Raw genomic sequence first — 56,830 nt, forward strand, 5'->3', positions numbered from 1 at the left:
CAATGACAGAAACAAGTCAGAGTTACAGCAAGATAAGACTTACGTTGTAACAGGCCAATGATGTCATTGACAGAGATGGAGCCAGATGGACCTGGAGGACCAGGAGGACCAGGAAGGCCAGGTCCTCTACCTGAATCTGAATCTGTAAAGGATTTAGTTATAAGGATGTTTCACCACTGTCATAATGGCAGTACTGTGTGGTAATGGATGCAATATTATTATTTATTTAGTCCTACTCTGGATGTAGGCAATGACTCTGTTGGCCACATCGTCCACCTGCCCGTTCTCTGAAGACCCTGGAGGCCCAGGAGGCCCAGGAGGCCCAGCCAGGTACTGCCTGATGTTGTCACCTGTAGGTCAAGTCAATGTTGTCTCAAAACTTGCTACATGGCTTAGCTCATTGTTTCATCCAATTGTAGTGTTACATAATTTTACATTTTAAGGATTTCAGGGGTTTTATTGTCATTCCATGTGTACAAGGAATAATAAGATTTGTTTTTAAACACACAAAAAAACACAACGAAAAACAACAACAAAAAAACATGTTAAAGCCCATAAAATCACACAAAGTAAAATACTGATAATACCAGATAACAATAATGAATATGATAAATGATTTAAAAGTATACATCTTTTTTTTTTAAGTACTAAAATATGAAAGTATCACATCCTAACCAAGATAAGGAAATACACTATTTACCCTGAAGGTACTCTGCAATGTACGGGCCCACATCAGTTGATCCAGTCCCATCTCTACCAGGTACACCAGGCGGTCCAGGAGGGCCTGGGGGTCCTGGGGGAGCACGTCTAGATGAGCCACCTAGTAAGACAGCACAGAGTCCAAAATAAAATGTCATGTCTATATGATAATTTGACAAATAAGCAATGACCCTGAGTGGTGAAACCAATGCAGTAGTGATTTGAGCCGTAGTTTCTTCTAATTTCCACAATATATTGACTCGAAAAACAGTTTCAGGGAAATAACTCTTTAACACTTTCTTTGAATAATTTGTGAAGATTATGATTAAGACACTGTTTTACTACATAAAGTATAATGATATTTAGGGTGGTCTTACCAGTTGAGACTCCTGAATCACCTTTGAGGAACACAACAAATTTTAAAAAATATTACAAAGAGAAGATGGGATACTCAAGTGTTTGTGTGTAATCATTCACTAGGATTAAGTCCTCTTTTGTTCAGTTATGTAATAAAACATGAACAAAGGAGGAGAAATTATAAGGTCTGCATGAGAGGATTTGACATGTGATTTAACTTACCTTTAGGTCCTTCTGGGCCCGGTGGACCCTGAGGTCCAGGGGACCCTCTAGACCCAGGCTGACCTGGAAAGCCTGAAATGAAAACCAAAACATTGATTCAGCATTTAGTGAAAAAGCTTGAGGGTTCACTATTGACGCGAGAAACAACTGAAGAAACTCCATTTGCTGAAGAAAACCATAAGATGCGGTTGAAAGCACTGGAAAATTCACTTTTTATTGTCGACAATAATGAACAGTCTTCAATTTGAACTTTTCAACAAGTCTACAATATATAAAGCATAAAACTCTTCATACCAATACCCTCTTCCCCTGGACTTCCCGGAAGACCTGGTTGACCTGGTTCACCTGAAACAATCATCATTACATTCCGTTATAGAGTATGTCTTCTTTCAAAGCCTTTACTTTTTAACACTATGATGCATGAAAATCTATGTAGGCCCAGCAGCACTACAGTGTGTGCACTTTGTTTATTTTCTCACCTGGGTAACCTTGTTGTCCTCGCTCACCTTGGGAGAATGAATGATAGGAACATCTCTTAAGTTTTGTTATCCACTAGTCCATAAAAATGGTTCTATGAGCTATTTTGTAATAGACATACTCTTTCAGAGGCCTTTAATTTGTCACCTACCTGCTGAACCCTGATTGCCAGGGGGTCCAGGAGGTCCTGGTGGTCCAGCAAAGAAGGTTTCTAAGACAAAAATGGTAAAAGATGCACCAATCATGCCAAGCAGAAACAGCAGAGGCTGAACATGACGTGTCCAGTTTCAATCTACAATACAACTGGAATCAGAATCCGCTCACCAACCTGAGGTAGGCACAAAGCTGCCAGGTTCTCCTTTCTGTCCTGGGGTTCCTGGTACCCCAACACCTGTTCAGACCAAAATCAAATAAATGAGAAATGTCTTTTATCCTGAAACAGCTTAAATCATCCTGTATGCAGATGATCTATCTATCTCTAACTTTGTCTGTCTTACCTTCTTTACCTGGCTCTCCAGGAGGACCTCTGCGTCCTGGGGGACCTTGTTTAGTCTCACCTAAACAAGAGTGCCAACAAAAATGTAATAATCATTAGTTTAATTGAAGCACCAATCCAAATTGGTCGTGAATGCCCTTTGCATCTTCTAAATAGCTTTGAACATACCGGGATGACCTTGAGGACCAGGTGCTCCAGAAGGCCCTGGAGGTCCTGGTGGGCCAGGAGGTCCAGACACTGAAGAAGGTCCTGAAGAAGAAATGAAAACATAGACAATAAAGCTGTGTCTATTACTGTCTAACGCTATGTTATTCTTGATACGGTAACCAGAGGTACTTACCACTTCGAGTTGCACTGAGAGTTTCTGAACCAGGCTCGCCAGGTTTTCCTTGTCCTCCCTTCTCCCCTTTTTCTCCTTGTTCTCCTTGTTCTCCTTTCTTTCCTTGTTCTCCCCTCTCTCCTTGTTCTCCCTTCTCTCCTTGTTCTCCCCTAGGGCCTTAATGATTATATCAGTGTACAGTTACACAAACAAAAACTGTTACATAGTATGCAGTATATACTGTATCTACAGTCCCGTGACCCATCTGTCATCTTTCAACCCATATCAGTTGCTGTACTTTTGTCAACATTTTAGATTTACCAGGTGATCCTGGGACACCAGCAGGGCCAATGGGACCAGACAAACCAGGGATTCCAGCAGGACCTGCAGGTCCAGCTGGCCCAGGTGGTCCGGGGATGGTCAGAGTATTGGAGCCAGCTAGAAATAAAATGTGAGTGTCAAACATCACTTACATTTTGTAAGACAATATGTTTTCCTTACAAATGCACACTACACACTACTTGTTCATGTGTAAATAGTACACTAAACAGCTGTTCGTACTTGGAGCGATGACTTTGCCAGGTGATCCTGGTTCACCTGAAAGACAGAGTTATATTAGAGTACATGATGAAACATTGTTGTTTTTCAGTTCTTCATCTATGTTTCAGTTATTTCAGTGATTTTATGTTTTTATGTCTTCCTCTGTTTATCATGTGAAGTCATGCCCAGTCATCTTTCAACATAACAAAATTATGGACATACAGTATATTAATAGTTTGATTAGAAATCACCACATCAAATTTAGTGTGCAGAGTATTATTATAATTAAAGTGTGACTACAAGCTTCTTAATAGCCATACTAGCGGTGACATTAGTAATGGAAATGTCATAGTTTACCTTTTAAACTAATTCAAATTCAACTCTACTTATTAATAGCACTGCCATTGTGAGTATATTAGCATGTTGCCATTACTCCTCGTCTTGCTGTTTTACTATGTGCTTGCATTGTTTCATGAGCTTGAATTATACAATTTACAGCACCTCATACAAACCAGATGGGTACTGACCATTGGCTGTATGTGCTGACTGATAGTTAATTATGTTTCATTACAAAGCAAATGGGACAATACCTTTAGAACCGGGCTGTCCTGGAATTCCGGCAATACCTGTGGCAACGTGAGAAATATTACACAATACAAACTGGAATCTGTAAAAAGAGCGAAAGAATGAATTTTGGTACATTTTTCATACCTGGGGGTCCTTGAATCCCAGGAGTACCTGTTGGAAAACAATTTCTTGGTGAGGCTTGCAGTCAATTAAAATATAAGTAATGCCTTAAGCAACTGATTACATTACAAGTTATCATGTATATTGGAATGTCTGATGTCTGACAGTGTGATGGTACCTGGGGGGCCAATATCTCCAGGAAGCCCAGGTGGTCCTCTTACACCATGAAGTCCCATTGGACCGGTTTCCCCTGCAATTTACACAGGGAGATTTGTGTATGTCAGTCTGTCTGCCATAGTCATCACACCTCAGGGTCTTTTCATACCCATTACATACATTTTCTCTTTATTTTCATCTCTGTGTCTTGATGACATTTCCTATTATTGTGCTCTTAATATCATATCACTAGTTATCCAACTGTGCAACTCTCTTTTAGACCATAAACTCATCTGAGGAGGGATATGAGAAAGCTGTCCTCAGCAGTCTTGGAAATCTTATTAAATTGATTTTATTTTCACCTCCAATTCCTTTAGATCCCTTTGGTCCAGCGGGGCCTGGTGGTCCAGATTGTCCTGGTTCACCTTTAACCATGAAAACAGTAATCATCAAAATCAAAACCCTTTAACTCCAATTTGTAATAACTTACAAGGGTTTGAGGGTTAGGGTTAGGGTTAGGGTTAGGGGTCCTTTAAAAAAACATTGATGTGATATTTTAAAGTCAGTACAATACTATACGACTATAAGACATTTGCTGAACGTGTTGCCTCTTATGGCAGTTACAGGATAATGGTGAATGCTAAAATGTTATGTAGCAGCGGCACAAGTAGAGCAGAGTCACAAGTTAGCTGACTCAGTAAGTAGTATTCTACTGTGTTTTTACTGGACCAGTTTGGAAAAGAAGTTGTGTATCTTTACCACTTTCAACTGTAATCTCTGCTGTGAGAGCAACTTGTTTTATTGTTCATGTTGAGAATGATATAGAGAGCGCATGATATTCTAGGACACACCTGCCAGTCCACGTGGTCCCCTCTCTCCATGATCTCCTTTGATTCCTGGCAGGCCTGGTGTTCCTCGGTCACCTGCATGACGTACGATCAAAAGTGGCAATGGGGCAACTGGAAAACTGGTCTAAACTAATGAAAGTTATCCTTGCTTATATCAAAGACCAATACTGTAGTTAACTAATCAATCACTGTTCTGCAAAGACATAGTAAGAGATTCATCTTTTAGTATTTCATTGTCATTGCCACGTTTACTCTAATCACTTCTTTCACAATTTTTCACTTTATATGTGGGTTTATGAAAAAAAAGCTTTAAAGGTACCTTTTGCTCCTGGAGTTCCTGCATCACCTGGGAAACCCTTTGAACCAGGAGCACCTGCACAAAAATGATAACAGATTGAATACACAACTGCCAGCCAACAGGAAATAACAGACCAACTGAAATTGGTGTGGGATCTTTACCATGGTTTCCTGAGGCACCCTGCTCTCCCATTGCACCTAAACCAAACAAGAAGAACATAATTAGCACTATTTGGAAATATTTTTATTTGTGCAATTGTTTCACTAGTTTTGTTAAGTTTAAGTGATTTGTGATTGGGCTAAACATGCAAAAACAGAAGTATGGTCCTTTAATCTAATTCCGTCATGACCTTTGACCTCACCTTTTGGCCCCACAGGTCCAGGAGCACCAACAAGACCAGGACGTCCTGGCTCACCTTGAGATCCTGTCAAAATGAGGTTCAATTATCAGAATAACCTCCTATAGATTCAACATGGTTCACATAAACATACACATTTTTTTTACCTTTGTCTCCTTTCTCCCCAAAACCAGGTGGTCCAAGCTCTCCACGGGGTCCCATTGGTCCCTCCCGGCCCCTCTGGCCTTGTTGTCCCTCAGCTCCTTGTTCACCTATTCAGAAGGAAGATCCAGTCGTGTTTTCTCTTTTCTATTGTCCTCGTTCATCTTCAAATAACAGTAAAATATAACATTACCTGCAGTTCCCTTTGGACCTCTTGGACCATCTATTCCTTGGTGACCCATCTGCCCAGGAGGACCTTAAGATTTAAGATAGATGAGAGGAGAAAGAGGAGGCAGTTAGTTTTTGTCTCTTCTCTGGGAGGACACATTTTTGAAAAAGCTTCAAAAGAAGAGGAACATTGCCATCAGTCTTACCTGGCACACCAGGGAAACCATTATCACCTGTAAAACACACAGATTTATAGCACTTCATACCAGTTTATATGGTCTGATTCTAATATATGACACTTTTGAAGTTGGGAATTAAGAATTTAAGTAGATATACAGTATAGTCTCACCTTTATGTCCAAGTGCCCCTGGATCACCTTTAGTTCCTGGATCTCCTTTTGCCCCTTTCAGTGAGTATACAAGTGTGTCTAAAAAACACACACACGCAAACACATTCACAAAGTTGTTTCATGTCCACCACTATATTTGAGCTGAATATAACTGATCCGTGTGTTATATTTCAGTACCTCTTAAAGCATCTGAGTTGAGTTCAGCCCTGACCAGCTGTTGAACAGTTCTCTGCAGGGCAACACCGTCTTGTCCTGATCTGCCCCCAGGCCCACTGGCCCCCAGGCCGATGCCATTATCAGAGTGGGTCAGGGTGGGTCCAGAAGAGCTCCTGTCCATGTATGACGAGTCCAGCGGGTCGATGATGTTGACGCCAGAGGAAGAAGAGAGGCGACTGGAGCGAGCTGATGAACTGCCAGTGATGGTTTCCAGAGCATCAACGCGCTTCCTGAGACGTTTCACTTCTTCGCCTGTGTGGTCAGAGAGAAGATGAGATGAAGATGAGATATGCAGGACAACCTTCACCACCATCTGTGAAGCTAAAGCTGAGGGAGACAATCTTTGGACTTTTTCCTATCGTACCCAAAGCTATGAGTCCAAAGAGGAGACCAAGGAGGAGGAGCAGGCTGAGCAGGAGGCCCAGGAGCCACTTCCACCAGCTGCAGCAGGAGCAGAAGCCAAAGCCGGATTCATCTTTACGGATCTCTGACAGACAAAAGAGTTGAAAGACGGATTTTTACGTTTTTCTGTCATGTTTGTATTTTGTCCTTCTTAGACAGACAAAGAGGACAAACAGACAGAAACAAGAGCAGATTCACAAAAACTTCTCAGGACAAAGCCTTTAATGTACTACTTACTAACTAAGGTTTAAGTACTTTCTGTACTGTTTCTGAACTATTTTCTTAATCTAACCTTCAATTTTATTGTTTCTCTCATGCAGGGGTGATCAACTATGTCTTGGTCAACCCACCCATTAACTCTGTACAATCACAACTTGTCCTTTTACATTTTAAGTTGTATGAATTAAATAAACAAGACGTAACATGCTAACCATGCCCTATAAATATATATTTAACAAAACAAATATGTGTGTTATATATCTTCTTATTAAACTCAACACAATTTTCCACAAAATGTTCTATTCTTTAACTTTTCACTTATTTCTAAACCTTTCACTTGTCTTTAAAATTTCTCTCAATTGATTGATTTTTCAACAACTTTTAGTTAATGAAATAGGACCTTTTAAAGGGTGAAGGGTTTTCCTACTTTATTCATAAGCTGAGGTGTATACCATTCAAAAAATCAGCGTAAACTAACAATTATTGTTTCTGCCTTGAAAATGTGAGGATGGAAATATGCAAGAGTATCCCCTACAAAAATTCTTCTTATGTAACCTTTAAAGTCCTGTTTCAACACTTTAGTGAATCCAATTTCTGGAGTTCATCATAAAGGTAAAACACTGGGCAGTTTACAGTACCTGCATAGGTGGCTTTGTCTTTTGTAGCAACTTTCACAGTTTCAGCTATGTAAAAAAAACAAAAAAAACAATTAACCATATGCTAAACAAGAAACAGAATGAATCTGGTTCAGTTTGGAAGCTGTAAGATTCCTTGTGTAAATACATACATTTAGTATCTGTTCCTTGGTCCAATGTGCTGGCTGATAGTTTCTCTCTCTTAAGTGAGTCTTCAGAGTAGGAAGCTAGAAGATAGACAGTTATTAATAATCATTTAAAGAGCTTTGATAATATGGGCTCTAGAAGACTCATTTCAAGCATTAACAGTACAGTATTAGTAGCAGTGCTGAAAGTTATAGAAATAGTAGTATTTAATAGTACCAGCAAAAGCAGAAGGTGCAGCAGACATGAACTGCTTTCCCGTGTCTTTGGTCATGACCAGCCGCTCTGTCTCCTTCTTGACGGGAGCATTCTCCTTCTCGATCAGGACAAACTTAAAGTCTTTTCCTGATGCCTCTTCAATGGTGGGACTGCTGGGTCTCACTGCAAGACACACACATGACATTAAACCTTAAATGTGCTTGAAAGTGACTGAGTGTAAATGTTATGTAGCATCCAGTGTTGCTAAACTAAAAACTTATCTTAATTTATGATTTTTTCCCCGCAATTATGACATTGACGCATGCCAAAGATCGGTTTTGTCTAACAAAGGTTGGTACAAATCAATCTCATACATAACAATAAATGTGTTTTTTATCCACCAGCTAATCAGTCTCAGGTCTCACCTGTGGTGGTGCTGATTCCAGTGCTGGAGACATTTTTCTGCACACCATAAACTGTAAGAGACAAAAACACATTATCAAAAAGTAACTAACTAAAGAAACTAAAGATTTGGTTCTGGAGATTATTTTGAAACTGATCTGATATTTTTACTGATTTAATACTGATGACTCTCAAAAGCTCATTTGAGCATCATAACTAGTTATAACACTGAGACACGTAATCAAATATATATTCTAGTTTAGTGTAGTTTTCCTGGTACTAACATACAGTATACATAGTCAGGTAGCTTTACCTATTGGTGCAGTGGTTCCAGTAGGAGAGAAGACAGCAGAACTGGTACTGACAAGGTTATTCTGAACACCGTACACTGGGACTGAGACAGAGGGGGAAAACAACATGGTTATCTCATGTTAGTGCCAAGCTGAGGATCTGATCATCCCAGTGGACTGTGACTTGACAGGAAGAGGCTTACCGGTGCCGCCGACAGACAGTCCGCTGTTCGCAGAGGGGGAGCTGAGTGTCAGGTTGTTCTGAACTCCTGCATATGACAGAACACAACAGAGTCTAATTCATCTGTATAAGACTCAGCTCTAAGGGTCAAATCTAATATCAGGAGTGCATCACAGTTAAGAATAAGATGCCAGTGAATCAACTGACTTAAATCCTAAAAACAATATATTTGACTGTCAATAACTTCTGCTGCTTTTTGTTGCCCTTATGAATACTATTAGGCATTATGCCATCTAAATATCATGTATCTCTAAATATATCCACATTTTCCTAAAGTTTATAGCAGAAGCTTACATTACAGAGTATTCGGATAGCATGTTTTTTTTATTTAACCCACAAAACCTTCAATGAAATATAAAAAACTCCCCCTTTTGACTGTCTATGCACTGCAACAAGGGGAATAATTATGGTTTTTATTATGGTTATAATTAAACATTTTTTACATACATATTTGACTGACCTGATGGGTAGAGAGTTGAGATAGTGGACAGGTTGTTCGTGTTGTAACCATAGCCACTGTTCACACCTCCAGACCAAATGCTGCCATAATGGTCTAAAGAACAGACATCAAAGACAGACAATGAAAGATTAAAACTGAAAGCACATTAAATATGCTGTCCATCACCTGGAAATAAAGGGACTAGACAAATGAAAAAAATAATTATCCCAAAAACACAATGTCCAAAAGTCACACATCAAACAACACTGAACAATTTAATTAACAATATAGTAGTTATAAAAATATAGGATAATCCAATCTATATTTTGCAAACATAAAATACTCACAGTACCAAAAACAACTAAAACCTTGCTTTAAATTGAAATATTATCTTATTTCATGATGGTGACTGGGCAGCTTCTTTGTAGCACAGAGGATAAACTACCATGCTCAGTTATCTTTTAGGTTTTTGAAAAAAAAGTGGTATTGAGATTGAAAAGCAGCCCTCCAGATTCCCAAAGCTTGAACCAAAAAATGACTGATTGGTTGAACCTGTGCTGGAGCTCTCAGACATGGTCCTGGTTTCCACGCTGGCCTTCTTGGGGATAGGTAGTGTGTTGTTAGGGGACTGAGGGGGGCTGCTGCTGATGGAGGCATTTCCTCTAAGCAGACGCTTTACGTCATCCAGCTCCGTCCCTGCACAGCAGATGTATCAGCGGATATCCAACAAAGGACAATTCAGTCTACAGTTACTATCTATGAAACTATCAAATTGGCTCTATTTCATAATTACAGTATATAACAGTCTAATTTGTTTGAATACATAATGTGTATATGCATGGACATGAAGAGTCATACTCACAACTTGCTGAAGGAGAAGCACTCTGAAGTCTGGCTCTGATCTCACTCTCTAAACACAGAGACAGAAATTGTGCTGTGATCAACTGTCTCAAATTTTTTGTATCTACGATCACAACATAAGAAGTAAAGATTTAACTTGTATTAATATAATTTGTATTGTTTATACACTATTCTCTTTAAGTATGCTTGTTTCAGAGCTGTCAGTATACCTCTGCTCTGACTTCTCCCTCTGGTGGTAGAAGTTGAAATTGCACTTGAAACGCCTGGGGGAAAAAACAGATTGATTGACAGTTTGAATGGATAAACACATTCCAGACTTTAATCTGAGTGTCAGGTAATACTTACCATACTCCTTCCTGGTGTACTCTGGAGAAGAGTTTGAGCTTGAACTTTCTGGAACTTTGATGGTGACAAAATAAAAAGTATGTTAGCTTTCAGTTTACTGTCTCTCCTCCACGTCTTATAAAGTAATGTTGGCACCTCTTTCAGAACTATAAAAAGAGTGAAAAACAAGACAGTTTGGTGAATCAACATGAACTGATTGACCCTTAATGAATGACTGACCATCAAAGACCTCTGAGAAAGCTGTAGCCTTGGTGGACATGCCCTTCCTCTCCCTTGGACTAGGTGAATGAGTGCGCGTGGAGGACGATCCTCTTTTCACTTCCCCAGATCCTCCTCCTCCTGAGCTGTAGCTGGTCTTGGTCACTGTGGAAACTGTCACAGCACCCAGACCCTCTCTTCTTTCTTCAATACCAGTAGAGACAAACCCAGAAGACATGCTTGAGGACCCCCCTCCAGCCCTAAAACCTGCCCCAGCCCCTGCCCCTGCCCCTGCCCTTGCCCCTGCCCTTGCACCTGCCCCTACCCCTGCCCCTGCCACCAAGCCACCTCCTGAACCTGCTGAGCTCCCTCCACCTGAGGATACAGCCGAGGAGGATCCTCGAGTGGAGACGCTGATGCCTCCACCAGAGCTGGTGCCATGAGAGCTGCTCGATGTGATCAGAACTGAGCTGCTTGTGCTGCTAGAGCCTCCTGATGCAACTCTTCCACCTGACCCACCGGCACTCAGAGAAAGATCACCTAAAGGACGGAAAAAGGACCCATGCCTCATTATGAAAAGTTACAGTGATCATTCTTAAACTTTTTCTTTAAAATCATTTCATCCTTGAGTTTTTCATATAATTTAATATCTGAAAGATAGATCTTATCAAGGTCCTCAACCAACTTTGAGATGACACTGCCTGCTGGGGCTGAGGGTATCTAATTGCCTACTACAAGACAGCACTGGAAAAGTTAATTTTTGTACTATAAGGAACATTCATTTTTTGGCATCCTTTCATCAGGTAAGCCTCTGGCTGCCTAGTACTGTGCCTGAACACGTCGTATTCATCTATACCATTGAATGCCTCGCGAGGTTGATTTATGATATGGACATAAAACATTGTAGCTACTGGTGGTGCTGCCTGGGGTAGTGACTTTTTCTCTAAAAACTGTATATAAATGTATATACAAATGATCACCTGGCTGCTGTCTCCTTACCTTCCTCTAGTGGCAAAATATGAATACGGTATATCAATATAATTCTCCGTCTACTACTATTTTTAAAGTAACACCATTATTTCCATACTCATCAAGATAAAGGGGCTATAATGCATGTTTAAACTAACACTGGATCACAAACTTCAATCCACTGTCCACTACCTGGTCAGTACTAAACGCCAGACAAAGTTGGAAACTAGTAAACGATTAGCATCTTTTCCACACAACCACTGGGGGTCACCAGAGATCACATGGTGGCTTTAAATAATCACGTCTGTTGTTTTTCTGCTGAAAGGGTTGTTCACACTAAGCATGCATTTATTCAGCTTTTGGTTTCCATCCACTGTACACTACCTGTCTAGTACTTAACACCAGACAAAGTTAGCAACTAGCTTGTGAACATTGTGGAACATTTAGCAGCTAAAGAGACAGATATTTTTTTCAAAGTTGATGGGGATAAAACCGAGGTAAAAGGACAGTAAATAATAGATTTGTCAGGTGAACACAAACACAGTGTCAAATAAATGCTAATGTTGCCAGTTATTTTTCTCAGGAGTTTACGAGGATAAAATGGAGATAAAAGGACAACAAATAATTGACTCAGAATTGTCAGGTGTACACGAATAAATAAATGATGCTTTGTGTTTGCCGGAAACTGTTTGCTAACACATTCACTGTAACTTATGATAATATCATTGTTGTGTTTAAAACTGTTAAACTGTCCCAGGGGGTCAACAAATTACTAGTGTAGCTTTAAGTTCAAAATGTACAATCCAAGATGTGTGTAATCCTACAGAAAAATTACTCATGGCACAGTTTACTTTGTGATATCAGTTTAATTGTTGTTACTGATTACCAGTGGCCACTGTAAAGGAGAATGCATTTATTAAATATAAAGAAATAATATTGTCTATATTGTTGTTGTTATTTTCTACCATGTCATTTTTAAAAGGTTGGTACACTACACTACAAATACTTTTTATTGGAGCTACTTTCTATTGAAAAAAACAAAAAAAGAATAAGAGAATACGTTTGGAGGGTTTTTTGGAATTGTGGTGAATGGACCCCTTAAATGCTGACAATAAGCCAATTTCATATACTGTCATCATTAATATGCGTCTTTTTTTTTTAAAACACCATGAGTGCTGTTTAAATTAAAATACTATGTTTATTAATATATATGCATTTCACCATAGCCACATTAACAGACCAAGTCTTACCATTGATACTTTCTCCAGCACCTCCACCAGAAATGACAGTCTTGGTTATGGTTAGATTGTCCATCCACTGCTAGCTGTGACAACAACGAAAAAAACAGAACATTCACTGTTTTTCTTTGTTCCTGCTCAAAGGGTTTGTGAGAAAAGATCTATTATCTCGAGTGAAATATGAAAGACTAAAAACTCTGTGGAAAAAGCTGATTTTCATTACAGTGAACAGGAATGTTATGATACCCTGAGGCAGTATTTTCACACAGTCCTTTTGAACAGATCATATTTTCGCCTGATCATATTTCTTCCTTTTTGTAGTCATGTCTCCCGTGGCAATGGCTCTTTAGAACCACTAGTCATTGATTTAAGGGATTCACCTGAAGCTCTTTGTCAGTTTAATAAATGTGGCTGTCCTTTCAACACAAAAGGCCATTTTTATTTATAAGGTAATTATAAGGCAAATCATTGTAGGGACCTGGCTGAAACTGGTCTGAGATTTCAGTCCCGCCTGGAGGAAATAACATAAAAATCTTTCGGATAGACCGAAATCATAGTAATATGAGGCAGGGAACCCATTCATTCCAATAAAAGTTCCTCAGTGTTGCATTAAACCTAAAAAGCCTAAGAGATCAATCTTGCGGCCCTCCTAGACTTTTGAAATGTGGTCAGTCTGAATGGATACAATTTTGATAGTGAAACAAGTCATTTTGCAGGGGATGTGACGCTCCAAAAAATGTATCCACTGCTTTATGGAAGTCTCTATCAAAATGTAAATCAAACGCAAAAAGTCTTGTAGGGCCCAATAGTATCACGTGATGTAATTTCATGTTTCAGCCACTATGTTAAATTGGCTGCAAAGCGTAGTGCTCTTCCTAGGGGTTTGGTGGTGGTGTGCATCGATGTCCACTATGGTGTCTTTTTCATACAACCACTGGGGGGTGCCAGAGATTGAACATTTCAAATTGTACACATGGTAACTTTAAATAATTGCATCTGTTGTTTGTCTGCTGAAACTAAAAACTACAATGGTCAAAAAAAGGACAGAAAACAGCAGAAGTGTGTAGCCTCAGTTTGTTGCATTCATACTAAAACAACATGCCTATTGGATAAAAACACACTTCTCACACATGTGTGACTGTTACACTCATACAGGTAACTCTCTCCAACATCTACAATGTTAGTTACACACTGTTACACAACGGCAAGATTGGCAAGACACTAACATTGAATTCAAAGAGGTTTTATGACCCCTGGAACAAATGAACATTCTCTTAAACCTGACACTCAGAAATGTGATCATGGAAATAAAATACAGACAATTGAATGATGGAAGGTTGTTGGCAATAAAAGTTTGTTCATTGAAAACAACAATTTGCTGGAGTGTGTTTTTGGAAATACTAATCAAACATAGGAGCCCCACGGTGGTGCGATGTCACCACCCACGCAGCCTGCACCCAAAGGTATAGGCATGAAAAACTGAAGCAATATCTAATACCTATAAATAGATTGATGTTAACTGACTGGACAAGGCCAGGCACAACGTTTTTTACATTTATTTGATTTCCAAAAGCAAAATACACTTCACTTTTTAGATCCAAACTAACTGATTATATAACATCAAAACTTGCCTGAGCAGACAGGAGTTGTTTAATGAATCGTTAAAAACTGAGAAGTTTGTGAGAGACAAATTAATTGCCTCGCTCTCAAATTCTTTGTGCCTTGAGCAGATTTTTATCAATCTGTGCAGTCATGATTGACTATTAAAATCATCATTAGTATAAACCAGTTGTTTAGCCTTCAGGTGATGGAAATATTAAGACTGAGTTTACAACACCATTAGCACACTTCTAACAAAACCTCAGTTATAAACTTTGAAACCACGTTTGCATTGTCAAGCACAGATATTAGACTGTAAGCAACTAACAATATAGATGTAGCAGACTATGGAAAGGTGCAAAAAATACAGCTAATAACGACTGCAATTACTGTTATTACAGCTTTTACACAACAGCAATGATTATATATTATATAATTGTGTTTAACTGGGAGCCAGGCTTTTAAATCTTGCACAGGTGAAGCAGCAACAACCTGACACTTCACTAATGAATGCATAACTAATTTCAGATCCTTCCTTGATAAATAATTGTAAATAGTTTTGCTTACCTTTTAGATCATTTGTGCAAAAAAAAAATATTAATCCCTCCACCTCTGATACCTCCCCAACAGAAAAAGGTTTCAACTTATTCAGTTTATTCTTTCCACCACTATTTTTGCTGTGCATTAAGTCCAGGTGCTGAAAGAAAACTCCATGCAATGCTTTGGACTCGCATGTGCCTGGGGAGCTTATGTATAAGCTTTGTCTGACTCATAGCTTCGGTCGACAAGTTCCAACAAAGTGGAATGGGCCGTTACTTCAGCTCGTGACAGGCACGCTGTTGAGACAGTGCAGGAAAAATAACCCCAGGCAACATGAATAAAAAGGTAAAACACAAGCATAAAGATAAAGTGGTTTAACAGGCACTACTGATTTGCTAATTAGTTTTGTTTAACTCTGTGATTAAATGCTTGTTTGAGGTGTGAAGACAAAAAAATAATGAACACGTGTCTAAGAGGAATGTGACCTTGAACCTTAAACCTCAAACCTGAAAAAGACTAAATATATTTGACAAAGAAAAAAACATTTCCTCGAGGCATAGAGAGTGAAACACCACGTTTTCTTTTATCTGTTTTTAGAAAAGAAGGGTCACATTTTCGGATCAGATTCCACACTGTCCTGTATACCTAAATATCTATTTTGTTCTTTGTAATTGACATCAGACTTGGGCAGACTATGGTACAAATCATGTACAAATATTGCTTTTTTTTTACCAGAGACATTGTGCAATAAGACAAAGTTGTATAGTTGGAAATGTGTTTATTTGTTTACATGCTTTAAGCCTTTACAGTGCAAGTGAAGCCTGACTCGCACACTGAGCTTGAAACACCTGAACCATACCACTTTTTTTCTCTCGCAGTGGAGCTGAGAAATGCATTCTTTATAACATCCAGGTACATGCTTCCACAGGCTGGACTAACACACATATATTGCGGTTCATCCTTTTATATTCTTTTTTCTTGTATATACCGAAAATTAATAGACTTAAACAGAGCAGAAGCAGAAAAAAACAGGACTGGACAAAAACAGTATAAGATGAGATCCATTATTCTTTCACTGAGCAGAGGCTGGAAGTGGTTTATATGTTAAAAACACTCAACAGCAACTAACCTGTAACAAAAACAACAACTTTAAGCTGTGTCAATTCATTTTTGGTCTCTTGGTGGAAGCAGAACAAACTGCAAACATGGTACTTACATACAATATTACCACCTCATAGTTAAGATGTTAAGCCAAAAGTATGAGCAAAGAATGACATGGCATTGTCATATTATTACTTCATAAAAGTGTTATGTCGTATGTGTTAGAAAACAATAGCCTATTTAGACATCCAGCAGCCACACAGCAACATTAGCATTCATTTAGATTTGTGTGTTTTTCTGTCCTTTCATGCTGGGAATTAGACTGGTGCGACTGGAGTTTGTGGGCTGAAAAATCAAAATATGTAATAAAAGTCATGTCTGGATCTACCATACAAGCAATCTGGGCAAGTGCCCAGGGGCCATCAAGCAGAAATGGGCCATCAACGATGAGAGGAAAAAACATGCGTGTGAGCTCCACAGAAATAAGACTCAAGGCTTGACTCGTTCTCTTGATTTTGATAACTACAATCTCTGTTGAAAACCTAGTATGTCCAAAACAAAATATGGAGTTACAAGGTTTTCACCCTACAGCAGCGTTATCCAATCAGAATAAAATAAAAGTTGTTTCCAAGAATATTAAGTTTCATGATTGTCTTATTTGTCCATTTGACGGATGGGAAAGTGAAGATTGGTTAGCAAATAAGTAGCTTTTCTGAAAGGCTGAAAATGAAGAAGAGGAAGTTGGAACATAGATTAATTATGGAGGGGGTGTGCATGAGCTTCAGTGCTTGGGGGCCCCTGGAGGTACAAATGCAGCCTTGCGAAAAGAGGCTCAAAAGCTACAAAAAAACAAGCATTCCGAATTAAATAACAAAATACGTTCTTGGTTTGTGCATGCTAGAACGATACATTGCAGTGTTTTCTGATCGGACACCCTCATTGGCAGTAATCGGCAGGATGACATCATACATCTGTGCCTTCCAAAAGCATGAGAAATCCCTGCTGACAAATAAATATGTTTTATGATGTGACAACACTATAGTTAAGGTTTGGTAAGGTTTAGGTAAAAAAAAAAAAAAAAAAACAACAGCTTGGGAGCTCCCTCCTAGCTGAGTTGTTACAGTGCGTGCCATATACCCACAACGTCCCTGGTAGTCAGGCCTTTGTTGCTTGTCATACTTGTTTCTCTCTCCTGTTGTTTCCTGTCAGCTTCTCTGCCACCAACTGTCAATCAAGGCAAAAAAATGCTCCTCCTCGAAAAAAAAAAAGGAGGCTTGGTCAGAAAATAAGTTCTTTGTAAGGCTAGGGAATCGTCTTGGTTTAGGCTAAAGTCATGGTTACAATATATGACTTTTAAAAAACTTGTGGTTGACTCATGGTTGGAATTTAGAAACTGACTGACCAATTTACCCACCCCAACCTTATCACTGCACAAATGTTGTCACTATAACAGCTTCATCTGATTTTATGCTTTTCTCCTGTAATAATTACTTCAGCCACCAGATGGCCTTTGTCACATAAAAATACTGTATGTTGTTTCGAGGGACTGATCTAGTCTCCTCCATGGAATTGAAGGGAATCAGAGGGTTGAGTTAAAATTATTTGTGGATTTGTCACAACAAGCAGCACCTTTCAAATTGTCATTTGATCCATTGTTAATCTAAAACTGATGATGAGTGCAGCTTTAAACTGATACAGCTAGGTTCATGTTAGGGCCAACACTTAATGTTTTTTAGTGGTCTGGATTCTGGAGGATTGTTGAGCAACACTCACTGAAAATTATACAAATCTCATTGTCATTTTAAAGAGATTAAACTCACTTTTTTGGTTCGGGTGTTATCAAGACTCCAAAAAACACGAAGTTCACACTAACGTATGCAGTGTGACGGAAATGAAACCACAAAAAATTTAATATGGAATACCTTTAAAAACAGAAATATTTCTGTGCACTTATATCTGCTGCTTGAACAAGTCTGAAACCGTCTTAATTGAAACTTGTAAGGAGCAAATTCTTTAGTGACACAGATCTGTTTAATATAACACTCAAAATATCTGATGATTCAGCAGCACACCACTATGTTTTTTTTTCCCTTTCTCTCTTTAAAATCCAGGTATCATCTTTCTTGTGTTGTCTGCTTTTTTATTAGACCTTCAACTTCAAAAATAAAATAATTCAGGTGTTACTTCTACCCGGCTTGAAGTATTTATGAGTCTTCAGCCTTGTTTTCCATCCTCAGACTGCTTTAAAAAAAAGTGTACTTCAAGTAAAGATGAATGAGTGGCATTTAAAATTATTCACCCAGCGGCTTAACTATTAGTTAAGTATACGTTTCAGTGGCTTCATGTTCAGATCTTGACCTGCATTCTTCAGGGGCTCCAGGAGTTAGAGATAAAAAAGAATTATAACAACGCTACATTCCAAATAAATCGAAGCTGCGTGCATATACATATCTTATATGTACCTATAAGATAAGAGATACAACAGGGTAGTTAATGGGTAATAAAAAACAACATGAGGGAATGTTCTGGTGAAAATATTGGCATAGATGTGAATAAACATACATTAAAAAAAACATTCTTCAACCTCAGGCATCAAACTCATGCCAATACGTGTGTTCTGTTGAAGTGAACTTGTGCCATCTGAAATCAACACATATTAGTGAAATTGCTCAAGCCTACACACATATATTTTTTTTTACTATGAATCATATCTTCAGATGCAGCCACAGGTGTTTCATAGCTTCTGCACAGGTGAAACATTTTTAAAAGACTGTGAATGACTCATCGTCAGTAGTGCTATACATCTTCTTTTCAATCAATTATGATTTGTGGTATTCCTTATAGGTCAAACAGATGACTCAGAAAGAAGCCTGGTAATATTCTACAATTTTGTCATTGTCAGTAAATCTCATGTAAAGACTAAAACCAACATGGGCATTGTAGTTTATTTTCAATGGATCACACATATGCCATGTGCTTGCAGAAAATACTCAACTAGTGGATTAATACACAACAGAAAATAGTCCTTTACAAATTCACTATTTACAATAGCTTGAGTAATACTTGAGTAGGACTGATCATTTTTGTGGTAAGCCTGTTTGTAGCTATTTAGATAATGTCATCCCAAGAAAAATTACACAATAGGTCATAATGTCAGTTGCCAAAAATGACCTACAGTTACATTTGAGTGACAGACGCTAAAGACGCTCTAGCTAATTATGAGCCAGAGAAGTGGAATAGACAAGGTGGCGGGTTGGGTGGACAGCAAATAGATACTAACTTGCAAAAAGGAGATATAGTGGACGTTGCTGCAGGAGATCACTGTTCGCTTCCTGTTTCCAATCACAAGTTGGGACAGTTTTCTAAAAACTGTCATTATGATTGACGTGGTGTTCACTGTTGTCATGCCGACGAAGGTTGCCTAGCTTTAAGGAAGAAGTATAGTAGTAATCATGGCTGTAGCTACCATTGAGGACACCGAGGTCATGTCCTCGGTATTTTTTTCTTGAACTTTTTTAATTGTGAAGTGAAAATAGCCGATGAGACAATTATCGTTGCATCAACATCATGTGACACGTACTTGAAGATTCCCCTGCCATGTCAAAACAAAAGTATCCGGCTATAGCCAGCGGTGGAGTGAAGCCTTGAAATTGCCAGACATATGTTGTCTACATTTGTGAATTGGACTTGACCCGATTTTTCAAACTGTTCATTCATTGGATGAGCCCTTTTCTCCCTTTCCCAGCAGGCCGTGCTCCATTCCACATTTTAAGAACAAACAAAGAAAATAATATATTGCAGTTATAATTTTTAAATATACAACCATGGAAGTTGTAGAATACTGAAATAGGAGTTGATTTAAGTTGCAAAATTGGAAATGATAAGAAAGAACTGGACCACAAAAGTGACCATGACTGAGAAATGCACAACAAGAAAGCAGTATAAATACATCATGGATTAAAGCAAACAGTCATATAAATTGTGATCTTGTTTTTGACCTCGGTATTTGAAAAATCCTGGCTAAGGCCTTGGTAGTAATCAGACCTTAACATCAGAAAATATCAGTATTTTTTTAACAGTGAAATGCAATGGTTTTGGAAATCACAGACAAATGATGTTTCCCTGTGGATTACTGCTGATTATAACACACTGAAATGGATCATTTTAGAACGCGTGGTCAAATGACCTAAATGGTTATTTAATTTTGAGGACTTGTTGCTATGTAATTTCTCTGTAATTGCTGCAGGATTCAGGACCATATACAGAATCTTTATGAATGTAAATCTGAAGAAATCCCCTACACCCAACCCGCAAAAGATTTTAGGGGACTCTAAGAGGATATTTATTACATTTTCCCCATGTTATTTCACTCATGTGTCCCAGAGTTTCCTTTAGGGTGTTCTTAAAGCAGTTTACTAAGAGCACTTCAAGCTCCCAAATCCAGAAAAAAATGTATGGACATGACCTTGGTGTCCTACTACATCTCAATTCATCATTTTGGTGATTGAAGTCTCGCTGAAGACCAAGTCTCAAGTCTACAGCTGCTCTTTTCTGTATAAATAAATCAAGTCTGTTCATTGTGTTAATTGAACGGTTGGTGAGGACATTCTCCTGTTTTCAGAAGATGATAACATACTTGTATACCTTAGCTAGCAAGGAGGGAGGAGGAACCACCCTCAGTCAAGAGTTGCTACAAGGCATGTCAGTTGACAGCTCTGCCCTTTCTCCCACGTATAGTTAGCAGGAGAATAATAAATCAAGGAAAGAAATGTGCTGTGACTCACATTTAATATATGAACAGGTGCTCCAACAAGAACAAGGAAATTTCATCAGCTCCTTTCCTCTTGGCACTGATCTTTTCCATTCATTGTTTTAAAATCTGTATATTTTATATGTTTTGTTGTATTTAACAGAGCACCTAGCAATGTGAGTATCCAAGAAGAGTTATATAAGCTAATTGATTACCAGGATGATAAATTGTGTAGTGTTGTTTTTTAAGCCAATCTACGCTCTTAAACATTCTGGGTTATTTTAATAACGCAACTGCTGGGTTCAGGCTGTTGGGTTTTAGGTTTGACCTAACATTGGGGGAGATGCTACTCAATTTTGTTGCTTATTATTCTCTGCCATTTGTATGCCAACGGAGACTCAGGTATGTGGCATAATAAAATACAAAACAAACTGTTAAAATTCAAATAATACATGGCATGTCAACCAAATAAATATTATAAAGATGAAAAGTCCGTAATAGACTGGTATGGGTTCTTCCTTTGTTATGCCTGGAATGATTTGGAGGGTCTCAGGCCTGAAAGGCAGAGTTGTACAATCTTGTGGGAGTGGTCTAGCCATGAGTGGCTGGCTAACTTCTACCGGTGCACTGTGGAGAGTATCATCACGTACTGCATCACAGCATGGTTTACCAGCTGCACCAAGAACGACCAGAGGGCTCTGCAAAGACTCATCAAGACGGCACAATACATCACTGGGACCAAGCTTCCTGCAATTGGGGACATTTACCAAGCCCGCTGTCAGAGCAGGGCCTTAAATATAATTCGTGACCCAACACATCCTAGCCACCACCACTTCCAACTACTTCCCTCCAGCAGGCGATACAGGACAATTCAGTCACACACTACAAGACTGAAAAACAGCTTCTTCCCCCAAGCTGTTAAACTAATGAACACGGCCTGACCCCCTCATCCAACTCACCCACCCACACACACTCACTGATTGTGGCCTACTGTTACAATGAGAATTGCTACTGTTTGCACCTTTTATATTGCATATTGCACTGTGTTGCTCTTATAGATTGTTAATGTTATATTTATGTCTTAAGTTGTTTTTAATTGTCTTAAATGTTGTTATGGCTCAGGGAGTGCTATCTAAATTTCGTCATATTGTTGTCTGACCCTCAATATAATGACAAAGCTACTAATCTAATCTAATCATGGTGCAAGTGGGCTCAGACACAGACCACAGGTAGCAAGAAGGTAGAGAGGCTGGAGAAGAATGACTATATAATTAGTGGAAGGAATGCATTGCATTGCATGCAGGTGGAGTTGGGGTTGGCTTCAATAATGGCCAATAAATGTACTCCTACTGTTCATACTGGGTATTAAAAGATCTCTACTTCAAATGTGCTTTCAATGGAAGTGATTGTGGCCAAAATCCACAGTGTGTCCACAGTCATTTCAAAGTAGATGTGAAGCTTATGAGTCTTCAGCCGTCTGAGTTAGTTATATCAAGTGCATATTTGACACATTTCTTTTTAGCATCAAATTCCCTCTTAGTGTTTCCCTGTTGAGCTGTGATGGAAGTATAGAAACAAAAAAAGGGACTTTGGCACTGAAAAGACTAACATTAAAAGATATCTACTTGATTTGACTCATTTGGACGGCTGAAGCTTAAGGTAGCTTTCAAATACATTTAAACACGGGAGGAGGACTGTGGATTTTATCCTCCATCACTTACATTACAAAAAGATCTAATGATCAGTATGAACAGGAGAAAGGATTACAGCAAGAAAAACCTGTGTCAGTATTCATTTGGGCTCCTGACTGTTAAAAAAGTTGCACTTTACAAATACATATGTCTAAGTCTGTGTTCTTTGCTCGGTCCGGTGTTTATATTAGATTTTTGAACTGAACCATGATTGTCTGTGCTCTGGCCCAGATCTACCATACTGGCTATCTAGGAAAGTGCCCTGTGGCCCTTTGTGATGGGAGAGGAAGCTCCCACATGAATAGACACACACACACCACAGGTATAGTTGATGAGCTTTATTGTAGATCAATGGCAGGTTTGATGGGGAACAGGAGAATAGCATCCAGGTACAGTTCCTATAAGGCAGAAGATGAACATCAGAACCAGATGCACCCATAAGGACAAACAGCGATGGCAAAGCAGGATTGATGGGAACTCACACTGCAAAAATCAAAGCACAGGGACAGGCAGACAGAAATTGGGTACAGGGGCTGAACTCTTAGTTGGGGACAGAGGGCTGAGGTGTTTCTGGGAGCAGAGACGAGGCAAGATAGTCAGGGCTGAGCAAAGTCAGAACCGAGAAGTCAAACCGATGGTGAGCACTGGAGAGTCTAGCATGAAAGAACAGAACAATTTGGCAATGAGTGAGTGGACAGGAGAAGCATATATTGTGGCTTGATTACTGATAAGGTGCAGCTGAGAGTCCAGGTGAACAGAGTTGGCTAATGAGGTTGTTGTGGCTGACTGGCAGAGTGGAGCAGAGTTGGGGTAAATGGAAATTTACCAGAGTGGCAGGTAATAGGAAGAGCAGAACTGTGACATGACTGACGGTTTCATTTCTCAGTTTGACGGCTGGGAAAGGAACTATTGGTCAGAAGGTCACAATGCGCTGTGGTTAGTTTGTATCTGCTGGTGTGTGGGGAAAATGATCACTTAGTTGAAAATGGACAGTGCCAACTGTAACCAAAAGAAAAAAAGGGAACAGAAAGAAGCGGCTTCAAGAATTTCCCGTAAATAAAAGTCGTATTTGCAGTAAGGAAAAGTTCATCTCTCTCTTTGATGGCTCAAGTCTGAGTTTGTGAAGGAGCTAGACTTTGAGCACCTGATCTCTGACTTTGCAAAGAAAAAGGGCAAGAAAGAAGAACCTCTAATAGTAAAAACCATAAATCTATGTGTGCATTTAGTCGTATCATCTGTATTATCTGTCCAGATAATGTAATATATACATATACATTAATGAATATTGTGGATTAATTTATTGGATATGCTTTATATGATATTAACGTGTTTTGCATCACTGTGGTGTGATGCTGCTATAGGCCTATAGCACATATATGTGTGGGAGTTCCTTCTTCATGTGCATTATATGTTGGCTTTTGTAGTATATGAAGTTGCCTCGCTCACTTAGTGACCCTTATTTTGAAACGTGCATTCAGCTGTGCTGTGTGTATCTCAGGATGGCATTGTTGTACACATGTATTACTGTTGTGCTGTCTGCTTGAGTGGTTTTCAGTGAACACTAATATTACCATTGTGCTTGAGCCATACACTGCCTTCAGATGACTTAACCCATTGTGTCATTGTCTTGTAATTTGTGAATGAAATGGCAGTATTTCAGCACTTGGTTTATTGACTATTAGATGAGTATCAAGATGAAATGTGCAACAGAACAAGCATCAATGAGTTTGCAGTGATCTTCAACCAAGTGTTCTTTTCCATTGTGGTGATCCTCAGTCTGTTTGGCCACATCCTGGTCATTGTCATTTTGACCAAGTATGAAAACTCAAATCCCTCACCAATGCTTTCATCCTGCACATGGCTGTGTCGGATCTTCTCTTCACTACAGGTCTGTCCCTCTGGGCCTACTACCACATGTACAAATGGACTTTAGTCTTCTACATTGGGTTCTACAGCAGTGGTATTGTCCTCATCCTGATGACTGTTCATCATTATGTAGCTGCCATGAATCCTTTTTCTGACATTGTGTCTACCAAAGGCTTCTACAGTGTTCTAGCAACTGTCATGATTTGGGCTGTGAGTATCCTGGTTGCCAGTCCAGCCTTCCTCTTCGCCAAAGTCATGAACACTGGGTTAGACCAGAGTCACTGTGGTTACATGAATTCTTACTGGAACTTGTGGGGAATCTACCAGCAAAATATTTTCTTTTTAGTGAGTTCAGTGGTATTTGTTTTTTGCTATTCTTAGATCATATACAGGCTGCTTACTGCCAAGAAGAAAGAACAAAACTTTAAAACTAATTTTTATTCTAATTGTCATTTTCTTTGCAGGCTGGGGATCTTACAATATAGTCATTTTCTAAACTCATTCTATTTGTGGCCCCAACCATCTGTTAAATTAATGTATATGGTTGGCCATAACAAACACCATGTTCGAACATAAGGGTGTTCATAAGTGTACCTAGTACCAGAGCACCCTAGGCCAAAGGTCGATGATTGACTTTGTAGTTGTATCATCGGACCTGCAGCTGTATGTTTTGGGCACTCGGGTGAAGAGAGGAGCGGAGCTGTCAACTGATCAACACCTGGTGGTGAGTTGGATCAGGTGGCAGGGAAGACTGCCGTACAGACCTGGGAAGCCTAAACGAGTAGTGAGGGTGAACTGGAAATGTCTGGCGGAGGCCCCCGTACGTGAGGTCTTCAATTCCCACCTCCGCAGGAACTTCTCCTGCGGTCCTGGGGAGTGTGAGGACATGGAGTCCGAGTGTACCATGTTCAAGACCTCAGTTGTGGAGGCGGCTGCTCATAGTTGCGGCCTGAAGGTCGTCAGTGCCTGTCGGGGCGGCAACCGGAGAACCCGCTGGTGGACACCAGCGGTAAAGGAGGCCGTCAAGCTGAAGAAGGAGGCCTTTGGGTCCTGGCTGGCCCAGGGGTCTCTGGAAGCAGCAGACGGGTACCGGACGGCCAGGAGGGCCGGGGCAGTTGCGGAAGCAAAAGCCCAGGTGTGGGAGGAGTTTGGTGAGACCATGGAGAATGACTATCGGACGGCCTTGAAAAAGTTCTGGCAAACCATCAGGCGACTCGGGAGGGGGAAGCAGGGCTTAGCTCAGGCTGTTCTCAGCAGGAGCGGAGAACTGCTGCCCTCGACTGGGGATATTGTCGGGCGAAGGAGCACTTTGAGGAACTCCTGAACCCAGCCAACATGTCTTCTGTAGAAGAGGCAGAGCTGGATGATCCGGGGGGATCTTCATTCAAATCCCTGGCAGAGGTCACTGAGGTAGTTAAACAGCTCCTCAGTGGCAAGGTGCCGGAGGCGGATGAGATTCGCCCTGAGATGCTGAAGGCTCTGGACGTTGTGGGGCTGTCATGGTTGGCACGCCTCTTCAACATCGCATGGAGGTCGGGGACAGTGCCCATGGACTGGCAGACTGGGATGGTGGTCCCCATTTTTTTAAAAAGGGGACTGGAGGGTGTGTTCCAACTATTGGGGATCACACTACTCAGCCTCCCGGGAAAAGCTTATGCCAGGGTGTTGGAAAGGAGGCTCTGGCCAATTGTCGAACCTCTGATTCAGGAGGAACAATGTGGATTCCGTCCTGGCCGTGGAACAGTGGACCAGCTCTTCACCCTTGCAGGGTTACTGGAGGGGGCATGGGAGTTTGCTCATCCAGTCTACATGTGCTTTGTGGACTTGGTGAAGGCTTACGACCGTGTCCCTCGGGGGACCCTGTGGGAGTTGTTGCTGGAGTATGGGGTACCAGGATTGCTGCTGCGAGCCATTCGGTCCCTGTACGACCGCTGTGAGAGCTGTGTCACAAAGTCAGACCTGCTCTCAGTGGGTGTTGGGCTCCGCCAGGGCTGCCCCTTGTCCCCGATCCTGTTCGTGATTTTCATGGACAGGATCTCAAGGCGCAGCCGGGGGGGAGGAGATTGTCAACTTTGGGGACCTCAGAATTGCTTCTCTGCTGTTTGCGGATGATGTGGTTCTGTTGGCCTCAACACATCAGGACCTCCAATAGGCACTGGCACGGTTTGCAGCCGAGTGTGAAGAGGTTGGGATGAGAGTCAGCACCTCCAAATCGGAGGCCATGGTGCTCTGCCAGAAAAATGTGGATTGCCCCCTTAGGGTTGGGAGGGAGTCACTGCCCCAAGTGGAGGAGTTTAAGTATTTCGGGGTGTTGTTCACGAGTGAGGGTAGGATGTAGCGGGAGATCGACAGGCGGATCGGTGCAGCATCAACAGTGATGCGGGCGTTGCATCGGACTGTCCTGGTGAAGAAGGAGCTCAAGAATAAAATCGTGGATACAAGCGGCTGAAATGAGTTTCCTCCGACGAGCCTTAGAGATAGTGTCAGGAGCTCAGACACCGGGGGGAGGCTCGGAGTAGAGCCGCTGCTCCTCCGCATCGAAAGGAGTCAGCTGAGGTGGTTCGGGCATCTGGTCAGGATGCCTCTTGGACGCCTCCCTCTGGAGGTGTTCAGGCACGTCCAACTGGAAGGAGACCCCGGGGTAGATCCAGAAAACACTGGAGGGATTATATATCCCTTCTGGCCTGGGAACGCCTTGGAATCTCCCAGGAGGAGCTGACAAATGTTGCTGGGGAGAAGGATGTCTGGGTCACATTGCTTAGCCTGATGCCACCGGGACCCGGCCCCGGATAAGCGACAGAAAATGGATGGATGGATGGATGGATGGGTGGATGGGTGGATGGATGGATAATAGTAGACTATTTGCCTACTCACACTGCTGTCTTAATGTGATTCACTCTTACTGCATTTTATCATACATTTTTACATAAATCATTTTTGAATTATTTTATGTTTTCTCCTTCATTTTTGTCAGGAGATATTTTGAATCTTTCTGAGTAAATATTTTAGTTTTTGATCACGTCGACTGTTATATAATATATATTTCTACCTGACAATGTCATCATTATTACCATGCTTTACAATTGAATAAACTCAGATCCTATTCATCTTAGACCTTTGTCTGTTTTAAATAGAATAGAAACTGTTGTTTCCTGGTAATGTCATGAAAGGCTTGAATTCACTATAAATTCATTCACTCAAATTGCACAATCTCTGACTTGATGTGAAACAAAAAGAGGAACCTTAAGTTGCTCTGAAATAACACAGCTTTTCTATCACAGTGCAGCACAACAGCACAAGACTTGACAGACATTCAAGGTATCACTACTTTCAATATTTTTGGGTAACTTTTGCACTTTAATGTTCTTCTTATTTTTTACACTTTTTTAGTAATTACATTGTGAGGGATCAGAAGTTTTAACGACATTTGGTTTTAGTTTTGTGTTCATGTTTCCCAGATCATCTACAATGACGAACAACAGCACAACCCTCTATGAATACTACTACGACTTTGATGATGTGGAACATTCTTGTGATGATCCCGTGGACTTTTCAACCATCAGTGCTGCCTTCTTCATTGTGATCTTCATCATCAGTATCACAGGCAATAGTCTACTCTTATTTGTTCTTGTCCGCCGTGGGAACCTGAAAAATGCCACAAATCTGTTCATCCTGAACCTGACCTGCTCAAATTTGGTCTTCGCTGTCAACCTTCCGTTCTGGGCTGTCGAGCTCCTGCACCACTGGGTGTTTGGTGACCTTGGCTGCAAATTGCTGAGTGCAGCTGACTTTGTTGGTTTTTACAGCAGCGTTATTTTACTGACTGCCGTTACTGTGGATCATTTCATAACAGTGGTGTTGAACAAGTGGCCGAGCAAACTTGTAAGGGTGAGGTGTGCAGCGGGTTTCTGTGCAACCGCTTGGATCATCAGCATCGTTGCATCCCTGCATATTGCTATCAAGATGAAGGAAACCACAAATGAAGATGGTGAATTAATTTGTGGCACTGATGATCCTGATGCTAAGCTGATCTATCTTCTCCAAATGTCACTGCTTTTCTTCCTCCCACTTGTCATCATTATATTTTGTTATTATGCCATCCTCAAAACAGTTCTGCAGTTTTCAAACAGAAAAAAGAACAGGACTGTGGTCATGGTGTTATGCATTGTTGCAGCCTTCTTCATCTGCTGGGGACCTTACACTATGTTTAGTTTATTTTTAACTTTTCACGTACCTGACAACTGTTATGTATGGGAAAGCTGGCATATCGCCTCTAATATTTGTCTTATACTTGCATTGTCTCACTGCTGTGTGAACCCTCTATTCTATATGCTCTCACAAAACATGCGAAGGCATCTGTTGCATTTTTTACACTGTGATAATGTCAGGAACATGGAGAGAGCTACTAGCAGTTCAGATGTTACATCACAAGCTTCTTTAGTTATGGTGGATTTAGAATCCAAATAGACATTCACGTTTGAAAGAAAACACGTATTAAATCTGTAAATGCTTTTCTGTGATAAAGTTTGTATTTCATTTTAGCCATGTTTTCCTTTCTAAGTCTAATTTTTTTAATCAGATTTTTCTTTTATGTGCAAAGTAAATGGTGAATATATGTTTAAAAAGCTAAGCATGTCACTGTGTATGATTATGAATGGAAATGCTTTCAATGCTGCATTTGCCAGCCTTTTTGAATGACTATTGCCGTGCTGTTACATACGTTTGAATAAAATTTAGTGTAGTTGCTCTCTCTTATTTTTTTTCTTCTTCACTTCTTCATTTTAAATTATTCAGTCAAAGTGTTTTTCTCTGGGAAAAACCTAGACTTAGTAGAACTGGTCATATCAGATTAACAAAACAAATTGAAGTAATATTGCTGAGACAAACAGCAAGCTCTACCTCTAATCACACTGCATGCAGGGTAAACTTCACTGAATGAACACATATTTATTCATTCATTTTAGGAAGTTATGTGAAAAATGAATAAAAAAATGATAATGATAATGATAAAATCATATGATAATTTGGTATTAAATATTTAATCAAATTTTGAGATTAGAAATTGAAACATGAAATGAAAGTTTGAAATGGAAAAAAAATGTTCTCTCTTTTTTTTAAAGCTGCAACCAGCATCTAGAACCAAGTCATTGCTTGTGCAACAGCACACACATAGTGGGCGCTGTTGCCTTTCATATACGCTGCATTCTCACACAAACCTACAATAGCAATTGCGAATATTAAAACAACAGGATAGTGTCTGGACTACGGCAGTAAATATGGTAGTAAAAAGATTCTTCAGTATAATACTATTCAAGTGATTTATTATTTACAACAAAAAATAAATAAAAATTTAAATAGTACTAAATAAAAAGATAAATTAACCTGGGCAAGGCAGCTTTGATGTAATTTTGACAAAGGAGCAGTGTTTTTGGTTTTGACAAATGAAAAATTTAGTTTGAAATGGTACATTATCATCTCCAGAAAATTCCATTTATATCTTCATATACTTTTTATACTTCTCAGCTAAGTGAGCTACGGTGACACTGCAGAGTTACTCAACTTCCCCTCCAAACAAAAAACTACATACCATCAGTACACATTCTTATTTGTTGCATATCAGCGTGCTCAAATATAATTTCATTGAAACTAGAATTCATACAACACGAGCAATACATTAAGCTGTGCACTACATACCACCTCTATGCAAGCATGTAATATCTCCAGACAGCTTCTCATGAATTACATGTTTGTTTGTTTTTTCCACAAAAGGAAAATGTGGCAACACCAGGTTTTCTTTTCTTTTAACTTTTTTAAATTTTTAAATTTTTAAATTTTTAAATTATTTTTTTTTATTTTATTTTATTTTATTTTTTTTTTTACAAATGCTTAACACTGACCTGACTCCCTCTGCAGTGAGCTTATTTCAGAGTATCTGCTACACAGATTTCAACTGTCTTCTGCAGCACCTTAGGGTGGTTCTTATGACAGGCCTTAAGTAAGACTTAAGGTCTGTGCTGCAGGGGGGTGCACCAACACTCAATATAATACATCCATGCCTTATAGCACTGGTTCCCAAACTGAGTATCCTGATCCCCACTAGGAGTCGCCAAAGCTTAAGGGGTCACAAGAACCTCTTGATTTTAAATGGGAGAAAACTTTAAAAATATATATATTTCAGGTTTTTATTCATTTACTGTGACATGAAAACAACTGAAAGTAATTGCTTTAAAAAAATAAACATTAAGAAGGCTATGTATAATTTTCTAAAAATTATATTAATATAGAATTGCATAAAATGTCAAAAAAAATATAAAGAAAAAATCATCCGTAATGCATTGCAATATTCACACATTTCACAACTACCGTTTTAACACAAACTTCATGCTGGTATTAATTACATTAATTGGCTTCATTCTACAGTTATGAAATGTTCTACACTGTTATTATTATGCATTTAATATAATATGAAAGATAGATAAAATACGTCAGTAGGTCAGGGGTCTTCAGTTTAATGGTTATATATTGTAAAGGCCCCTCAAGGACAAAGGTTGGGGACCATGCCTCATAGATGATAGATGTATTTTAAGAAACGTTGTGGACTTTATTGCCAGATGATTTAAGTTGATGTGGAATATTTATCTTTCAAGATTAAAATTTTTTCTCAAAATTTCTATAGGCCTATTGTATTATTTTACAATATTTATCATCTATATGTTTCTATCTTTGTGATTAATTCTGTTTACAGTTTCTCCAATAATCCCTGTACTGCTTAGTATTATATGTATTCTATTGTATATTACTTTTTTTTTATTACATTGTTTTTATTTTATTTTATTTTTTATTTTTTTAATTAAACATTAACAATATATACAAACAAATCTGTTTCTGCCAGGGAAACAATCACATGAAGTATTTTTTAAAAATACATTTTGTTTTCATTGCCTTTTTGTTTTTAATATGCTTAATTGTGGTGCTCTATTGTACACTACTGTTGTTAATATTAAAAATGAAAAAACAACGACTTCCGGTCCACACCACCCGGGAAGTTTTTATTTTTTATGCACTTCCGGGTTGGCTGTCATGGCGGCATCCTGAACGACCCGACACATTTGTACCAAGAGACAAACTAAAACAAACAAACAGAGCAGTGTGTGTCTCACTGAACTGCAGCCATGAAGTTCAAAGACGTGTCCAAGTGGAACACCAGAATGTCTGCAGTGTACGCTGCTGGGGTCTGGACCATGCTATGTTCTTACGCTTTCTATAGTTATACAGGCCGTTATGATAAGACAGGTGAGTGACTATACACACACACACACACACACACACACACACACACACACACACACACACACACACACACACACACACACACACACACACACACACCCTCGTCACACACTCACAGTCACCGTTGTAAATTTATTGTAGTATTATTGCTCGTTGTAGTAACAGTGTGTAGCTAGCTGTAGTTGTTAGCTATTTTCTGTTCTAGTATGTGTTAAACTAGCCTTCCTGTTACTATAGGTGTTACAGTTGATTCTGTTAACCCACATAACTACTGCCGCTGTCATCATCCATAACTGTTACCAATTATCACTGATAGTGTCTCAAGCAGAGAACAGTAGTTTACATGTAATCCAGTACTGTGCTTTGGTAGGTTTTAGGTACTTGTATTTGCTGTTACTTTATACTTTAACTTCACTTCACAGTGTCAGTGGGGATAAAGGATCTGTTGCACCAGAGATACAGATAAAAACAAAAACTGCTTCTATAAGTAATGCATTGTATGACAGTACATTAAACTACTCAACAATATCCCTCCTCTATTTTTCTTCCTGAGGGTTCTTCCATTTTTCCCTGTTAAAGGATTTTTAGGGAGTTTTTGCTTATTTCAATTGCAAATTTGTGATTTGTGATATTGTGTTATACAAAAGAAACTGACTATTATACAGTTAGTACTTAGTAAATACAGTTACTCACCAGCTACAACATAGAAATGTTGCTTACATCTAGTCCTGTCACAATACTTACATTATCAACTTATCATACAATAACGTAATTATCAACACCATCATGTCTATATATGGACTTCACATTAGCAGCTAAGAGGCTATTCATGTCACATTGGCTAAACATGTAGGGTCTTCCATTCCTCACTGTGTACGTCCTGAGTGGAGACTGTAGAAGAATTAAAGTTAAATAACTCTGTCCCCAACCATAATGGCAGTCTGTGCCCACTCTCCAATCCCACCCCTGCCCCCCTTGCATTATCATGCTATTATATTATCATTATATCAGTGGTATTAAATTAGTAATTTAAGTAAATGTGTAAAGTTGTAAAGTATATGTTCTTATTGATTTGTGTTACCCATAACCTGAACATGACCTCAGCTTTAATAACAAATATAGAGGACACTCTTTAAAATGGAAACAGTCTCAAGAAAAAGTATTTTTGACAATATTAACATTTTTTTGAGAATGTATGTATCAATCAATCAATCAATCAATCAATCAATCTTTATTTGTATAGCGCCAAATCCCAAAAAGAGTCATCTCAAGGTACTTTACACATAGAGCAAGTTCTTAACCGTACTCTTCAGGTTTTAATTTTAAAGAGACCCAACATCCCCACATGAGCCAGCACTTGGCGACAGTGGCAAGAAAAAGCTCCCTTTTAACAGGAAGAAACTTCAGGCAGAACCACGCTCAAAGTGGGCGGCCATCTGCCTCGACCGGTTGGGGTAGAGAGGAGAGAGAGGAACACTGGAGAGAGAAGCACATTGAAAATCAACATTGAAGCTAGAAGGTCCGGGACTGGAATCTGTCATCCCGACGTCTACAGGCCCAGATTACCTGTGAGACGAGAAAGCACAGACAACTCTGGGGAAGAAGTTTAGGTTATTGAATTTATTAGTGGTACATCAATGTTAATGGATATAGATGGATGGATAGAGAGAGAGAGAGAGAGGAGCTCAGTGCATCATGGGAGTCCCCCGGCAGTCTAAGCCTATAGCAGCATAAACTAGGAGCTGGTCCAGGACAAGCCTGGCCTGCCCTAACTATGTAGCAAAATATCTCATTCCAAATTGAAATATCTGAGGATTTGTGAAGATTAAACCTGTCAAATGAAATGATAATAGTTAACCAGAAGTAGATGATGACCATACAGTTCCAGGGTTTGCTGTATTTTCTTTTACACTAAATGAAAAAGAAACTAATCCTGTCACATTCATTTCAACTTGGTTCTATTCAACCTAGTTAACATCGGTATCATATCATCAGTAACTGATAACAAATCTCTCTTTTCTTTCCCCGTCCAACCCAGTGAAAGAAGAAGTGGAACCAGAGCCCGAGAATCCAAATCAGTTCGTCTATGAGTCCACTCACAGCAAAACCATCATCGTCTACAAAGAAAACTTTGTCCCATACACTACGAGGATCTACAATTTCGTCAAATCCTTCAGCAGTGGACCTGAGAGTGGAGGCAGTGAAAAATAGCTGCGGAATAAAGAGGAGGATGGACACTCTGGACTTGTGAAGAGCGAATGTTTATAATGCACTATGAATTGATGCGTTTGTGTGAGGACATTATCATGAGTTGTAGAGGAAATTCCAGCTGTGTGGTTCAGAGAGGGCTGCCACTTGTGCTCGGATGCTAGAGGGCTGTCACAGGCCAATTTTTATTTTTATGAAACTGTCAATAATATTCAAAGTATCCCTGTCAGTGTCATCCACACTGTTATCTACTGTAAGACGTTGCCAAATCCACAACAAATGCTGAAATAAACTTATTTAAACATGCTGTGTTTAAACAGTAAGATTCCATTTAAATTCATGACTACAGCAGATGTTTAAAGGGCCAGAAGGTTGAATTAATCTATTCATTATGTTTAAGGCATACTTTTGTGAAATGTCTAACTGAATAACATCTGAAACTTTTGACACCGTGTGAGATATTATATCAATTATGTGGACATTTTTGAAGCCTTAAATTGTGGTGTATCATATTACATTATAACTTGTTTTCTTCTCCAAAAATCTCAATTGGCCTTTAGTGGATGACCGGTCATAGCAGGAAAAGCACAGATGTTACTAATAACAATGGCTCTGTTCTATTCAAGTGAACCATGACAGTGAGCGGTGAGCAAATATTACAAACATCTTTCAGTATTATGCCGAACAATGCAACCACAAAGTCCAGCCTCAGAATGTACAACAGGATTGAGTTTGCATAAAAACAACAAAAAAGAGGTTTCAATGAAAACTGAACATTGCACTTAAAGTTGTATGCATTAACTTTACTTTACTGGTAACCCAGTGCAAGCATCTATGATTTTTATTTTGAAGGGTTGCTCTGAAGTGGTAAGAAATAAATGGAGCAAGTATTTGGATCCTTAAGCAACTTTTGAATGCAGTACTTTTACTTGTAATGGAATATTTTTTTTTACATACTTTTAAAAGTATGCATGTAATATAAGTAAAACTACTCAAATTACAAAAGTTAAAGTGCTCACTATGTGGGCAAAATGGCCTGCCTGAAATTGTATTATTATATATTATTGAAATACTATCAGAATATTATGTTGTTGCATTAACAAATTGAATTTAGTCTATAACAATACACTTTATGTTATATACTCAGTGCAGTTTTCTTAAAGCTTAGTAACCAGTATAGGTGTAAATGTAGTAAGTAGTAAGTTTGAAATAAAATTTAAAAACAAAAAAATTAATATACAAGTCAGATTTGTACTAATTTACTACTTACTCATTTAGCATTACTGTAAAATGACTTGCTAAAACCTTTTTGTCCCAGCTAACCTCCTGAAAAAGTAGGAGGATGTGTGTTGTTACATTGAGCCACCAGAGGGCGACAACGTCCTATCCACATTGTGGGTAACTCGGAAGTTGGTCTTATTATAAATGCATGGTGCTGACCAGTACAACCACAACAACAATGAAAGCTATCATTCAGAGGGTGAACAGGGCGACAGTGACAGGTAGGCGCCTATTTTAAACAGAGCGAAGCTTTAGACGTCTTTGCGAGCGTAGCTTAGCCGAGGCTCGCAGCTTTCTTTCATTGACGCGTGCCACACAGGTTAGCTCATCCGGCTAGGTTAGCGTGACACTCCCATACAAACATACAGACACTCAGCTAGCAGGATGCTAAAGCTCTGGGGAGGAAACCAGTTAATGTTATAACACCGCAGGTAGTGAATGTGTACTTTGGAAGTCGGTGGTACTGACAGCTGAATGACAGACCTCACTCCTGGCTGATTTCTACACACAAACACACACTGACGTCATTCAGTCTGTCACCTGTCAGTAATGGCTGCTGGTCACTGAATGGCAGCAGCAGCAGTGTTTCACTCACTCATCAACATTTTCCTGTTTTCCTGCAGTGGGAGAGGAGCAGATCAGCTCAATAGGACGAGGACTGTGTGTGCTGCTGGGTATATCTGTGGAAGACACCCAGAGGGATGCTGACTACATGTGAGTGTGTGGAGGAGGGAGTGTGTGGAGGAGGGAAATTTGTATATCAATAATTTCCCAAGTCATTACATGTCTTGTACTTTTAAAGGGGTCAAACATTCATGTACCATAAGAGGTTTTGCATGTTTTTATTCAATTAACATAAACCATGCAGGTACCATGAGGATGCTGAGGTCATATCATCAGTCTACAGTTAAAAACCAGCACTTGGTTTTTTTGTGTGGTTTTTTTTAAGCTGATTCTAGTATTTTTAGACTCAAAGGGTTTAAATTTAACCACTCTCTGGACAGCAAAATAAAAAGGCTTCAGCATTTTCTTGCTGAGTTTTATTTCTAGCAGTCTGGAGAAGGCTTTGAAACTTGTATTTAGTCCTTTTCTGTCAAGAAATACAATTTATGTATTGATTTAAATGAACAGGTAAATAAATAGATAAACCTCAAATTATGGCGAGTCTTTATGTTTCTTTGTCTAATCTAATTTATACTCTTATTGAATTATTATTCTGTATTGTGTTCCAGGCCTTTTATCACAGCCTCAAGAGTATGCCGCCCTGCATTAGTCTGAACATATTGTACAAGCATGTAACAAATAACACCAATAAAATCTTGAATCTGACATAATGCATACCACACTACTCAAGCAACTGAAATCAACAGGTTGCTTGGACCAATGTGAAACATACTCCTAAACATCTAAGACTTTGTGTATCATTGTAGGGATAAAATGTGTTTTTTTACCCCCTCTCCGTGTTTTCAGAGTACGCAAGATCCTGAACCTGCGGCTGTTTGAGGACGACAACGGGCGAGCGTGGAGCAAAAGCGTCATGGACCGGGAATTCGAGGTGCTGTGTGTGAGCCAGTTCACCCTGCAGTGCATACTGAAGGGCAACAAGCCAGACTTTCACTCAGCCATGCCCGCAGAGCTGGCTCAGCCTTTCTACAACAGCATCCTGGAGAACATGAGGAGCACCTACAAGCCCGAGCTCATCAAAGGTGGGTGAACTGATGACAGAGCCCATTTATAGTCCTGTAACGGTATGTTTCCACTGTTCTGCACTTAATTTGTGTGTCCGAATTTGTCCTTTTTAGTTCTAAAAAAAATTCTAATGTTACACATGGGTCAGATATTCTAGCTGATAGTAACTCTTTTTGTTCTTGAGAAGATGACAGACTTTGTGAAATAAGAGAATAAAAATAATTAGACTTCGTGGAGGTCAAACTGTGAGGTGAGTTTGAACAGGAGTCCCAGGAGGCTTCAGTACAAGATGGGCTAAAAAAACGCCTGATTGTTCACAGATACTTGTTTCCAAGCTAATTAAAAACAAAAGTGTCTTATAAGCCATTCGCTTATAAGTTAGGATCACTGCCCTGCCCTCCCCTGCTATTTAATTGCCTGTATTCCCATCTCAGTGTAAGGTTATGGCAGTTGGTGTGGATGATCAGCGCTGTGACGCCGTGGCGGTGGCGGTGACGGTGGCAGTGAATTGGGTCAGCCCACCAGGGAGCAGGTGCGGAGAACACCTTGTCCCAGCAAGGGAGGCATAAGGCTTCCTAATTAGTCCCCCCCCCAAGAGAGGGGAAATGATGATGTAGCGCTTTTTCCGCCGCGGCCCACAGCTTCATTGTGCAGATGGTGTCATTAATCTCGCAGACCCAGTGGAAGAAAAGGAGAACATTTAAGTTGAAACTTGCTGTCCTCCTGCAGGCCCCTTCAGCTTTTGTCCCCAATGTCTCAAGACGCCACGCTATCCTACATCCTCATGATACATCGCCTGCCAAAGCCTAATGTTTACTGCCTTTTAATGTTAAGATGCAGTGTCACTGAGATGAATGGATCTACTTTCTTTAGGTTTTGGTTGTCAGTGCTCATTCTTTATGATTAATAAATTGTCTTTTTGTCTTGTGTTTGTAGATGGGGCGTTTGGGGCCCACATGCAGGTCCAGATTCAAAACGACGGACCTGTTACCATCGAGCTGTCATCACCTGCTGGTCCCACAGACCCCAAACAGGTACTAGAGAGTATAAATCCACACATCCACATTCTCCGTTACCCCACTGTGCTTTCTTACAAACATGAGAATCAGCTGCAGCTCTCTATGAACTGTCATTCTGATCCCACTTTTCAAGGAGTCCTTTTAATTCTGGTTTTGAACCACTAGGTGGTGATATTTGCTTTTCTGTTGTGTTAGAAAATGATTGGACTTCATTTTCTGCCAGCTCTGATTTCACTTGCATACCGTGTGTTTTGGTGTAAATGATGCATTAAGTTACAGGGTGACAAAAAGTGGATTTACCATATTTTTTTTATAGATTAATAAGATTTTCTTTTCATTTGATTATCAAAGAGTTGTCCCCAAGATATGTACAGAGCTGATGAAGACAAAATAAGTCTAAAATATAACAGATTATTTTAAACAGTAATCTTCCCTGTTAATGAAAAGAGTATAAAAATGACTGTAAACAACACAAAAATGTATTAATGTTGATAAACAAGTCTCAAAAATATAAAAAATGTAGCCTATAAACTAATTATCAGAATTACAATTAACATGAACTGAAGTAGTGTATAGTGTGGGAAAGCATTTATTATGAGCATTAAAGCTGCAGATATCTTTTAAAAAAAAAAATGTTAACAACAGATGAGATGAATATGTTTAATGTGAAAGAGTGATGAGCCAATGAAAGATTATCACCTGACTCTGCAGTCCTCCTCACCCTCTATTAGTTCATTGTTTTGGTTTTCCAGCCCAAAAAACTCCACTTTCATCAGGGTCACTTCCAGCTGCAGCAGACAGATGTTTTCACAGGAAAAACCTCCGACACACCTGCAGTACATTTCCTGTCCAGCTTCAAACCACAGACAGACACAGTTAGTGTCTAGGTGCCTAACAGCCAGATAGTTTTGGCTGGACAGGCCATGGACCAGCCCTATAACCATGGTTGTCTGTGAGTTATGAAGTTACGTCATTGGTCAGCCGGCCCGAGTGTGGGAATGTCCCCATCGGCCGTTGCTTTTTCAAAGAGAATCAGTGTGAGATGATGGAAGAAGAGAGCAGCAGCACAACGTAGAGTGACTGTGTTTCCTGCTCTGAGCTCTGACACACACACAGCTGTGGTGTTAAATGCAGAGAAGTCGGTTAAACTCCTGTTTAAACAGACACATACCAGCGTCTCTACCGTCTCCTCCTCTAACCTCCAGTGTGATCAACTCTCCAGCTGACAGTGCTGTCATCAGCCGGCAGGAGAGACACTGTGAGGTGTGTTTGGATTTTATAACTGAACTAATACCAGAACACAAGCTTTTTATTTCTCTGACGTTTTCACATCACAAACAATGAAAAACAGCATTAAAACACAAGTCTTACAAGTAAAACATGCGCCTCATGTAGCTGTTATATCAGTTTAGTGTGGGGCGGCTGCTCTGCAAGTGTGCTTGATTTGATTGTAACTGTAGTAACTGGGTGGAGATAAGCCTCCTGAATCTGCACCCAAAAAGCAAACAAAACTTTCATTTACAATTTCCACTGCAGCCTCCATGATCATCAACCAGGAAAGAGGCAGAAAAGGGGAGTGCACAGTTAAAGCAACCAAAGAAAGCATCAGTCTGACAAAACACTCAATGCAGAGTGAAAAACACGAGAGTGAAACAGATGAAAGAGATCTCCATTAACATTAGAATATTCATAATTAGTCATAAGTTCTCCTTCGAATCAAACATCTCAAGATAGGAGTGGAAAATGTTTTTAAAAATGTAATTTATTTGTAAATGGACCGTGTACAATATTAAACATAAATATTTGATGTATTGTACCAGAGTTAGCTTGAAGCTCATTTACATCTGCAGTCCCTTGGCAGGTTCTTGCAACTGGATTTGTAACCTGTTTTTTTTCTCAACCATAGCTTAAACATGTCATGTGATATGCTACTTCAACAAATATTAATGTGACCACTACAGACAATTGTAGATGAACATTTAATCTCCAGGAATTCACATTATAGACACTATCACTGACTATCCCTGTAACTAACTGGCCACAATTTCACATATTGACATACTAGGTTATGTCCTGATCCTGTTCTTAAAAGTTGATGGACACCATAACAGCCTAAAAGAAGAGTGAATACGTGACTTGCTCCTTTAAGTTGCTCCATATCTATTGGTTGTTTGAATAGACAACTCCAGTATTTACTAAAATGTTTTTCATACCAACTTTATAAGGTGATCTTTGTTAATGTGTTTACAACTTGCTCTGCTGCCCCCAAGTGGCCAAAAAAACAGTTAATACAGCTTTAAAAGAATTTCATGACCACTCCTGACTTTCACTGGAAATACTAACTTACCTGCTTTAGATTTGAAATGATACATTAAGTTAACAAGAACATGCTCACTCAACGATTGTACATACAGCACTCAATACTTTCAAACTACTTCCTAGCTAGACACACACCTTGTATGTTTCACCCTTACATTGTAAACTACTACATGCTAAATACTGTGATGAAGCATCCTGTCTTTCTTAAGTTGTAATTGGAAACTTAGGCATAAAATAACTTTAAAAACCCAGACATCAATAATCACAGCCTTGTTAAGATTGACGTCCGCCATCGTCGCCTCTTCCATGGCCTTGTGGAGCACGACTGATTCACTGTGTTCTCACTCTGACACCCCTACTGCGAAGCTGAAAGCCCCCAGATTTGGCTAAGTCAAGTGTAAGTCTGTGTCTGTGTGTGCTTGTGTGTGTGGGTGACAGGGTGTTGCGTGTGGGCTTCAGATGATTGGCAGTACAATCCTGCATGCACAGGCGTCAGGAAGCTCGCAGTTTCCACTTGATGCTCACCGTCTGCAGTACCTGACTCCCTGTGGGAGCCGGTCAGGACTCTACCAGCATGATTTTTTAGTCTCTGACCCCTTCAATAATACTGTACACCACAGAAAAATAGAGGGTCAAACCAGGACGCCTCCTTTTTTAAATGAATTTCTCCATTCTAAAGCTGTACTGTGAGATCAGATAGGGTTAATGTCATCTCATTTCTCAGTACATGCAGAGTGTAAGCTTTGACTACTAGACAGGCTCTCATGTTCTCGTTTCTTTTGGAATAAAAAAATACATTGCTGAAATGAACAGTCAGTCAATAAATCAGTTGATTTGACGTCATCTTGGGCTCTGGGAAGCTTTGATGGACACGACAGGATATCTTGAATAAGATCAGATTTGTAGCCATGTATTTCTTTGATTAGACAGTTTCTTATTTAAGCAAAGTTTGTGAATTTTTGATTGAAGCAATTTTCTTGTACGGCTTGTTTCGCTTCTTTTATTAAATAAAAAAGTTTATATTAAATTACCCAACAGTAATGATAGGTATCTTTATCTATTTTTGTCATTTTATAAATCAAACAATTAATCAATGAAATGATTCCATCTTTTGGAACCCAAAATGCTGCTTTTTTAATCAATCAGTAGCAGCATTAGTTTAATTAGTTTCTCTTATGCAAACAGGCTTTCGAGACTAAGACAGAAGACTCTCCTGCTACACTGACAGTGTAGTCAGTTTGGACTTGGCTGTTTTTTGGTTGTTTTTTTTTACCATTTTCTTTTCTTCCTTATCAAACTTTACACTTTGTTTGCTTTCTGAATGATTCTATTGCTAACCTGACTCTTGATAGCTTTTTGGCAACATAATCAGGAAAACCACAGGTAGAACCAACATGAATGATGTCTGTGGTCCAGGATTGAATAACCGGTGTTTGACAAGTCAAAATATCAATTGTAAAAAAGATCTATTAACTTAAAGCAGCTATAATCAAAATGTTCTCTAATGACAATGTATTAAATGACAAAGTGCAATGTGAGATGTGTAACTCGTAGTGATGAACCTACAGAGAATTATCAGTGACCCTGCAGCTCCTCTTGGCTTTATGGAGCTTCATAGTGAGTTTCAGTTGATTGTATAGCTGTCTGGCTGCAACTTTACTGTTCTGGTTCACTCTCAACGCTCTCATAGAGTCATCTTTAGCCATGGCACGGCAGGCAGCTGTTTTTCAGAGAAGAAGCTCTTGGAAAGCCACTGTACATGCTCAGCACCAGACACAGCGTAGACTAGCTGGTGAACATAATGGAGTATTTAGCAGCTAAAGAGTCAGAAACTACCCTCAGGAGTTGGTAGAGAGCACAAACAGAGCTAAAAGAGAGTGACTATTGTTGGGTTTTTTTGTTCATCAGGTTAATTAAGGCCTGATCGATACTGGATTTTTGTGGCTGATAATCTTGCAGAGAATATAATCAAACACTTATGACAAAGATGGCATGATATTTTACATTTTAACAATCAACTTTATTGTATAAAATAACATAAGTGCACATAAACAATAAACTTCACTGGGAAATGAATAATTTTAAATATTAATAAAAAACAAATGAACCTATGAAAATATATATATGTATATATTGCATGTAATTGCTGAATGTTCGCTAACAACTTCTCTCTTTATCGACTTAAAAGCTGCCGATATGTCAATGTTGTGTTTACAACTTGTTTCTGCTGCCCCCAAGTGGGCAAAATCTTTCACTGCAGGTGTAAGCTTCACTTGCCCCTTGCTCCCCTGGGTGGGAATTAATTTATAATGACAATCTGCAATGCATGTTTAATTTTATTATTTGATATTTGTATGTATGTCATGCATACATGTTATTTATTAATAATACCAAACCAAAAAAATGTGGTTTACTGCAGCCCTACATATCTGTTTTTGAATAAAACATCATAAATAGCTACATTTCAGTCAAACTAAACAATGTTATAAAGGCCACCAGCGAAGTAATGGAGATATTAAACCGTTTGAATGAAATACAAATACTTAATAGACTCTGATACACCTCTCTCACCCTATTATTCCACACATTTGAAAGGAGCTACTCTATCCGTCTTCCTGAATCGATTCTGGTCACTTCCGTGGAATCCGGCCAACGTCCTTATGCTTTGGCTACGGGCCGGCTTTGGCTGCTCTCCCCTCGGTGGGCTTGGCTCGCTGGCCCAAAGGGAGGGATATTAAGCAGTCCTCAGAATTTTAATCTTGTCTGTTTGGGATGTTTTGCTGTGGGGGCTGAGGAGCCAAAGCCAAGGCTGAACATGAGGGATAAAAGGCCAGCCAATAGGCTAAGCTTGGCACGGGGGGGGAAAATGAAGCAATGGCCAACAGACACTGTTCCTTTCTTTCCATGAATCAGGGATTTAGTCCACAGCAGGGTCAAGCGGCCAGCAAACAATGGTGTTATCCAGAGCAATGAAAATCATCCTGTTTGGATGTTCTCTTTGGGACGCAGAAAGGCAGGGGTCGATAGCACAGGGGCGAGAGTTTTTCTGTTTGTTCACCTGACTGTTTGTGCATTTTGTTGTGTTGTTTTGGGCTCCGGGCCGAAACCCAGCATACACAGAAATTACATAATGTTTGATCATGTTAGGTCAGGCTTTTATCTGGTTGTAGTTGGCTGTTTTGTGTTTGAATGCGGTCCTAACATTAGAGTTTGAAGTGATGATTACTTTACGGCAAAGAAAGAAACTTGTCAGGTTTGATGTTGAGGGTATGCATCTCCACTGGGCTTTTTATGTGCCAGATTTGATATCAACAACTAAGACAGTAGGCCTAGTTTGATACTACAGCATGTTAATGGGTTCAAATGGGAATAACACAGATTTTTTAAATATCTTTGACTCACGCTTTGAATAATGTAATGTCTTACGCAATGCTTTTGGATTTTTAACATGACATTTAGTTCATAAATATTTCTCCAGCAGCCATAAAAGTTTTAGCATCTGGTGTTTACAGGCTTTTTTTCAGATGACGGGTGGCATACCTACTTCATCTTTACTGTTGTGGTGTTTTATGGACCGTGAAGAATACAATGAGAAAGAAGGAGGAGGAGGAGGTGGAGGGGGTTTGATAAGAGTAGTGACTAGTCGTGCTGAGTGGCACTGTGAATGCAGCGCGGGCTGTCACAACAATAGACTCATTGAAGTGATCATATGACAACTCAGAATAGCTCCGAACGAGGAGGGAATAGAAGTGGTCATGTCAGATGTAGAGTGCTTGTCTTCGGCGTTCACGAGTTCCAGCTTCTTGCTTTCATTAATTGTACTAATTTGCATGCATGTTGCAGGACCTGTGAGCGAATACTGAACATACTGCAAAGGTCATGATCTGCAAGTCATGATGCAGGATGGTCATGGTGGGCACCGCAGCCTGCTGAGCCACCAGGGACACAAACTGATAAAGTTTCAGCTGCAGCTCAGGCATAGATGATCTTTCCATTAATAGATATTTTACTTGACTTGAAGAAAAAGCAAAGACTCACACACTGAAAATGTCAATGCTTGTTATTATTTTTTATAGTTAAAGCCCCTGAAAACTGGATTTCGTATCTTAAACATTTTGCAAAAACATGAAATATTCATGATTTAAACAACAATTGAAGTTTACGTTTGTAAAAAATATCTGTAGATCTTATTTGTTAAGAGTCTAACACTCAGAAATCACCTTTTTCCAGCTGAACCCATTGAATGTAAAAAAGAAAAGAAAAAGAAAAAAAGGATGTAGTCACCGTGATGTCATCCATTGATTTGTGGACTGTTGTTTTGAATTGTTGAGCAATTTGGCCGTCACCACCTTGGGTTTGACCATCACCATCTTTGATTTTTTGAAGCCAAACTTGACCATAATTGGTGGAGCTGACCATAGAGCTAGATGCTAGCATGGTTAGCATGGCGCATTTGCCGTGTATGGTTAACTGTGATAATGCTAATGATCATTGTCACTTGCCAAAACAATTTAAAACCATTTAAAACAAAATGTACTTACCCGAAATACTGAACATCCAACTCCTTAGAGGATCTTTTAGTACAACCAAATGCTGAACAACACATTTTTTGGTGACCAAAATGTTAAAATGATCTTTAATGAACTGAAAACACACTATGAAATAGCAGCAGCTACGCCTATAATCTGTGAATCTCAGGTTACGCCATAGTTATATCATATGATCAACTTTACTGCCATCGTAGCAACCTGTCAGTCACAAGTTAGCCACCCACTAAAGCATACCCTGCCTTATCATCAATTTTACTTTAAATAGGACCATAATTTACAAAATGAACATCAGTATGTATCGAAAAAGACTTAAAACTAGCGATTAAAACCATAAACGTATTAGGAAACTGTTCATTGGGGTCATTTTCTCAAAGACTTCCATACAATCAGACTTCTTTTTGAAACCAGTGGAATCGCCCCCTGAAGCCCATTAGAAAAAAATGCAGGTTTAAGGCCATTTCACATTGGCTTTACTTTTCAGACTGGGAGCTACATGCCTGGCTGAATTCTGCCCATCTCAAACCAGTGAGGGGAGCATCGAGAAAAACACAAATACAGAAATCCCTCAAGTAAAAATGTCCAAAACTGTTAGAACTTTGGCAGGAAATGTTGTGCTCATCTATGACCTCATCACTCAAAGCAAGAAACTGTGAGCTAGATTTTCAAGGCCTTTAAAAGAGTACTCCACTGATTTAGTGTTCCATTCCTATAACATTGTAAGACTCACAATGAACAGTTCTTTTCAATTCTTTTTTATTCCAAGCATTCATTTTTCTTTTTAAAATCCGGCCACTACATCAAACCTTTCACTTCATTGTTATTTTTTTCTCTTTCTAGTGCAAACTATAAATTATGTGTAATAAAATATACAAAATACACCTCAAAACTGATGAAAGGGACTGACTAGGTACAAAGTATTTCTGAGATACATCAGTGCTTCCAAAGGGGTTGTAGGAAGCGTGTTGGCAGCATCGGTGGTGAATATTATTTTTTCACTCTGAAATCAAAGAGCAGGGGCTTCTTTCTAGGCTCACCATTTTTCATAGATGAAAAAACCTCGCAGCTGGATGCTTCATGTTCAAGCATGCTCTGTGGAAAAAAAGGACTTGAGGAAGTAGAGATAGAAGAGGCAAATTGAACGTAAACTGGAGCACTTTCCGAAGAGCAATTTTAAGGCACATACCCAAGCTTTTCTATGTATTATTCACAACACGTGTCCTATACATATCGTTTTGTCATTTGCTTCAACGCGGTTTTTCACGTTAAGGGCACATAAAAGAAACCATGGATGAAGAATTTATTCATGAACCAAGCCATCCTGTTTTTTTCTTGTGTGTTTCCTCAGCTGTCGAAGCAGGAGAAGCAGCAGCAGAGGAAAGAGAAGACACGCTCCAAGGGCCCCTCGGAATCGAGCAGGGAGAAGAGCGCCATGCGTTCCCGACAGGACCACAACGCCAGCAGTGGGGCGGAGGGCGACGTGTCTTCAGAGAGGGAGCCCTAGGTCAGCAGGGTGAGGGAGCCTTTTGGAGATGGACACACAAAAACAGAAATGCGTGCAATTGCTTACACTACACTACACGGTCAGACACACACCTGATAACTTAACACATGTAATTTGAGTATTTAGAGTCAATACAAAATACCAGCCATGTTGTTTTTTTCTAATGTCAAGCGAACATCATGTTTCTTTAGCCCCTTTCAGACCTGCACTCTATTACAGAAATGTACTGTTGGCAATTTAAAGTATCACTTTCATGTTTGAAGCCAAATCACTTCTCTTTAACAGTAACGACAGCAGGCTTAATAGGTTGTAGAAACTATTGTTACTGTAATATTTACAACACAGACGGAATTGAATAAGATAATCCTTTATTAGTCCCACAATGGGGACATTTACAGCATTACAGCAGCAAAGTGGATAGTAAACATAGAAAGAGCATCAATAAAAAGTATAAAGACCAATAAATAAGTAAGTAAACAAGCAATATGAACAACAGGGGGAAAAAAAGTAACAGTATGTCAAGAGGAATATTGGTGTTGTCAGTGAGGGTGATATTGATATTGTAAAGATTTTAAAGTGAGAATGATATACAGTTGAACTGAAAGCAATATTACTCCTGAAATACTAATATTGCACAGTAGTGTACATCAAGAAGTGCAGTTTGTCAGTTGTCCAGGTCAGGTGTGTGTGTGTGTGTTTGTGTGGTATACTGGAAGCAGTACTGATTGTACATGCGTGTAAATGCGCATATTATTCCCTGTTCTTAAGCATGTGGTAATAAATTATCCAGTTAATTGGTATTTTTTATTCACAAAGAAAATATACAGCTTAAAGCTACATTGGTGACTTTTTAATATCCATATATCTGGCTCTTTAGCTGATATATGCTCCATTAAGTTCCCCAGCTGGTTGTTAACCTTGTCTGTATGGATTGGTGCTGGGCAGGTAGCGTACAGTAGGGTTAGAGTTAGAGGTTTTTTTTTGCTAAGAACAGCTGCTGGAAACAGCTGTAAAACCAAAACAATGAGCAGTATGCTGCAAACTATGGTTATAATCTTCTGTGGGTTCAACACTATGACAAACATCTTTCACATTTCACATGGTCATTTTTTCCATTGTTGATATGCACATATTGATCGGTGCAGCTTTAATAAAACACAGAATAGTGTGAGTGAGCCAATCACGGCATAATCGTCAAAGAGTTTCTTTCTCACGTCAAACCTGGTCTTGTTCACTTTTCAAAGTGAGGCGCAAAACCAAAAAACCACATTATCAACAGACCATCAATCTCCCTAAATTTTCAATTTTCATCCATGCCTACATTTTAATATTATGACTGCAGTACCTAGGAAACAGTTACATACAGCATGCGAGCAAACAGGAATTCAAAGAGAGTCCCAACCGTTATAAAGGAGGCAGCAGTATCCTTTAATAAAACATAAAATTGATGAGGAAAATATGTTGATTCCTTTTGATAACTAAGATTATTAATTAAGTCTTCATCTACGAAACAAGTTTTAATATGCATTTTGCAGCCTGTGCCTATGAGAGAAGCGAGAAGCCTCCTTTTCCCTTCATGTCATCATTTTTCCAGCTCCTTGCTCTTTTTTAAGCAGTGCCGCGGCTCCCTGCAGTACACCAAGTGCCAAATATTACACCGGAATTACAGTTTCATGTGTAACGATCCTTTCAGGTCTTGAATGAAGCCATTACAAAACATTTATGTAATGGGGACCCATGCTTGAAAGCCCAAAAACCATTAAAATGAAGCCATCAATGATGCAGATTCCAAGCCTGAAATGACCTTTACTGTAACTTTACACTTTTTGGTTGTTTTTCTTATAATTTGAAGTTTTTCTTATGGTCTTATATTCTGGGTATATATTATATTTTGGGGTTCTTAAAATCCTCACCCTAACACTGGAGGTTAGGGTTAGAGGTTAGGGTTATAACAGATGTTATAGCAAAGTCTTTAAGTCTTCAATTTGGCTCTTAGAAACCTGAGAGAGACCTGAAATAGAAAACATACAGCCAAGCTTTGCAGGAAATTGCGCAGTTCTTTCTTTTTTTTTTTCATTGTCAACAAATATAGCTGTCCCCCAAATACTTCCATCCCATTTATTGCATTAGTGTATTGTGTCATGTCCAATAAGGCAGCTTTAAAAAGCAGTTCCAGTCCTCCTCTATTCTACCTATTGTTCACATCCACCTCGGCGTCTCTGTTTTCCACTCTCTCGTCTCACGCCTGCTCTCTCTCTCTCTCTCTCTCTCTCTCTCTCTCTCTCTCTCTCTCTCTCTCTCTCTCTCTCTCTCTCTCTCTCTCTCTCTCTCTCTCTCTCTCTCTCTCTCTCTCTCTCTCTCTCTCTCTCTCTTCTGTTATTGTTGACATTGCGGTGAAACTCGGCAACGCTCACGAGAGACAGACCTGTTTGTTTCTTACTCTGTGGTTCATATTGCAGGGGATGAGAAGCTGAGAGGGGGAGGAGGAGGAGGAGGAGGAGGAGGAGTTTGCTCTTATTTGCCCTCAGTATTTGTTTACGAGTGCAAAAACAGACGAGTTTCTGGGAGAGTAGAGAGACGGGGGAGGCATTGACTCAGCTCCCTCCGTGCCCCTTCTGGTCTCCCTGCTGAGGCTGCTGCTGCTGCTGCTGCCGGCTCCTGTGGCACGGCTCCTCTCTCCCCATGTGAACTCTCTGGCAAGGGCGCACATAAACGGATACGCCGTCAAACTGGCACCGTGGCCTGGACCTTTTTTTTTCATTCTTTTTTTTTGAACGGCGGTCACGCTTACACATAGATGCATTTGTAGGGTTAGTTATATAAACATGTCTGACAGCAGGACAATAAATGCAGCAGTGAGGTGTGTGTAGCGTTATTTATATCTACTGCTTTGTCTGTTCTACAAGCCTCTATAAACACACATATACTGTACACTGTCCCATGTGGGACTATGTAAGCCTGTAGTCCTATCGCATACTCTTCTACTGCAGGGGGGGCCTTGTGCTGTAATACCCAAGTGCATGCTGGGTAAATATGTGCCCCAAGACATGAAGGCTTCAGCACCTTGTTACATAAGGCCTTTTTTTTGGTCTGGAGTGAGGGAGATGAGAGAAAAGAGGGGTAAATAAAATAAAAAAGAGGAGGAATGAAAGAATAAGCAGAATAAAATTAGTTTGATAAGTCGAAAGTTATTTGGGTTGGGTTTTTTTTTCATTTCTGGGTGTGCGAGTAGGGGAGTGCACACGCAGCACTTTTGGATAATGCGTGCTGCGGTGGGAGGAAGAGGGAAATTTGGATGTAAGAGAGATGTCAGACAAGGGGCTTGCTTGCTCGGCTCTGTCGCTGCATATTTTAAAGAGGGAATCGGTGCTCCCAGGGTTTGCTTTGCATGACTTAAACATGAGCGCCGCACGCTTTCCTCCAAATGAGTAATTTGTGACAGTCCTCCGTTATCGTCTCCCATCTTCCTTGCTTCCTTCCTTCCTTCCCGTCTGCAATGTTCTAATTTTTGATATAAACAGCTCACAAGAAGGTTTCCGTCGCTCGTCAGACCGCAATTTCATACCCACATCAGCAATTGCTGGTTCTAATTGTCACCAAATCACCTATTACAGACCTGTCAGACATATATCCAGTAGAGTAGACATAACTTCTATTTTTAATTTATATCTGCTTTCACAATGTTGCTCCTTATTTATATTTAATACCAGCTACGGGAACAACACTCCATGTAAAATTTCTAGTATGCCAATAAAACGCTGGCTTCAGTTTCCCTTTTGATCACTTCTCTTTCACTGAATTCATATCTACCCACCTGAAAGATCCCTGTATAAAAAGTGTACTAATCAGGATTAAAAGTGGACTAGTCAGTTGTTTTTTTTTAAACACAATGGATCTGATTACTACGTGTAATGTGAAAATGGACACCAGTAGGGATTGGGTTCAATATTATTTTATCAAATTCATATCCAGTATCAAATCTACTTGACATATTTGAACCCTTATGGTTTCCTTATTTCATTTTATTAGGTTTACCTTTCAGCATTTGCAGGTAACTAAAGGCTAAAATAACTGCAACTCAAAGATGTCTAATCACCATTTTTTGGCTGAGAACATAGAAAAACTAAATCGACAAACTAAGCAGCATAATATACGAAATGTTGATCACCGGCCGAAGTCTACTACTGTAGCTACTTCACGATCTACTGGCTCCGAATACTGAAGTTCCTGATTCAAAACATTAAAGCTGATCAGAATAAAATGTTAGTATAAATCAGAGGTCAACTGGCAGATTCTTAAATTGAATGATCAGCTAGTTAAAAGCTCATGTCTCTAGAGAAGAGTTGGCACTGTCGGTCACTACAAACCACAGCCCACTCTCTATTCACAGTGGTGTTACAGACTGTGTCCTCTCCCTTACAAATATCTTTGGCACCGGCTACAGAGAGCACATTAACAGGACAACACACAAACTTTAGCTGTTATAGAATGAAGGTTAATTAACTATAACTGATCTAATCTTCCACCGTCGGTGTCTCTTATTTAAACGAGCGCCGGTGTCGGTAAACTGAAAACGAGAAGCCTGCTACATATGTTTTCCATTGCATTTTGCTAATAAAAACAGTGAGGACAGATAAAAGGCTTAAGAAGATATTTCTTTGCGCCTGAGCTTGACGAATCTGGGCCTGGATCCAAAACGAACAGGCTATCGAACTCTCACCGGTTGCTAGCAGCGGTGAACCCAGTAGAGAATTATCACATGACTCATCACTTCCCCTCACCTCAACGGAGCGTTTTAGCATCCCTCAGCTCCCGCAGCTTGGCCCACAACTCTGCTCTAATACATTTGCTTCATCAGCTACAGCACACAGCTGTTTATGGTGGATAAAAATACTCACAGCAACAACAGAGAGACTAAGTTAGCGACTAGCTGGTGAAGCTAGTGGAGCATTTAGCCGCTAAAAGGCTAGATATTTCCCTCAGGAGTAGACGGAGGGTGAAAATTGGACTTGTATTCGTCGACTCCAAATAAATGCTAACGTTTTCTGTGTCTTGATGTGTGAACAAGCCACTTTTTGCTGACATGTTAGCCATAACAGTTTTACAAGGTGATAAAATGTTGGTGTCATGTTTTTAGCTAGTTCAGCTAGTTGCCCCAAAGCAGCCCCCAAAAAAAGAATAATGTAGCTTTAATGTGAGACTGTATAACTTTCAGAAAAAAGCCAAAACACATTATTCCTCTTAGAAATGAAAAGTTCAGCCTGGTTTCAGTGTGCTCAGGGGTGTTGTGGCTACAGCCTTACCTGGTCTGGTTTGACCTTTAGCGCACCAAGCTAATGTTAATGCAGGCGAACTCTCTTGGTGTTGCTGTGTAACCAACATTACTGAGTCATTTTGCTGACTATTTGGTATGTCACAGATTTAATGAAGGGAAATTCATTGTGCCATCATCCTGATATTGTCATTTGTGGAAAAAAGTTACACACTCACTATTTAAACTGCCAAATACTTCATCTAGGCCAGTATTGATTCATTATAGTGCCATGGAGAAAAACGTTCAGCTAGGTCAGTTGAAGCTTGAGGACTTCCACAACAATATATATTTTTCAATCAATAAAAAAGAACCTGAAAAAGTCTAAAACACAGTGAGTCAGTCAGAGTTCAATGCAAAGCGGCTGGTCGAAGCACTGAATGAATATTTGTCAATTGCATCCTTTTTATACCCATCCGTGTTTCAACCTAAGATGGAGCTTGGTTTCAAACTCAGTGATTTTCCACATGTCCTAATCTTTCTCTGTCTGACATGACGTCATAAGTGTTGCAATCTATTGGCAGTGCTCCAATCATTAGTCATTTACCATTATTTCCGATTCTTAATTTACAATAAAACAAAAATAAAGTGGCACACAGCCTTTATTGACAATCATTCGTGATGACTTTATATTCAAACCTTAATCACAAACTACTGTTTATATTCTTGTTAATATGTGTCTACCGCAAGTTTCAGTTTCTCATTGATGTTCCCGTGACATTTGTGATTGTCCTTAGTCACTATGATTAGTCATAAAGCATCATAAACAACATCAGTCAACTTCCTCATTCATAATCACCCAAAATGTTCCCGCAGTAGACTAACACTGATTGGACCAGGAGACCAAAATGACTCTGTTGTGTTTTCTCTCATGCAGATGTCATTATCGGGGACATGACGGTGAGCCCAGTTTACTCAAGAAGGCCTTAATCCTCAGTGACTCATAGACCTGAATGTGGACTGTCCTTCCTGTTTTTGGAGATCAGCAAGACACTCTCGGGCCTGTCACAGATCATCGTCCCCTCTTCGCTGGTGTCCTCAACCTCTCTCTTCCAAAATTAGATGGGGACCGGCTAGGTGTAAACAAAGTAACAAATGAAAATGTCTAGCAGCAAAGCAGTGCCCAGTTTTCTGAGATTTATGAAGGGAGATTGAGCAAGGGTGCACAGACGACATGGGACCCAACAGCAGCATTGAACTATGTGGTCCTGTAGTTTCTGTGCTCTCTTACTTTGTCTACTTCCCTCCAACTGCCTGTCTACTCAGGTTTCTACCTCCTTCTGTTTGCCTCTCTCTTTCAGATTCTTCCCACCTGTCCTACTCTCTCAGTCCACTGTTTCCACTTAATCTTTGCTAAGAGTAATGACACCAACCTCGAAGCATAACTCAACTCCAAGTTCTCGGCTTGTTGTACAGCCGCGTGAACATCAAAGCAATGCTAATGTAGCAGCCAGTGACACCTCATAATTGGCGTAGTAACATGTGTAAAGTCTATCTTGAATTAATTGGGTATTGTAGAGGACTTGTATGAAAAGACTGGGGGATAAATACTAAACCTGTCACAATTATCATCAGACATGCAAAATTCACTTTTAGGAGGTATTTACTAGGACTAAAGATGCAGATGTGCTGAGTTGAAGTGCAGCTAAATAAGATGTGATGCTGAGCTGCTTTGACATGTGTTCTCGCTGCTGGACTCAGAATACTAAATATTAATTGAATAGCCTGATGTCATCTCGAGAAAAAGGTCAGTGATTTAATGAGTTATGAAAATCCATGCAGATCTTTTCGAGGAAAAACAAAACATTGTACTTCTGAATTATCTCCCTGTATGTTTTAAAGTCTAACTGAAATGAAATACCTTTAACCCTTTTTTCCTGCTGCAGCATACAACTCATCTACAACATTTAAGTACAAATGTCAACATTGGTTGCTTTAGATCCTTACTCTTCAATACCACTGCTAATAAAACAGTGGCTGTGTCCGTAAACACTCCCTTATTCACTAATTCACTACTCCCTATATACCGGGAATAAAGACTAAATAGTTCACTTTATAATTAGCATCAAATCAAGATTTTTTGTGACGATAGTTTTCACAGCTTTAAAATGTGGAGCATTGCATCGTGGGATTATTAGCATTAAGTAGCGTACATGCCATGGACGTTACTTTTTTGGTTCCATGGTGGAATATTGGTGGCTCTGTATAGTGGATATATTTACATACTGAGCATTTGGACACTAAAATGGTGAAGGGTAAATGTAGTGCACTAGATAGTAAGTAGGGAGTGATTTCGGACACAGCTACTGTCTGTCTTTAACTTTTAAGCTACAGTTAGCAACGTTTGTTTACTTACTGTCCCTGTATACCTCTACCTGCTCAGCTGTCAGTCAAACACATGAACTAACCTGCATGCTTAGAAGCTACTGGAGCACTTCATATATATCTGTAAAAGGCCTATTATTCTTCAACTATTAAAAAGAAAAGATATTGGCAATCGATTTAAACATTTTTGGCATGATTTTGAAAACAAAAGTAGGAAAGTATGATGTCATTTCAGTTGGACTTTAAATCTTAAAGGTTACCTGTCTGTCTGTCAAACACTGAATCATTTTATCACCCTGTCAGACCCGCTCAGAGGAAATAATCATTGTGACTGTAGGGAGGGATAGTGCTACGCCGCTCGCTTCAGCTGTAGTCGATTTCATGTCTATGATCGAGTAGTCTCTTCTTAGTGACTATGAGTCAGTTTGTCTCAATTACCTGTACTTTACCTCTGTGGAGAGGGGCTAGCTGTGCTTCACTACCAGTGAACACTGACACCAGTGTGGTCAAGCTGGACTGCGGCCCCATGAAAATACACCTACTGTACTATTTATAGACCTTTTGATTATTATACTATCTTGCTGTCGCTTCACAGATCTGAATGTACATTTTCTTGTCATTTTATAAAAATGTAAATAGAAAAAAATGATGCACGGTGTGAGTTTTTCCACAGTTTTGACTTGTTTTTTATGTGACTCAAAAGCAGAGATACTTGTCCTTGTTCCTCTTTTCAGCACTACCACCTGGACTATCTATACTGTCCCTTTAGCGTTTTTTTGTGTGTTTTTTTTAGTTCAGAAAGCTATTCCTGGACGACCATACCATATCCTACAACCCCCCCCCCTCCTCCTTTTTTTTCTCTCTCTCTCCAGTGGTGCTCAGCTGAGGTTTCTCTGCATTGTGGTGGAGAGCAGCAGCAGGAGGAGAGGGAGAGGAGCTGCTGTAGCCCGGACTCGGGAGCTCTCGGAGAGGGAAGACGTGACCCAAATATGTCTGGTAGCTAGCTAGCCTTAGCCCACGAAATTGGGCTAGAACTGCAGCTTTCCTCTGCAATAACTTCACTGTGATGCCAAAGCCAGGCAGGCTTTACAGTGAGAGAAGAGGAAGTAGACTGTGGGGGCCTTGGATTATTGATGCACTATAGCAAACATCTGAGAAAGCTGCTCACAGCTATAACAGGGGGGGTGAGAAAAGGGAAGTGTTGAAGGAGACCGATGTTTGTCTGTCTGTGGAATCACCTGTGTGTTTGAAACCAACGTGGCCGTTTGTGTTCGGACATCCTGGGCCGCGGGGCAGGGCAGTGGGCGCGGTGTCAGTTGGACATGGGAAAGTGGGTTAAATTCCAGGCATTCTCTTACATCTGAAGCCGCACTGTTTCTGGTTTGTCTTTACAACTTATCTTACATCTTGTGTGTGTGTGAGAGAGTCCTTTGCCAAGCCCACTGGCTATGGAAAAACAATTTAACTGGATTTAATTTGTTGCCCCCCCCCTCCTCCTCCTCCTTCCTTTTCGTTCCTTCCCCTCACGTTTTTTTCTTTTTTCTTTTGTGTGCGCCTCTGAGAGGTTGGGAATTCATCTTGTTTAGTAACTCGATGCCCAGTCTGAGCTCACTTTGCAAGTTAGACAGGCGAGTTTTTTTGGCAGCTTTAAGACCTCCAGTCATGTCTGGATTGTCCCTGGAGTTTGCTCACCATATGTGATGCTTAAAAAAAACCAGGTAGTGTGTTCATCTTATTAGGAAAAAGTTTTACATGGACACGTAAAAACAAATAACTTTTCTTCAAAATATGATTTGAAGCTGTCAGTCACTTCTTTCTTCATTTCTCTGCCAACTTTGTCTTTTATTGTATCTGTCTCAGCGCCATGCTCCAAAGGGTTAAAAAGGCACAATGAAACCAGTTGCCTAGAGCCCTGACCACTTTTTCCATTCTTGCTGGAAAGTTTCCAGCGCTATTTATATGAAACCTCAGGCCTGACAATCAAGAAACCCACTTGGCCAGGATAAAGTATTATCCATTATCCTGAAGTTCTGTTTCAATCAAATCAGTGCCTGAAAACATCTGAAATGGCAGACACACAGTGGAATCTGTGGTCCATCTCTGTTCTGTAGGCAACATGTACAAGCAGGCAGAGGCCTACACAAGTGAAATCAATCCATATGACCTAACTACTGTTGTGTAGCCAAAGAAAACACTACATCTAATCTGTGCAGAGCCTGATGAATGATTTGCTGCAGTGAATGTTCCAACTCTTATTTTAGAGCAAATCTCTGAAGAGAAACAGAAACTTGTCTTTTATCCATATTCAGAGGGAATGGCATTCACTCTTGGCTGAGATGTTGACATATTTTGATAACATTATTACTGTTATTATTTGTAGAAGAAGTAGTTGGATGCTGGAAGGCATCACTGTTGAGTTTGGCTGCTGCCTACAGGGTTTATGTAATTTTGCATGGGTGAGTAGTTTTAGTCCAAAACTACTACAAGAAAGCATTAAAAAAAATCAGTTTTATTAACACAACTTTACATTACTCTTCAGCAATATACTATCAAATTCTCCTACAAGTACAGCTGGCTGTACATCACATGTAAATCAGCAGTAAAAAGCTCACAGCTTTCCCTTTTATTCATTTGATTTCAACACACTTTAATCTATTGGGTTTTAATGTCAAATAAGATTAACACTTTTCTATTAGCTCATGTTCAAAGTAATCTGAGGTATATTTTGGGCGACTTTAATCAATTGAAATTATAGGTGTTATATATTCAAAGGTTCTTTTCACAACCAAAAAACTACTATTAAGAATACTTTAATTACAATAATTATGACATTTTTACTGCAAGTGCATTATTTTGCTAGTGGTCAATTCTTAATAAA

General features: G+C 39.6%; 4 protein-coding genes and 1 pseudogene across 5 annotated transcripts in view; 4 read left to right on the forward strand and 1 right to left on the reverse strand.

Moving 5' to 3' along the window:
• LOC134000552 (collagen alpha-1(XVII) chain-like) overlaps positions 1-12,988 on the reverse strand; it is a 15,586-nt gene extending 2,598 nt beyond the window's left edge. The window contains exons 1-42 of the mRNA XM_062439923.1: positions 12,925-12,988; positions 11,054-11,245; positions 10,727-10,984; positions 10,508-10,555; positions 10,372-10,425; positions 10,164-10,211; positions 9,854-9,997; positions 9,323-9,415; positions 8,825-8,890; positions 8,645-8,725; positions 8,355-8,405; positions 7,951-8,112; positions 7,740-7,814; positions 7,591-7,635; positions 6,696-6,818; positions 6,293-6,583; positions 6,116-6,193; positions 5,973-5,999; positions 5,792-5,854; positions 5,604-5,708; positions 5,461-5,523; positions 5,261-5,296; positions 5,121-5,174; positions 4,805-4,876; positions 4,316-4,378; positions 3,976-4,047; positions 3,822-3,848; positions 3,701-3,736; positions 3,132-3,167; positions 2,892-3,008; positions 2,592-2,693; positions 2,438-2,488; positions 2,262-2,312; positions 2,084-2,146; positions 1,916-1,966; positions 1,758-1,784; positions 1,573-1,623; positions 1,279-1,350; positions 1,077-1,097; positions 701-820; positions 237-350; positions 44-130 (exon numbers count right to left, since the gene is read on the reverse strand). Coding sequence (XP_062295907.1) covers positions 44-130; positions 237-350; positions 701-820; positions 1,077-1,097; positions 1,279-1,350; positions 1,573-1,623; positions 1,758-1,784; positions 1,916-1,966; positions 2,084-2,146; positions 2,262-2,312; positions 2,438-2,488; positions 2,592-2,693; positions 2,892-3,008; positions 3,132-3,167; positions 3,701-3,736; positions 3,822-3,848; positions 3,976-4,047; positions 4,316-4,378; positions 4,805-4,876; positions 5,121-5,174; positions 5,261-5,296; positions 5,461-5,523; positions 5,604-5,708; positions 5,792-5,854; positions 5,973-5,999; positions 6,116-6,193; positions 6,293-6,583; positions 6,696-6,818; positions 7,591-7,635; positions 7,740-7,814; positions 7,951-8,112; positions 8,355-8,405; positions 8,645-8,725; positions 8,825-8,890; positions 9,323-9,415; positions 9,854-9,997; positions 10,164-10,211; positions 10,372-10,425; positions 10,508-10,555; positions 10,727-10,984; positions 11,054-11,245; positions 12,925-12,988 — 3,454 coding nt within the window. The remainder of the gene's footprint in view (positions 1-43; positions 131-236; positions 351-700; positions 821-1,076; positions 1,098-1,278; positions 1,351-1,572; positions 1,624-1,757; positions 1,785-1,915; positions 1,967-2,083; positions 2,147-2,261; positions 2,313-2,437; positions 2,489-2,591; positions 2,694-2,891; positions 3,009-3,131; positions 3,168-3,700; positions 3,737-3,821; positions 3,849-3,975; positions 4,048-4,315; positions 4,379-4,804; positions 4,877-5,120; positions 5,175-5,260; positions 5,297-5,460; positions 5,524-5,603; positions 5,709-5,791; positions 5,855-5,972; positions 6,000-6,115; positions 6,194-6,292; positions 6,584-6,695; positions 6,819-7,590; positions 7,636-7,739; positions 7,815-7,950; positions 8,113-8,354; positions 8,406-8,644; positions 8,726-8,824; positions 8,891-9,322; positions 9,416-9,853; positions 9,998-10,163; positions 10,212-10,371; positions 10,426-10,507; positions 10,556-10,726; positions 10,985-11,053; positions 11,246-12,924) is intronic.
• Positions 12,989-23,005: 10,017 nt separating this feature from the next.
• Positions 23,006-24,955, forward strand: LOC134000576 (chemokine XC receptor 1-like; annotated as a pseudogene).
• Positions 24,956-27,927: 2,972 nt separating this feature from the next.
• LOC134000621 (chemokine XC receptor 1-like) lies at positions 27,928-28,926 on the forward strand. The gene has a single exon (XM_062440028.1). It carries the CDS (start codon positions 27,928-27,930, stop codon positions 28,924-28,926), a length of 999 nt encoding a protein of 332 aa, XP_062296012.1.
• A 2,615-nt stretch (positions 28,927-31,541) lies between these two features.
• Positions 31,542-34,282, forward strand: LOC133994930 (small integral membrane protein 26-like). The gene is made up of 2 exons (XM_062434178.1): positions 31,542-31,752; positions 33,788-34,282. Exons 1-2 carry the CDS (start codon positions 31,632-31,634, stop codon positions 33,958-33,960), a joined length of 294 nt encoding a protein of 97 aa, XP_062290162.1. The 5' UTR covers positions 31,542-31,631; the 3' UTR covers positions 33,961-34,282.
• Positions 34,283-35,368: 1,086 nt separating this feature from the next.
• dtd1 (D-aminoacyl-tRNA deacylase 1) lies at positions 35,369-54,534 on the forward strand. 2 transcript variants are annotated; one of them, XM_062428100.1, is made up of 6 exons: positions 35,369-35,459; positions 35,862-35,952; positions 36,709-36,944; positions 37,864-37,961; positions 46,161-46,325; positions 52,505-54,534. In XM_062428100.1, the coding sequence occupies exons 1-5, from the start codon at positions 35,387-35,389 to the stop codon at positions 46,314-46,316; spliced, it is 654 nt and encodes a 217-aa protein (XP_062284084.1). In that variant the 5' UTR covers positions 35,369-35,386; the 3' UTR covers positions 46,317-46,325; positions 52,505-54,534. The 2 variants fall into 2 exon arrangements, with proteins under 2 accessions (XP_062284084.1, XP_062284085.1); XM_062428101.1 differs by having other exon boundaries at positions 46,161-46,316.
• Positions 54,535-56,830: the final 2,296 nt, after the last annotated feature.

Source organism: Scomber scombrus, chromosome 2, assembly GCF_963691925.1.
Source record: "Scomber scombrus chromosome 2, fScoSco1.1, whole genome shotgun sequence".
NCBI classification, from domain to species: domain Eukaryota; kingdom Metazoa; phylum Chordata; class Actinopteri; order Scombriformes; family Scombridae; genus Scomber; species Scomber scombrus.

Bases quoted from the DNA above. Each gene is read 5' to 3' on its own strand.
- LOC134000621 (XM_062440028.1), top strand. From the start codon at position 27,928: ATGACGAACAACAGCACAACCCTCTATGAATACTACTACGACTTTGAT.
- LOC133994930 (XM_062434178.1), top strand. From the start codon at position 31,632: ATGAAGTTCAAAGACGTGTCCAAGTGGAACACCAGAATGTCTGCAGTG. The intron at 31,753-33,787 runs GTGAGTGACTAT...CGTCCAACCCAG, and splicing joins AGGCCGTTATGATAAGACAG to TGAAAGAAGAAGTGGAACCA.
- dtd1 (XM_062428100.1), top strand. From the start codon at position 35,387: ATGGTGCTGACCAGTACAACCACAACAACAATGAAAGCTATCATTCAG. The intron at 35,953-36,708 runs GTGAGTGTGTGG...CCGTGTTTTCAG, and splicing joins CAGAGGGATGCTGACTACAT to AGTACGCAAGATCCTGAACC. The intron at 36,945-37,863 runs GTGGGTGAACTG...TTGTGTTTGTAG, and splicing joins CAAGCCCGAGCTCATCAAAG to ATGGGGCGTTTGGGGCCCAC.